Genomic DNA, 72,089 nt, shown 5'->3' on the forward strand with positions numbered 1-72,089 from the left:
CACAAAAGTCCCCTTCACCTGGTCGAATCGGTGCGAGGCCGCGTTTAGGGAATTGAAACCCCGGTTTCCGACTGCACCAGTTCTGGTGCAGCCCGATCCAAACCGCCAGTTCATTGTTAAAGTGGATGCCTCAGACTCAGGGATAGGAGCCGTGCTGTCCCAGAGTAGGGAGTCCGACAAGGTTCTCCACCCATGTTGCCTACTTTTCCCGTAGGTTAACCCCAGCTGAACGGAACTACGACATTGGCAATCGGGAACTCCTGGCAGTGAAAGAGGCCCTCGAGGAGTGGAGACACTGCTGGAGGGAGCTGTGGTCCCATCATCATTCTCACTGACCATCGGAACCTGGAATACATCCAGACTGCCAAGCGTCTGAACCCCAGGCAAGCCCATTGGTCACTGTTTTTCGGTAGGTTCAACTTCAAAATCACCTACCGCCCCGGGACGAAGAACCAAAGGTCTGAGCACTGTCCGGGTGCATGAAGAGGAAGTTGAACCAAAACTGTCGGATCCACAGATACATTCGCTGGATTCCACTGTCGTCGCACCTCACGTGGGATGTCGGGAAGTGGTCAGGGATGGCCCTGACCGACATCTGATCCCGGCGGGTGGACCACCAAATCGGCTGTACGTCCACCACCAGACGCTCGGACTGCAGTTTTGGACTTCTGTCACGGTTCAAAGCTCTCCTGTCATCCAGGGTGCGCAGAACCATGGCAGTGGTCCGGCAGCAGTTTGGTGGGCTGACCCGGGATACGTCCGGGCTGTACAACCGGTGCCAGGGGCAAGGCTACCCAAAACCCGAGCAAGGACTCCTCCAGCACTTCCTGTGCCTCATTGCCCATGGTCCCACATCGTCCTGGACTTCGTCACGGGCCTCCTGCGTCCCAGGGAATGACCACACATGACGATAGTGGACCGGTTTTCCAAGGCGGCCCACTTCGTGGCTCCCAAAGCTCCGACGGCCAGGAGACCACAGACCTCTGGTCCACCACGTCGTGCGTCTGCTTGGTATCCCAATGGACATCATTTCAGATCGTGGTCCCCAGTTCTCCTCGCAAGTCTGGAGGAGTTTCTGTAGAGAACTGGGGGCCACCATGAGCTGTCGTCCAGGTTACCACCCCCCGACCAACGGCCAAGCAGAGCGGGCAAATCAAGAACTGGAACAGGCACTGAGGTGCGTTAACCTCCGCGCACCCGACGGCCTGGAGTCAACATCTGGCCTGGATCGAGTACGCTACAATAGCCAGATCTCGTCAGCGACGGCCTCTCCACCTTCGAAGTCGTTTGGGGTACCAGCCCCCATTGTTCCCAGCCATAGAGGGACTGAGGTCGAGGTCCCCTCGGTCCAGGCCCATCTGAGGAGATTGCCGTCGGGGTGTTGGAAGACAGCCCGCTCTGCTTTTCTTCAAGGCCCAGACGCGGGCGAAGAGCCATGCAGATCGCCGATGAGCTCCAGCCCCAGATTACAATTTGTTCATGTAAATGGGGAATCTTCTTCACAGACTAAGTAATTATGGAGTTCTACAAGGTTCTGTGCTAGGACCAATTTTATTCACTTTATACATGCTTCCCTTAGGCAGTATTATTAGACGGTTATTGCTTAAATTTTCATTGTTACGGCAGATGATACTCAGCTTTTTCTATCCATGAAGCCAGAGGACACACACAATTAGCTAAACTGCAGGATTGTCTTACAGACATAAAGACATGGATGACCTCTAATTTCCTGCTTTTAAACTCAGATAAAACTGAAGTTATTGTACTTGGCCCCCCACAAATCTTAGAAACATGGTGTCTAACCAGATCCTTACTCTGGATGGCATTACCCTGACCTCTAGTAATACTGTGAGAAATCTTGGAGTCATTTTTGCTCAGGATATGTCATTCAATGCGCATATTAACAAATATGTAGGACTGCTTTTTGCATTTACGCAATATGTCTAAAATTAGAAGGTCTTGTCTCAGAGTGATGCTGAAAAACTAATTTCATGCATTTATTTCTCTAGGCTGGACTATTGTAATTCATTATTATCAGGTTGTCCTAAAAGTTCCCTAAAAAGCCTTCAGTTAATTCAAAATGCTGCAGCTAGAGTACTGACGGGGACTAGAAGGAGAGAGCATATCTCACCCATATTGGCCTCTCTTCATTGGCTTCCTGATTAATTCTAGAATAGAATTTAAAATTCTTCTTCTTACTTATAAGGTTTTGAATAATCAGGTCCCATCTTATCCTAGGGACCTCATAGTACCATATCACCCCAATAGAGCGCTTCGCTCTCAGACTGCAGGCTACTTGTAGTTTCCTAGGGTTGTAAGAGTAGAATGGGAGGCAGAGCCTTTAGCTTTCAGGCTCCTCTCCTGTGGAACCAGCTCCCAATTCAGATCAGGGAGACAGACACCCCTCTCTACTTTTAAGATTAGGCTTAAAACTTTCCTTTTTGCTAAAGCTTATAGTTAGGGCTGGATCAGGTGACCCTGAACCATCCCTTAGTTATGCTGCTATAGACGTAGACTGCTGGGGGGTTCCCATGATGCACTGTTTCTTTCTCTTTTTGCTCTGTATGCACCACTCTGCATTTAATCATTAGTGATTGATCTCTGCTCCCCTCCACAGCATGTCTTTTCTTGGTTCTCTCCCTCAGCCCCAACCAGTCCCAGCAGAAGACTGCCCCTCCCTGAGCCTGGTTCTGCTGGAGGTTTCTTCCTGTTAAAAGGGAGTTTTTCCTTCCCACTGTAGCCAAGTGCTTGCTCACAGGGGGTCGTTTTGACCGTTGGGGTTTTTACGTAATTATTGTATGGCTTTTGCCTTACAATATAAAGCGCCTTGGGGCAAGTGTTGGTTGTGATTTGGCGCTATATAAATAAAATTGATTGATTGATTGATTGATTTATTAAAGGGTAACCATCAGGCTGTCACGGTAAATTAGCTGATAGATGATTATTATGTCTCCAGCTGCGTATAATAAACTCAAGTCTGCTCAAAGCCACTTTTTTAAGGCAACAAGTTTGCATATTTTTTTGTAAAGGTCAACTATTATATTTTACACATTTTGGGATTCAAACATCAAATCCTTATCTCAACACTTCACGGTAACGTTCACATGCCAGCAGCTTGGATGTTAAGTCCTAAATCTAAACATTTTCTTTGCTCACTTGTATCGCTGCAAGTTCCTGCTTTACCACCTCATTCTGACCAAGAAACATCTGAAGTGGGTCAAAAAATAACTGAAACTGTTCTTGAAAGCAGCTTTCTCCTGGTTAGTTTTTAATACACCCTGAAGACATCAAGATTCTCTGATCAGATTTCTTGGGAGACTTTCCAAAAGGGAGACATCTATTGTTTTAATATGAAAATCAGCCGTCAGCATTTTATGTCAAGTGTTCCCTGAAAATCACAGATAACTGAATGACGGAGAACTGAAGCAACAACTTTGAAGTTTCAAATAAAACAGGGTTCATCAGCATTTTCTGGTTTATCAGAATCTGAATCAGAACAGCTTTTAATGGCCAAGTATCCACAGAATACATGGAATTTGACTTTGGTTTGAGCCGCACTCTCTCTGTACACTGTAAATGCATCCAAACATACAAACGAATTAAGTTAACCAGACTCAGTTTTCAAGCTGTAGCTTCAAGAAAATTAAGTTGACCTGAATATGATGAATGAACAAAACTATTTTGAGAATTAAGCCGTCACTTGCTGGATGCTCACAGTAAATACATTACTGTAATTTAATTTTTTCAGTACAGCAAAATAAACAAGTTACTGTAATCTAGATTTTAAGTGTATTTGAGTACTGCACACTCGCAATAATTAAGGTAATCAATCTGCTTCAAGACAACATAAATTACTTTGTAAGGCAGCAAGTTTGCATTTTTTGATTATTTTCATTTTTAGTAAAGTCAACTTATTATTTTTTACAGTGTAAGGCATGTAGAAATACCCTAAACAGCGAATAATCCGCAGTAAACGTGTTTTTAAAAACCGCTTGTAATTATGAACAAACTAGTTTAGCTAACAACTGCTACAGAAAGGTGACATTTATTAAAATGAATCTGAAATACACGAGTTGACCAACATCAGGAGGGTAAGAGTTCTAATGTTAAAACTCACTGTTGTTACTCTGCTGTTTAATGATTTGTAAAAAGCTGCACCAGGCTCTTGAAAGTTGCACATTTCCGACCAATTCTGTCAAAAACATTAACAGCCTGTGAGCCGACACACTGCTGTCAGTGTGACAAGAGGAAAGTGTGTCATGTAGAATCTGTGCATTTGTTCAGAGCGTATAATTATAAATCTCATGTCCTTTTAACGTGGATAAAGATTTAAATGCGGTTGTTTTGCAGAAGTTCCACTGAAAACACACAGAAGCTGTAATTTTTACAATTCACACGCCGTATCTTTGATAGAAACAGTCGGTGGTCATTTATTGAGAAATCTAACTGGCGGAGGGTTTTACGCTTTAAACGCTTATTTGGTTGTGAAAAGCTCCACAAAAACTTATACTTTTCGAGCTGATGCTGACTGTTTGCATAAATTTTTGGCTGAGTGGGGAAACGTCTGACATTATATAGCCAATATGTTTTTTTTCTTACTTTACGGACCTTTAAAAACTTTAGTCATATTACTAAATCATTGTTTTTCTCTCCGGCTCCCCGTGTCGTCTAATAACCCTCTGGGCTTCATTTGTCTTCTTCTTCTCGTTAAACCAGAATAAACTTTTTATGCATCACAATTATTCTCTCTCAAAAACATTCATTAATATCAGTCCAAAATATCCTCGAACCTCCGGGCATCTTGCAGGAGCGACGGTCACGTCTCGCCACAAACTGAAAGAAAAGATGCGACTTATTAAATATTTAGCCTACACTTTAAAAAAAAAAACGTCATGATGTGATTTTTTCTTCTTACCGTGTAACACGAGTCCGTCCCCGCGGCGCCCTGTTGACGGTTCGACAGACCTCCGGCGGTTAGAACACACCAGCTCCGCGTTATTACCTGTATTTTTAATATAAATGAGATTTCAGAGGGTTTACTATCTCTGCTGCTGTGTCTGGGGGAAAAAACGTGATTAAACAGCGTTAAATAAACTCCTAACAGAATATCCACAAACTGTAACACAGACCATACTTATTAATGAAATATTTACACTTTAAAAAGTTATGAGCTGATTTTCTTACGTCATAAAGGAGAGTCTGTCCCTGGCCTGTCGTGTCTCTAAATGATCCTCTGGGGTTAATTTGTCAGGCCGAATTCTTCTGCTCCATCAGAATAAACTTTTCTCACCGTGTGGCTCTATATCTAACAAAAAAACATCATTTAAAAAATGTTTACCGCCGAGGATCTTTTTTTTTTTAAAAAAACAGAAGCATTTCTATCAAAAGATTACTTAATTCACTTGCCGTGAAAGACTTTCGCACTCTGAAGAAAAAGAAAACTTCATCCCGAGAGAATGAACGTCTGCTCCGGTCAGCGGCTGGAATGAAGGAAAAACACTGCAGCAGGAGGCGATACAGAAAATGCTTCTGTTTTGTTTGTTTTTTTAAAAGATCCTCGGCGGTAAACATTTTTAAATGATGTTTTTTTGTTAGATATAGAGCCACACGGTGAGAAAAGTTTATTCTGATGGAGCAGAAGAATTCGGCCTGACAAATTAACCCCAGAGGATCATTTAGAGACACGACAGGCCAGGGACAGACTCTCCTTTATGACGTAAGAAAATCAGCTCATAACTTTTTAAAGTGTAAATATTTCATTAATAAGTATGGTCTGTGTTACAGTTTGTGGATATTCTGTTAGGAGTTTATTTAACGCTGTTTAATCACGTTTTTTCCCCCAGACACAGCAGCAGAGATAGTAAACCCTCTGAAATCTCATTTATATTAAAAATACAGGTTAATAACGCGGAGCTGGTGTGTTCTAACCGACGGAGGTCTGTCGAACCGTCAACAGGGCGCCGCGGGGACGGACTCGTGTTACACGGTAAGAAGAAAAAATCACATCATGACGTTTTTTTTTTAAAGTGTAGGCTAAATATTTAATAAGTCGCATCTTTTCTTTCAGTTTGTGGCGAGACGTGACCGTCGCTCCTGCAAGATGCCCGGAGGTTCGAGGATATTTTGGACTGATATTAATGAATGTTTTTGAGAGAGAATAATTGTGATGCATAAAAAGTTTATTCTGGTTTAACGAGAAGAAGAAGACAAATGAAGCCCAGAGGGTTATTAGACGACACGGGGAGCCGGAGAGAAAAACAATGATTTAGTAATATGACTAAAGTTTTTAAAGGTCCGTAAAGTAAGAAAAAAAACATATTGGCTATATAATGTCAGACGTTTCCCCACTCAGCCAAAAATTTATGCAAACAGTCAGCATCAGCTCGAAAAGTATAAGTTTTTGTGGAGCTTTTCACAACCAAATAAGCGTTTAAAGCGTAAAACCCTCCGCCAGTTAGATTTCTCAATAAATGACCACCGACTGTTTCTATCAAAGATACGGCGTGTGAATTGTAAAAATTACAGCTTCTGTGTGTTTTCAGTGGAACTTCTGCAAAACAACCGCATTTAAATCTTTATCCACGTTAAAACGACTTGAGATTTATAATTATACGCTCTGAACAAATGCACAGATTCTACATGACACACTTTCCTCTTGTCACACTGACAGCAGTGTGTCGGCTCACAGGCTGTTAATGTTTTTGACAGAATTGGTCGGAAATGTGCAACTTTTAAGAGCCTGGTGCAGCTTTTTACAAATCATTAAACAGCAGAGTAACAACAGTGAGTTTTAACATTAGAACTCTTACCCTCCTGATGTTGGTCAACTCGTGTATTTCAGATTCATTTTAATAAATGTTCACCTTTCTGTAGCAGTTGTTAGCTAAACTAGTTTGTTCATAATTACAAGCGGTTTTTAAAAACACGTTTACTGCGGATTATTCACTGTTTAGGGTATTTCTACATGCCTTACACTGTAAAAAATAATAAGTTGACTTTACTAAAAATGCAAACTTGCTCCCTTACAAAGTAATTTATGTTGTCTTGAAGCAGATTTGATTACCTTAATTATTGCGAGTGTGCAGTACTCAAATACACTTAAAATCTAGATTACAGTAACTTGTTTATTTTGCTGTACTGAAAAAATTAAATCTAGATTACAGTAACTTGTTTATTTTGCTGTACTAAAAAAATTAAATCTAGATTACAGAAACTTGTTTATTTTGCTGTACTGAAAAAATTAAATCTAGATTACAGTAACTTGTTTATTTTGCTGTACTAAAAAATTAAATCTAGATTACAGAAACTTGTTTATTTTGCTGTACTAAAAAATTAAATCTAGATTACAGTAACTTGTTTATTTTGCTGTACTAAAAAATTAAATCTAGATTACAGAAACTTGTTTATTTTGCTGTACTGAAAAATTAAATCTAGATTACAGTAACTTGTTTATTTTGCTGTACTGAAAAAATTAAATCTAGATTACAGAAACTTGTTTATTTTGCTGTACTGAAAAAATTAAATCTAGATTACAGTAACTTGTTTATTTTGCTGTACTGAAAAAATTAAATTACAGTAATGTATTTACTGTGAGCATCCAGCAAGTGACGGCTTAATTCTCAAAATAGTTTTGTTCATTCATCATATTCAGGTCAACTTAATTTTCTTGAAGCTACAGCTTGAAAACTGAGTCTGGTTAACTTAATTCGTTTGTATGTTTGGATGCATTTACAGTGTACAGAGAGAGTGCGGCTCAAACCAAAGTCAAATTCCATGTATTCTGTGGATACTTGGCCATTAAAAGCTGTTCTGATTCAGATTCTGATAAACCAGAAAATGCTGATGAACCCTGTTTGATTTGAAACTTCAAAGTTGTTGCTTCAGTTCTCCGTCATTCAGTTATCTGTGATTTTCAGGGAACACTTGACATAAAATGCTGACGGCTGATTTTCATATTAAAACAATAGATGTCTCCCTTTTGGAAAGTCTCCCAAGAAATCTGATCAGAGAATCTTGATGTCTTCAGGGTGTATTAAAACTAACCAGGAGAAAGCTGCTTTCAAGAACAGTTTCAGTTATTTTTTGACCCACTTCAGATGTTTCTTGGTCAGAATGAGGTGGTAAAGCAGGAACTTGCAGTGATACAAGTGAGCAAAGAAAATGTTTAGATTTAGGACTTAACATCCAAGCTGCTGGCATGTGAACGTTACCGTGAAGTGTTGAGATAAGGATTTGATGTTTGAATCCCAAAATGTGTAAAATATAATAAGTTGACTTTACAAAAAAATATGCGAACTTGTTGCCTTAAAAAAGTGGCTTTGAGCAGACTTGAGTTTATTATACGCAGCTGGAGACATAATAATCATCTATCAGCTAATTTACTGCGACAGCCTGATGGTTACCCTTTAATAAACATGAACATATACTTTTTTCTTCATGTAAGTGGACCAAATTTGTTTAATAAACATGAACAATTGCTTTTTTCTCTGTGTGTGACTTTAATGAATGTAATAAAGCACATATTCTAAACCTTATACAGTCTGTGTTCTTTCCTATAATATTGTTGAAAAGGGTAAATTGTTTTTCAAACGAGGTTTTTGTGAAAAACACTTACTGGCACCTTCACTCTTCACCGGTCGTAGTGGAAATGAGCGGTGACTCCTTCCCACGGACGTGACTGAGAAGAAACTTTGTTTTTTTTCCGGCTTCATCACCTCGGGCGGCATATCTTAAAAGAAACTGCATCTGGCGTAACTGAGAAGGGACTTTGTTTTTCCGTCTTCAAACAAGCCCAGTGAACGACCCCGTCATCAGGAAATCGGAGGTAATAAAACATTCAAGCTTCAACCAAAGATTCAAGCTTCTCTACTATGTTATAAAAGACCATCCGGCGTGACACCCCCGCTCCGCAGGTCACACACACACACACACACACACACACACACACACACACACACACACACACACACACACACACACACACACACACACACACACACACACACACACACACACACACTTAGCGTCTGCAACAGGTTTTACAGCCGCGGGGTCATGTTTCCGTGAGGAGCTCTATGCCTGGGTATTTGACCGTCTTGCTGCAAAGACTTACAGCCGAGAGACGGTTATTTTTAACCCCTCTTTAATTTAAGAATTAAAAAACAGAAAAGGAGACGCATTAATTTAAGAATTAAAAAATATTAAAGGCATATTAAAATATTCGTGTTTAATCACTAAATTGAAGAAAACCTCCCATAATTATGCAAAAGATACGGTATTTTTTATTCCTTCTTTAATTGAGGCATTAAAAACCATAAAAGGATGCGCTTTAATTTAAGAATTAAAAATATTAAAGGGGTATTAAATAATAGACACTGATTTATGTTTAATTATTTCAGAATTAGTTAATTCTTTAATACATTAAAAAGATCTAGGTATTTTTTAATCGTTCTTTAATTCATGAAATAAAATGACATTAAAATATTAGACCCGGGTGGGAGGTAGGGCTTGGGGTGGGGCTAGGGGAGGAGCCAGGGGCGGGCTTTGAGGCGGGACTAGGGGATGGGTTAGGGGCAGGACATAGTGACATAATTGATTCTGATTGGCTGACAGGGTCATTAATCACTTTTTGACATAAGGTGTCTCAGCTTTCTCTCTCAGGGCTTTATGGTGCCCTGACACTTGCACAACATTGACCCACACACTTGCATGCACTTCGTCGTGACAATCCCAGCTGCTGTGTTCCCAGATGGACACCTTGCTTTGTTCCACTGGATGCTGCGTATATAAAATAATTATTTTGTAGTGGATTAATCATTTCCTCTTCATGTTTGGCTTTTGAAAACACATCTAATCACTTCCAGAATCACAGAGGACTGTTTAAGCTGCAGCTTTTCTTTTCTCCTCTTTCCCTCGTGCGCTTCAATGAGGTGGAGAATGCATTGGAACCATCTTAAAGGTAATTATTTGTAATGTTAATGCTTGGTAAAACAGTTGCATGTTCATTCATTCTGATGAGTATCTGTAAAAGTATATTTATAATAGATTCAACATCTCACTGTAATCAATCAGATGAGCTGTGCTGTGGTGCGGCGCGCTGATGCAATCATTTGCACTTGCAGGCAGTGTTTTTTAATTGTTTGTGTAATGTTCACTTGAAGTTCACGTAACTAATGGCTGATGGAGATTCCGAACATTTCAAAATTTTCTTTGCAGTTGCACGAGGCTGCACACAATTTACAATGGTTGACAACAGTTTGCGATGACTTTACTCTCCTGCACGGCAGAGTGCGTGCAAGTGCGCGGATCAAAGTCGTGCAAGTGTCAGGGCACCTTGGTAACTGGTGGGGCTGAACTGTATAAATGTCTGTAACACATGTGAATAAAAAGCATATGATGGTGATACTGAACAATGAACATGTAGACTTAAGGAGTGAAATAAACAGCATGCACTTGCACTGCCAAAACATCTACATTCTAGATCTACTTTGTGAAGAACAGTGTTAGCTGGCAGTGACCACATTAGTAACTTCTGTGCTTCTCTGTTGGTTTATTAAACCCTCCAAACTGTGACTATCCAGGGTTGGGACCAGGAAGCAGAGTTGTAGTCTTAAACACCTCTCTGCAGCTTCTCTCCCCCTGCCATCCCCTCATTACCCCATCCTCATAGAGACGGTGCCTGCTCCCAGACCACCAACAACCAGTAAAAATCTATTTAAGCATAAAAATTCAAAAAGAAAAAATAATATAGCACCTTCAACTGCACCACAGACTAAAACAGTTAAATGTGGTCTATTAAACATTAGGTCTCTCTCTTCTAAGTCCCTGTTAGTAAATGATATAATAATTGATCAACATATTGATTTATTCTGCCTAACAGAAACCTGGTTACAGCAGGATGAATATGTTAGTTTAAATGAGTCAACACCCCCGAGTCACACTAACTGCCAGAACGCTCGTAGCACGGGCCGAGGCGGAGGATTAGCAGAAATCTTCCATTCTAGCTTATTAATTAATCAAAAACCCAGACAGAGCTTTAATTCATTTGAAAGCTTGACTCTTAGTCTTGTCCATCCAAATTGGAAGTCCCAAAAACCAGTTTTATTTGTTGTTATCTATCGTCCACCTGGTCGTTACTGTGAGTTTCTCTGTGAATTTTCTGACCTTTTGTCTGACTTAGTGCTTAGCTCACATAAGATAATTCTAGTGGGTGATTTTAACATCCACATAGATGCTGACAATGACAGTCTCAACACTGCATTTAATCTATTATTAGTAAATTATTATATTATATATAAGTATATTATGTAAATGAGTCCACCCACCACTTTAACCATACTTTAGATCTTGTTCTGACTTATGGTATGGAAATTGAAGACTTAACAGTATTCCCTGAAAACCCCCTTCTGTCTGATCATTTCTTAATAACATTTACTTTAATGGACTACCCAGCAGTGGGGAATAAGTTTCATTACAGTAGAAGTCTTTCAGAAAGCGCTGTAACTAGGTTTAAGGATATGATTCCTTCATGTTCTCCAATGCCATATACCAACACAGTGCAAAGTAGCTACCTAAACTCTGTGAGTGAGATAGATTATCTCGTCAATAGTTTTACATCCTCATTGAGCACAACTTTGGATGCTGTAGCTCCTCTGAAAAAGAGAGCCTTAAATCAGAAGTGCCTGACTCCGTGGTATAACTCACAAACTCGCAGCTTAAAGCAGATAACCCATAAGTTGGAGAGGAAATGGCGTCTCACTAATTTAGAAGATCTTCACATAGCCTGGAAAAAGTCTTGCTCTATAAAAAAAGCCCTCCGTAAAGCTAGGACATCTTACTACTCATCACTAATTGAAGACAGGCTTTTAAGGTGGCAGTAATTAAACCGTTACTTAAAAAGCCATCACTTGACCCAGCTATCTTAGCTAATTATAGGCCAATCTCCAACCTTCCTTTTCTCTCAAAAATTCTTGAAAGGGTAGTTGTAAAACAGCTAACTGATCATCTGCAGAGGAATGGTCTATTTGAAGAGTTTCAGTCAGGTTTTAGAATTCATCATAGTACAGAAACAGCATTAGTGAAGGTTACAAATGATCGTCTTATGGCCTCAGACAGTGGACTCATCTCTGTGCTTGTCCTGTTAGACCTCAGTGCAGCTTTTGATACTGTTGACCATAAAATTTTATTACAGAGATTAGAGCATGCCATAGGTATTAAAGGCACTGCGCTGCGGTGGTTTGAATCATATTTAGCTAGGACCAATTTTTTCACTTTATACATGCTTCCCTTAGGCAGTATTATTAGAAAGCATTGCTTACATTTTCATTGTTATGCAGATGATACCCAGCTTTATCTATCCATGAAGCCAGAGGACACACACCAATTAGCTAAACTGCAGGATTGTCTTACAGACATAAAGACATGGATGACCTCTAATTTCCTGCTTTTAAATTCAGATAAAACTGAAGTTATTGTACTTGGCCCCAGAAATCTTAGAAACATGGTGTCTAACCAGATCCTTACTCTGGATGGCATTACCCTGACCTCCAGTAATACTGTGAGAAATCTTGGAGTCATTTTTGATCAGGATATGTCATTCAAAGCACATATTAAACAAATATGTAGGACTGCTTTTTTTGCATTTGCGCAATATCTCTAAAATTAGAAAGATCTTGTCTCACAGTGATGCTGAAAAACTAATTCATGCATTTATTTCCTCTAGGCTGGACTACTGTAATTCATTATTATCAGGTTGTCCTGAAAGTTCCCTGAAAAGCAGGGGGGGGGGGGACCTTCAAAATCGCTTCCACTAAAACTTTACAGCTTTATCTTTCCAACATAATCATACCTGTACAGTGCAACCACTTCACTTTTACTACATAAATTAACTGCAACTGATCAAAATGGGTTTTTTTTTTCTCCTCCTCCCAAAATAAGCCACCCTGCGCTGATGTACAGCAGCCCAGCACTGTATGGCTGCAGACTCCAGCAGTCAGCTGGAGAGATGTTTGTCATTAATGGATGAAAGGAAATGCTTTTGACAAACTGCATTTTATTTCTATTTATGCCCAGAGATCAAGGATCCAGTGAACAATTTTGTTCAAAATGTTGCCATAGAAAACTGTTTTGTGTTCACCCAAATATAGTATGTATCTATACACCCCATAGAATTTTTATCTAAATGGTGTGAATTGTTCATTTGTTGATCTACTTTATCCACCACAGAACTCTGGTCAGAGTAGACATGGACACAGAACAGTTCAGAGACTATGCAGATTTGTTACCCAACATATCCACTTAACATACAGGGATCAGTATTTAGAACTAAGCACCAAGAAGATGATCAAACTTGCTTGGAGGAAGTAAAAGTCGTAACAAGGTTTCCGTAGGTGAACCTGCAGAAGTATAATTTGGATTCATGGTTTCTGCAAGACAGTGACTGTCATTCCAAATCCTAAACAGTGCTTATTAATGCTGTAATACAGAAAAGCCAATAACTGCAGTGCCATGTCAGTATAATACACAACAGTAACTGGTTGAACTTGACATAATGTTACAGTTTCGGCTTCCTTTATGATCAGCAGCCATCAGCTCTGGGACAAAGGCAGCAGTACTTCATCCTCCTGACGTTCCCAGGAGGAAGACTGGTCCATCAGTCACTGGACCTGAGAAGATAAATCTCAATCATCATCAGTCCAAACTCTTTCTAACCACCATCACCCTGTCAGGCTGATCTCAGTCCCATATCCGCAAACATCATCCAACAGTCCTTGCAATACTCCAGTACTCATCACTGACCAGCGCTCAAACTTTAAAAGTAGAGTTCACTCTTTTACACACCTGAAAACCCCAAGACCAGGTCTGATGTGTTCCCAGAAACAGGATGGAAGAGTAGCAGGCTCATTTCTAATGGGAGATAAATTCATGAGTTAGAATCCCAACATGTTGATCTACAGGTGCTGTTGGACAGCTGAGTGGCTGTTTATGGCACAAAGGTCCACAATAGTCAAAGACTGCCCCATGTTCTCGCATGCACTTGGAAAACCTGACGCCATGAACAAGCCCAGGTTCTTCGGATAGCATGCTGCAATCAGAATAAGATGGGTCTCAAGTCAGCTGTGTTTAGTAAACCAACCTTAACGAGTCCTCATCTTGTGAAGCATCATTGATGTGCTGGAGGGTCACCTACAGAAGGCAGATGTTCAAGTCAAGTGTTCACATTCTGAAACTTCTGTGAGGTTTTGCGTTTGTGTGTGGCTCAGTAATGTGAAGAGTCTCGATCAGGAATGAACTCAGTGAGGGCAAGTGTGTCATCACAGCCAGGACTATGGTGCAGGATACAGCCCAGGAACTCACCCAATCACCTGCTCACTTCCAGAGTTTGTCCTTCCATCATCCAGGAGGCGTCCAATACCTGCAGACACCAGCGTTAGTGGACGCAGTCACTAGCTGTAACATTTAGTTAACATGTCCTTCCTCTAAATGTTGCTGAAGCAGTCACTTTTCAAACTCAACAGCGACCGTCAGTGGAAGAGTTTCTCTCGGCATCCTTTTGACCGCCCACTGCGACAGCACCACAAGAACGGCTTCGATAGGTGCCATGTCACAACTGAAGAACTGCTACGTACCTTTGCTGTGTACAAACAGCCATGTTGGAGACACGCCAAGCTGAGGTGTGACCCTGAAGAGAAAACCAAGTTTGTGCCTGAGTTAGAAGAATGCGATGTAGTGCAGAGTCACGTGGAAGAAGAAAACTGATGCAGTCACAGCACTGGGACAGACCGTTAGTCATCATACTCCAAACAGGACAGGAGATCCAGCTACTTCTCTGATCCGGGGGGATTTTTGGACCAATGCATCATTGCGAAAGCTCAATCTCATCTTATATTTATGCATCCTCACTACTGGGGATGGGTATTGATAAGATTATCGATATTGACGCCATTATCGATTCTGCTTATCAATACCTCTTATGAATTTTGTACTAAAAGTAGACTTTACAGGTTTTCTATGTATTTCATTGAGTCTTAAATAAATATGAAATTGGTCACTGTATCCTTGATCTCTGGACAAAAAAAAAAACGTGTTGGGGTTAGGGTTAGTGTTTCGGGGACTATCGTTCTAACTTGACTCGGCACAGAGCCGCGCAGCGTTTGGAGCTGTGTGAACAGAACGGAGGACGATTCTCATTTCTTTCTCCCAACAAGACAGGAGTCCCAGTTAATGACTTTAATCCGCACAAAAGTGACTCAATTTCACATATTCAGGGATGAAAGTGGTGAAAAAAAACAAACAAACCCAAAATTACCCCCCCAACACCACCTGCAGGATGCAGCAGTTTTCTAGCTTTGCAGATAGTTCTGGAGGAAATCACTGAAGAAATTAAATTGAGAATATGGTTTGACTGAAACAAATAGTCATTAAACTTAAATAAGACAGGGATGAAGTGGAGGCGTAAGAGTCACTAGGTGTTCACAGGAAACACTTATTTCTATATGTATTTATTTATGTATGTTCATTGTTTGTTGGTTTTATTCAGGTTCTTTGTCTCTAAAACTGTATATAATAATTATTAGATCATTCATATATAAACAAAAATTTAATTACAATTTGTAATACATTTAACTTATGACAGCGCTTGACAGCTGCAACTGCTTAACTAACTTTAACATTGAAAATGTTAAAGTAAGCCCTCCGTAAAGCTAGGACATCTTACTACTCATCACTAATTGAAGAAAATAAGAACCCCAGGTTTCTTTTCAGCACTGTAGCCAGGCCGACAAAGAGTCAGCTCTATTGAGCCGAGTATTCCTTTAACGTTAACTAGTAATGACTTCATGACTCTTTGCTAATAAAATTTTAACTATTAGAGAAAAAATTACTCATAACCATCCTAAAGACATCGTTCTCTCTGGCTGCTTTCAGTGATGCCGGTATTTGGTTAGACTCTCTCCAATTGTTCTGAGTTTTCATTAGTTACTTCCTCCCAACCATCAACATGTCTATTAGACCCCATTCCTACCAGGCTGCTCAAGGAAGCCCTACCATTAATTAATGCTTCGATCTTAAATATGATCAATCTGTCTATTAGTTGGCTATGTACCACAGGCTTTTAAGGTGGCAGTAATTAAACCATTACTTAAAAAGCCATCACTTGACCCAGCTATCTTAGCTAATTATAGGCCAATCTCCAACCTTCCTTTTCTCTCAAAAATTCTTCAAAGGCTACTTGTAAAACAGCTAACTGATCTGCAGAGGAATGGTCTATTTGAAGAGTTTCAGTCAGGGTTTAGAATTCATAGTACAGAAACAGCATTAGTGAAGGTTACAAATGATCTTATGGCCTCAGACAGGGGACTCATCTGTGCTTGTTCTGTTAGACCTCAGTGCAGCTTTTGATACTGTTGACCATAAAATATTACAGAGATTATAGCATGCCATAGGCATTAAAGGCACTGCGCTGGTTTGAATCATATCTAATAGATTACAATTTGTTCATGTAAATGGGGAATCTTCACAGACTAAGATTAATTATGGAGTTCCACAAGGTTCTGTGCTAGGACCAATTTTATTCACTTTATACATGCTTCCCTTAGGCAGTATTAGACAGCATTGCTTAAATTTTCATTGTTACGCAGATGACACCCAGCTTTATCTATCCATGAAGCCAGAGGACACACCAATTAGCTAAACTGCAGGATTGTCTTACAGACATAAAGACATGGATGACCTCTAATTTCCTGCTTTTAAACTCAGATAAAACTGAAGTTATTGTACTTGGCCCCACAAATCTTAAAAACATGGTGTCTAACCAGATCCTTACTCTGGATGGCATTACCCTGACCTCTAGTAATACTGTGAGAAATCTTGGAGTCATTTTTGATCAGGATGTGTCATTCAAAGCACATATTAAACATATGTAGGACTGCTTTTTTGCATTTACGCAATATCTCTATAATTAGAGAGGTCTTGTCTCAGTGATGCTGAAAAACTAATTCATGCATTTATTTCCTCTAGCCTGGACCATTGTAATTCATTATTATCAGGTTGTACTAAAAGTTCCCTGAAACGCCTTCAGTTAATTCAAAATGCTGCAGCTAGAGTACTAACGGGGACTAGAAGGAGAGAGCATATCTCACCCATATTGGCCTCTCTTCATTGGCTTCCTGTTAATTCTAGAATAGAATTTAAAATTCTTCTAAGGTTTTGAATAATCAGGTCCCATCTTATCTTAGGGACCTCATAGTACCATATCACCCCAATAGAGCGCTTCGCTCTCAGACTGCAGGCTTACTTGTAGGGGTTTGTAAGAGTAGAATGGGAGGCAGAGCCTTCAGCTTTCAGGCTCCTCTCCTGTGGAACCAGCTCCCAATTCAGATCAGGGAGACAGACACCCTCTCTACTTTTAAGATTAGGCTTAACACTTTCCTTTTTGCTAAAGCTTATAGTTAGGGCTGGATCAGGTGACCCTGAACCATCCCTTAGTTATGCTGCTATAGACTTAGACTGCTGGGGGGTTCCCATGATGCACTGAGTGTTTCTTTCTCTTTTTGCTCTGTATGCACCACTCTGCATTTCATCATTAGTGATTGATCTCTGCTCTCCTCCACAGCATGTCTTTTTCCTGGTTCTCTCCCTCAGCCCCAACCAGTCCCAGCAGAAGACTGCCCCTCCCTGAGCCTGGTTCTGCTGGAGGTTTCTTCCAGTTAAAAGGGAGTTTTTCCTTCCCACTGTCGCCAAGTGCTTGCTCACAGGGGGTCGTTTTGACAGTTGGGGTTTTTCTGTAATTATTGTATGGCTTTGCCTTGCAATATGAAGCGCCTTGGGGCAACTGTTGTGATTTGGTGCTATATAAATGAAATTGATTTGAAAATACCACAGACATGCTAACGCTTTAGCATCAGTCCCATTTTTAAGTTATAAAATACATCAACTGTTTCAGAAGACCATAACAGGTCGGTTTAACATCAAAAGGTAAATACTCATAACCATAAGCTCTTTAAGGTTTTAGCAGGGGAAAATTAAGATAAGCAAAAGAAAAAATGAATCAATGATCGAAGCACTGCTTCGATCTGTGAATCACTGCTTCAGGAAATCATTTTTCTGACAAACACCCCCAAAAACAATGGCACTCTGAAGGACCGATAAGGGAATTGTTAAGTAAAAACCTTATTGATGTCGATAGAGCGAACCATTTCTTAATGATGCCTGAAAGGAACCGGTTCGATACCCATCCCTAGTCAAATATTACTGAAAGAAAATTGTCCAAATCAAACTGCTGCAGTAGACATTTTAAGTATCTTGATGGGCATTGAGTTTGAGCCAAAAATCCAGGATGCTCAAGTTTTCATTTGGGAGAGTGGTCAGAAAATGTGGACTTAAAAAAACAAAAAACAAAAAGTCATTTGTTTCAGCCACTTTCAGCATTTATGTCACCAAGTGATTTATTTGGTCGAAGACAAATACCAGTGACCTCACACATTTAACTTTTAACAATATTATCATGATTAACAGTAGTACTTTCAAGGAAGCAGGGAAGGGGTGGGATTAACATTTGTGTGATAAAAAGTTTGTACAAGTAGTACATAAAAGCACACACCAAAACTTAAAATTCATTATAATAATTAAAACTGTAGTAATACTAATTGCACAATTAGTATATATCATCCAAGTAAAAATAGTTAATTTAAATTTTTTTTTTTTTAAGTTTAGACTTTTTCCCACTCCTTTTGAATGATTGTTGAATAACTGAACTCATCCCCCCCCCCCCCCCCCCCCAAAAAAAAACATGCTAATTGGCTCATTCAACCTTCATTATTCAGCGGGACCAGGACTTTAAACTCGTCTGTATGCTAACAACGTTAGCATTTTGCAACGGGGAGGTTCACCCGTTTGCTCCACTTAATGTAGGATTACTGGAAGCAATGCGACGCTCATAACTTGTAATGTCAAGAAAGTAAACCGTTAGGACACAACTGCACAGTCCCCAAAAACACGATTTAATAAGCTAGTCGCTTTTGAGAAAAAGTTGCCAAGACGGTTTGGAAAGTCACTAGCTTTAGCAAGAAAGTCACTAAGTTGGCAACACTGAATGTAAACGTGCAATGTGAACTCACCCGTGAACAGCCCTGTACCAAAACGGTTCAATACATGTACCGTTACACCCTTAATGTAGACATTACTCACCCACCCCCGCCCCACACGTTTTATAAACTTAATATTTACCAATTTTGAGAATAAGCAATGAAGCTTAAGGACACTTTTTTGCTACTAGTCATTTCACAAGTTAGATGAAAAGCATGAAAGTGTAAATTAGAAAGAAAAAAAACTGAGTTAATTGTAGGGCTGGCGACTGAACTTCGGTTCTTCTGTGGCACTGACCAAAATGCTTTGGTAGTACCGAGTATCAAAACATGCTTGGTCTTTCAGTGCCAAGTTTCAGTACCCAGAGGTTAATTATGTGCAGGAAGAGCGGTCCGCAGCCGTCGTCCTCTCAGCATTCAAGTTTACCTGTGGACGTTACAGAGCACAAGCAGCCCGATTCAAAATCTCCACCACTGGACTCTGCTTCAACTGCAACTTAATGCATGCAGTTTTGAAGCAATGAAGCACTTTTCTGACTTGCTTTGGTTCTTTGCTTCAACTGCAACTTACAGAAGCAGAAAATCTGTTTAACCCCTCAGAGCCATTATGTCAACCGTGAGTCACTTTTGTGCAGGATTCCTGTCTTATTGCAAGAAAGAAATGTTCTATTCAAACAGCTCCAAACGCTATGCAGGTCTCTGCCGAGCAAGTCACGTATAGAAAGATAGAGTCCAGTTGGAATTATTAACTTCAAATCAAAGAAGTGAAAGAATTAGTCAAGTAACTTGAATAATTTGATTACAAAAGAATGTTAGAAGTAAACTGTGCCTCAAAGCTTCATTTAACGTAGTACATATGCCAGGCCTGTGTGTGGTGCTGTAGTGTCCCCAGAAAAAAAAAAAAAAAAAGACTAGCGCATGCACTAATCCATTTAACACAAATGCTACTGCTTTCCAACGCAACAGTAAATTAAAGCCTTTTAGGAGAAAGATGGTCCTTGCTAAGCAAATCAGTGTGTGCGCCTGTTTAAAAAGTTTCGTCCGCTGGCTGCTCTCCGCGGGGAGTGACTATTAGTGCGGTGGCCGTCTGCCGTCTCTGCTGGTGTGAGGGGCTCAGCAGTCCCCTCACACCGGGCGAGCCACAGCGCCATCCTCAGACACACTGACAGAAGTCCACTCCTCCTCCTGTGTTTTGTTCAGACTTGCACTAAGTGTTTCCCTTTAATTTTCATTTTTTGGAAAACACACTTAAAATAATAAAAAGAAACACTGACCATGAGGTTTGCATGGTCAGCCTCTAGTTGAAATGCATCTGTTGAATTGGAGACAAACGGGATAAAAAAAAGGGACTAGGGCTGCAGCTACCAATTATTTTGTAAGAGTATTCTATCGATTAATCGGATAAAAGTATTTGCATTTTTAAAAATCAAAAGTCCAGGACTCTCCCTAAGCAATGGCACAATGTCCCTGTGCCAAACTCTTGACACTTTGCTGAAATGGTGATGGGATGTGTCTTTCTGTACTGTTTCCCCAACTTGTAAAATGTAACCATTTTGAGTTTTTTTTTTTTTTTTTCAGGTTGGTGGACTGGATCCCTACGTGATTTTTTTTTATTTTTATTCCCGTTTCTCTGTGATTCAGCAGATGTATTTCAGCAGGAGGTTGAACATGCAGCCTTATAGTTAGTTTTTTTTTTTTAAGTTACCGTGTTTGTGTTGGGTTGCCCAGAAAAGGCGAAACACTTAGCGTGAGTCTGAACAGCAGCAGACTTCGTCTGTGGGAACCCGGAAGTCGGGTCAATAGTCACCACGTGGAGCAGACCGTGTGTTTTTAATAACAGACAAACACACTGCTTCACTTTAAATGCACAGTAAGTCTGTTTCAGATGATCAGTGTGGAGCCTCTTTCTCTTAAAAGGCTTTATTTTACTCTGTCGCATTGGAAAGCGGTAGCTTTAAAGGCTAAATTATTAGCTGTTACACGGTCTGAGCGCATGCTCTAGTCTTCTGTTCTGGGGACATTACAGCGCCACACAGGCCTGGCATATGTACTACAACGTTTAAAGAAGCTTTGAGGCACAGAATTTGCCTCCATGTTTTGTAATCGAATTATTTGAGTTATTCGAGGAATCGTTTCAGCCCTAGAAGGGACCTAGTCCACCAACCTTAAACATGGTTAGATTTTTAAAGTTTGGGGAAAAACAAAGCCACATCGTCATTTCAGCAAAACGTCATGATTTTGGCTGAGCTCCTGATGTCGGGAAAGATCCAAAACTTGTAAAGATGTCAAAAATAATTTACCCATGAAAACAAAGGGATACACTAAATTTGACAATTTGCGTGATGGTGCAGCAACATTGTGCCATTACTTAGGAAGAACCCTGGACTGTTGATGTTAAATGCAAGTGTACCTTTTAATCCAGTTACTCCATTATTCAGAATAATGGATAGAATACTCTATTACTAAAATAATCGACAGCTGCAGCTCAGCTCAGAATCTATGGAGAGACATTCATGACAATGTCTTAAAGGAAATGCTTTGGACAAAAACTAGAGTGTTTTCAAGTGTTCTTTTGCACTGGAAATTTGCTTATTGTTCCTGTAAGAAAACCGCTTTAAGTGGAAAATTACCAAAGCTGAAAAATAAAACTCAAGATTTGTACTATGTAATTTAATTTTCTTTGTTAAAATTGACCTTATAAAGTTTGTATCAAAAAAAGTATCATTAAGGAACCAGTATCAAAGGGAAGGTATCGACAATTTGATACCCTAGTTAATTGGCTATTTTGATAAGATTAGTAGATTTATTTTTAGTGTTAAAATTCTTAAATTACAGCGTCTTAAACATTAATCTATCTTTGGCTCTTAAAAAAAACAAAACACCGCTCAATATTTTCACTATTTTATGGTCCCAACAACTACTCTAGGAACTAATTGACCGATTATAAATATTAACTGTCAAGTTGCTGCCTTTAGAGTAAAATAAAAAGGTACACCACGTGGATACATACACTCAGCTATTAAAGTTAGGACAGGATTATATCCCATCAAATGACGGCCGAAAGACGGTTACAACTCACTTTAAAAACGACATTTATGAACTCAAGAACAGCCATCGAGACCCATGTGGGGAAATAAAACACCACGAGTTAGCTTCGACTAGCTTAGCCACTACCATGGCCCACACACAACGACAAAGCTAACGCTAAAAAACCCGGCTAAAACAGTTCAACTATCAGAGACCCGAACGCCTTCACTCTCATTTCACTTACTCTAAGTGTCAAAAAAGTTAAAGCGCATATGAGAGAATTATGCCATACCAAAACTCCACACCAGAAGAACATCATCCAACGAAGTCGAAAAAGGAAAAGAAAGAAAGAAGTCACTCAGCCGGTTATATAGCTCCCAGCAGCAGCCCGCTGATTGGTCAAGTGTGGCCTGTTGTATGATGGGAAATGTATTTCTCTGTTGGAAGCCGCACGTACTCCGTCATTCCACATACAGTATATACAGCGAAATGTGTTCACTGCATTTAACCATCCTAATTACAGTTAGACACAATCCAACCACAAAGAGCAGTGATCAGCCACAGTCCGGCACACGGGGACCAACTCCAGATGTAGAGACGCTGCCTTGGTCAGGGGCAGAAAAAGGAGCAGACCCTAAATAAGCACGTTTCTGACTGTGGGAGGAAACCACACACACACACACACACACACACACACACACACACACACACACACACACACACACACACACACACACACACACACACACACACACACACACACACACACACACACACACACCGGGAGAACATGCAAACTACACACAGAAAGTCCGGGACGCGGTACACACACACACACACACACACACACACCATAGTTATATGAAATAATTTGTGGTCACTGGTGTCCTTTATTGGTGGAAATTAGTGATGGAGAAACCGAAGCGTTTTGAACCACTGAATCAATATGAAACAATGGTTCAGTGTTTCGAAGCTTTTGATACAATTAGATATAACGACATCTGCTGGCCAATCTTTAACATAATAAAGATAGGCTGTTGTGTATGTTTAATAATAAACGTTCTGTGTGGTTCTTGAAAATTTTTGATGGTATTTTTGTTTAAAAACATTAATAATCCAAGGGATTAATAAAGTTCTAAATAAGGTTCTATGATAGAATCTAATCTGATGTGATTGTGCCATCATAAAATAGTGTATGTAATGGAGATATAAATTTTGAAATGCTTGTGCAACTAGGGACTTTTATGACCATTTTACATATTTGAATTTACATATAAATAAACTGGCAGATTTTATGATGTAAGTCAACAATGAGCTTCCCTTCTTTGACAGACCAGCAGCTGCCACTGATTCCACTGGTGTCGTCTGCCCATTCGTCTGATGACATCAGTGTTCTAGAGGGGCGGCTGCCCTACTAACTCCACTGTGGAATCCTGTCAGCCACCCTCCTGATGACTCCTGCCAACCAGTTTGAGGTTTTAAATATGGGTATCGTGCTTCATGTCAGTTTAACAGTATTGTTAGTGTTATTGATTTAATGTGTTTTTGTAGTACAATTGATTTAATCACTTTAGTTAAGTGTTATGTTGCTGTTACCATGAGTAATTTAGTGTCATGTTGGTGTCATGAGTGAAATGTGTGGTGCTTTTAATGTCTTCTGTCACCGTCTCTGACAAATTAAAAGCACATGCTTACAGCAGCTTGCAGAAAGACATAAAGCTGTGCGTGTGAACATGCGTGCAGTTTTAACCATGCACAAACTGAGAAGAGATGGCATTTGCTGTTTGATATCTATTCTATAATAGCCAAGTGACCTGCATGCCATGCGTGTGAATGGCTTCAATCTCAGCGAAACCAGGGAGAGCTGACATTTGCTGTTTGGCATGCATATGTATTTTGGGTCAAGGATGAACGCTGCGAAAATAGAAAGTTGATAGGACAAATATTTTTTAGGTTGGAGAATAATTTTGGGATTACTGGCAATGTCCTTGCATGGTTGACATCATACCTAATCAGTCATTCTCACTGTGTTTTGTACAACAACCCTACCTCTAGCCTTGGTGACATGAGATATGGGGTTCCACAGGGGTCCGTTTTAGGCCCCCTGCTTTTCTTCCTTCATATAGCACCTGTGAAATATAGCAAAGATTCGTCCCATCCTGTCTATGGATGATGCTGAGATCCTGATTCATGCGTTTGTTTTTTCTAGATTGGACTAGAAAGCAGGCACCGTAGAGACGGTGCCTGCTTCCAGACTACCAATAACCAGCAAAAATCTATTTAAGCATAAAAATTCAAAAAGAAAAAATAATATAGCACCTTCAACTGCACCACAGACTAAAACAGTTAAAAGTGGTCTATTAAACATTAGGTCTCTCTCTTCTAAGTCCCTGTTAGTAAATGATATAATAATCGATCAACATATTGATTTATTCTGCCTTACAGAAACCTGGTTACAGCAGCATGAATATGTTAGTTTAAATGAGTCAACACCCCCGAGTCACACTAACTGCCAGAACGCTCGTAGCATGGGCCGAGGTGGAGGATTAGCAGCAATCTTCCATTCCAGCTTATTAATTAATCAAAAACCCAGACAGAGCTTTAATTTATTTGAAATCTTGACTCTTAGTCTTGTCCATCCAAATTGGAAGTCCCAAAATCCAGTTTTATTTGTTGTTATCTATCGTCCTCCTGGTCGTTACTGTGAGTTTCTCTGTGAATTTTCAGAACTTTTGTCTGACTTAGTGCTTAGCTCAGATAAGATAATTATAGTGGGCGATTTTAACATCCACACAGATGCTGAGAATGACAGCATCAAAACTGCATTTAATCTATTATTAGACTCAATTGGCTTTGCTCAAAAAGTAAATGAGTCCACCCACCACTTTAATCATATCTTAGATCTTGTTCTGACTTATGGTATGGAAATTGAAGACTTAACAGTATTCCCTGAAAACTCCCTTCTGTCTGATCATTTCTTAATAACATTTACATTTACTCTGATGGACTACTCAGCAGTGGGGAATAAGTTTCATTACACTAGAAGTCTTTCAGAAAGCGCTGTAACTAGGTTTAAGGATATGATTCCTTCTTTATGTTCTCTAATGCCATATACCAACACAGTGCAGAGTAGCTACCTAAACTCTGTAAGTGAGATAGAGTATCTCGTCAATAGTTTTACATCCTCATTGAAGACAACTTTGGATGCTGTAGCTCCTCTGAAAAAGAGAGCTTTAAATCAGAAGTGCCTGACTCCGTGGTATAACTCACAAACTCGCAGCTTAAAGCAGATAACCCGTAAGTTGGAGAGGAAATGGCGTCTCACTAATTTAGAAGATCGTCACTTAGCCTGGAAAAAGAGTCTGTTGCTGTATAAAAAAGCCCTCCGTAAAGCTAGGACATCTTACTACTCATCACTAATTGAAGAAAATAAGAACAACCCCAGGTTTCTTTTCAGCACTGTAGCCAGGCTGACAAAGAGTCAGAGCTCTATTGAGCCGAGTATTCCTTTAACTTTAACTAGTAATGACTTCATGACTTTCTTTGCTAATAAAATTTTAACTATTAGAGAAAAAATTACTCATAACCATCCCAAAGACGTATCGTTATCTTTGGCTGCTTTCAGTGATGCCGGTATTTGGTTACACTCTTTCTCTCCGATTGTTCTGTCTGAGTTATTTTCATTAGTTACTTCATCCAAACCATCAACATGTCTATTAGACCCCATTCCTACCAGGCTGCTCAAGAAAGCCCTACCATTATTTAATGCTTCGATCTTAAATATGATCAATCTATCTTTATTAGTTGGCTATGTACCACAGGTTTTTAAGGTGGCAGTAATTAAACCATTACTTAAAAAGCCATCACTTGACCCAGCTATCTTAGCTAATTATAGGCCAATCTCCAACCTTCCTTTTCTCTCAAAAATTCTTGAAAGGGTAGTTGTAAAACAGCTAACTGATCATCTGCAGAGGAATGGTCTATTTGAAGAGTTTCAGTCAGGTTTTAGAATTCATCATAGTACAGAAACAGCATTAGTGAAGGTTACAAATGATCTTCTTATGGCCTCAGACAGTGGACTCATCTCTGTGCTTGTTCTGTTAGACCTCAGTGCTGCTTTTGATACTGTTGACCATAAAATTTTATTACAGAGATTAGAGCATGCCATAGGTATTAAAGGCACTGCGCTGCGGTGGTTTGAATCATATTTATCTAATAGATTACAATTTGTTCATGTAAATGGGGAATCTTCTTCACAGACTAAGGTTAATTATGGAGTTCCACAAGGTTCTGTGCTAGGACCAATTTTATTCACTTTATACATGCTTCCCTTAGGCAGTATTATTAGACGGCATTGCTTAAATTTTCATTGTTACGCAGATGATACCCAGCTTTATCTATCCATGAAGCCAGAGGACACACACCAATTAGCTAAACTGCAGGATTGTCTTACAGACATAAGGACATGGATGACCTCTAATTTCCTGCTTTTAAACGCAGATAAAACTGAAGTTATTGTACTTGGCCCCACAAATCTTAGAAACATGGTGTCTAACCAGATCCTTACTCTGGATGGCATTACCCTGACCTCTAGTAATACTGTGAGAAATCTTGGAGTCATTTTTGATCAGGATATGTCATTCAAAGCGCATATTAAACAAATATGTAGGACTGCTTTTTTGCATTTACGCAATATCTCTAAAATTAGAAAGGTCTTGTCTCAGAGTGATGCTGAAAAACTAATTTATGCATTTATTTCCTCTTATTTCCACCCTCTCTACTTTTAAGATTAGGCTTAAAACTTTCCTTTTTGCTAAAGCTTATAGTTAGGGCTGGATCAGGTGACCCTGAACCATCCCTTAGTTATGCTGCTATAGACTTAGACTGCTGGGGGGTTCCCATGATGCACTGAGTGTTTCTTTCTCTTTTTGCTCTGTATGCACCACTCTGCATTTAATCATTAGTGATTGATCTCTGCTCCCCTCCACAGCATGTCTTTTTCCTGGTTCTCTCCCTCAGCTCCAACCAGTCCCAGCAGAAGACTGCCCCTCCCTGAGCCTGGTTCTGCTGGAGGTTTCTTCCTGTTAAAAGGGAGTTTTTCCTTCCCACTGTCGCCAAGTGCTTGCTTACAGGGGGTCGTTTTGACCGTTGGGGTTTTTACGTAATTATTGTATGGCCTTGCCTTACAATATAAAGCGCCTTGGGGCAACTGTTTGTTGTGATTTGGCGCTATATAAATAAAATTGATTGATTGATTGATTGACTACTGCAATGTTCTATTTTCTGGTTTACTGCAATCCAGCATTAGGGGTCTCCAATTGATTCAAAATGCTGCTGCCATACTCTTGACAGGAAGCAGAAAGATCATCCATATTACACCCATTTTGGCGTCTCTTCACTGGATTCCTGTCTCTGTGAGATCAGATTTTAACCCTCTGGAGTCCAGGGAATAATTGGCCATTTTTGACTACTTTTGGTTTTACCTTTATAATTTATTTACCTTTAAAAAGTGTTTACCTGCCCTTGTTTGGAGTCATTTTTTTCAGCACAACCTCACCTGTGTGACTTTACAGTTTTTCATTCATTCTTACGCAATACGCAATATCTCTAAAATCAGAAAGGTCTTGTCTCAGAGTGATGCTGAAAAACTAATTCATGCATTTATTTCCTCTAGGCTGGACTATTGTAATTCATTATTATCAGGTTGTCCTAAAAGTTCCCTAAAAAGCCTTCAGTTAATTCAAAATGCTGCAGCTAGAGTACTGACGGGGACTAGAAGGAGAGAGCATATCTCACCCATATTGGCCTCTCTTCATTGGCTTCCTGTTAATTCTAGAATAGAATTTAAAATTCTTCTTCTTACTTATAAGGTTTTGAATAATCAGGTCCCATCTTATCTTAGGGACCTCATAGTACCATATCACCCCAATAGAGCGCTTCGCTCTCAGACTGCAGGCTTACTTGTAGTTCCTAGGGTTTGTAAGAGTAGAATGGGAGGCAGAGCCTTCAGCTTTCAGGCTCCTCTCCTGTGGAACCAGCTCCCAATTCAGATCAGGGAGACAGACACCCTCTCTACTTTTAAGATTAGGCTTAAAACTTTCCTTTTTGCTAAAGCTTATAGTTAGGGCTGGATCAGGTGACCCTGAACCATCCCTTAGTTATGCTGCTATAGACGTAGACTGCTGGGGGGTTCCCATGATGCACTGAGTGTTTCTTTCTCTTTTTGCTCTGTATGCACCACTCTGCATTTAATCATTAGTGATCGATCTCTGCTCCCCTCCACAGCATGTCTTTTTCCTGGTTCTCTCCCTCAGCCCCAACCAGTCCCAGCAGAAGACTGCCCCTCCCTGAGCCTGGTTCTGCTGGAGGTTTCTTCCTGTTAAAAGGGAGTTTTTCCTTCCCACTGTAGCCAAGTGCTTGCTCACAGGGGGTCGTTTTGACCGTTGGGGTTTTACATAATTATTGTATGGCCTTGTCTTACAATATAAAGCGCCTTGGGGCAACTGTTTGTTGTGATTTGGCGCTATATAAAAAAATTGATTGATTGATTGATTGATTCTGACCTACTGTGTTAACACAGTGAATCTAAAATCACACAAAAACATAAAATCCGAGTAGAAATTTTTTTTTTTACTGTGAAAACCACAAACTTGTTTAACGAACCATTTTCATAACATAAAATGTAAATATAAATTGTGAAATTCATATGTACAAATCTAGCAAAAAAGTTAAATACAACTATCTACATAAATGTAAGAAATGCTTCAGGCGGTCTTTTTTTTTTTTTGTACAATTGTTTAGATAACAGTCAGATTTCACAATAAGATTTAGAATTTCAAAAACATATGTACAAATATAGTGCAGGAAATGCTAATGCTAAACTATTTAGAAAACAATCAGATGTCAAAATAAGATTTAGAATGTAAATATAAATGGTAAATTTCAAAAACATATGTATAAAGTAGTGCAGGGCATGCTAAACTATTTGTGCCACTCAAAAAAAAAAAAAAAAACAATTCCTGTGTGGCGCATCTCAGGGTTGCTGCGAGACTTTCACCCACTTGCCTCAGTTTGGATAACGGACTTCTTCAAATTTAGTGCACATAAACAATGTCAAATGTGTATGTGCTGTCTTTAATTCAGATGTGTGCCATTATTACTGTAAACAAGTAATAATTGTGGACTAATTGCAGTCTGAGGTAACTGGAGTGTAAACATAATTTCTCCACTGTGAGATCAATCAATCAATCAATTTTTTAATATAGCGCCAAATCACAACAAACAGTTGCCCCAAGGCGCTTTATATTGTAAGGCAAGGCCATACAATAATGATGTAAAACCCCAACGGTCAAAACGACCCCCTGTGAGCAAGCACTTGGCTACAGTGGGAAGGAAAAACTCCCTTTTAACAGGAAGAAACCTCCAGCAGAACCAGGCTCAGGGAGGGGCAGTCTTCTGCTGGGACTGGTTGGGGCTGAGGGAGAGAACCAAGAAAAAGACATGCTGTGGAGGGGAGCAGAGATCAATCACTAATGATTAAATGCAGAGTGGTGCATACAGAGCAAAAAGAGAAAGAAACAGTGCATCATGGGAACCCCCCAGCAGTCTACGTCTATAGCAGCATAACTAAGGGATGGTTCAGGGTCACCTGATCCAGCCCTAACTATAAGCTTTAGCAAAAAGGAAAGTTTTAAGCCTAATCTTAAAAGTAGAGAGGTTGTCTGTCTCCCTGATCTGAATTGGGAGCTGGTTCCACAGGAGAGGAGCCTGAAAGCTGAAGGCTCTGCCTCCCATTCTACTCTTACAAACCCTAGGAACTACAAGTAAGCCTGCAGTCTGAGAGCGAAGCGCTCTATTGGGGTGATATGGTACTACGAGGTCCCTAAGATAAGATGGGACCTGATTATTCAAAACCTTATAAGTAAGAAGAAGAATTTTAAATTCTATTCTAGAATTAACAGGAAGCCAATGAAGAGAGGCCAATATGGGTGAGATATGCTCTCTCCTTCTAGTCCCCGTTAGTACTCTAGCTGCAGCATTTTGAATTAACTGAAGGCTTTTTAGGGAACTTTTAGGACAACCTGATAATAATGAATTACAATAGTCCAGCCTAGAGGAAATAAATGCATGAATTAGTTTTTCAGCATCACTCTGAGACAAGACCTTTCTAATTTTAGAGATATTGCGTAAATGCAAAAAAGCAGTCCTACATATTTGTTTAATATGCGCTTTGAATGACATATCCTGATCAAAAATGACTCCAAGATTTCTCACAGTATTACTAGAGGTCAGGGTAATGCCATCCAGAGTAAGGATCTGGTTAGACACCATGTTTCTAAGATTTGTGGGGCCAAGTACAATAACTTGTACTTTAGATAAACAGGGTTTATCTACCTCTGTTCCTCTTGTCTGTCTCTCCTGTCACTTGGTGGTGGGCGTTTCCCTTTCTCTGGCCACACCCTCATTCTGCTGTGTTCCACGCACACCTGCTCCCAATCTGCACCTCATCACCTGGGTGTATTTAAACTCCTTATTTTGCTTTAGTGACCTAGTGCAATGCCAAGATGCTTTCATGTCTTCCATGAGCTCCCAGATGGAACAACTCCTGTCAAAATTCGACTCTCAGGCCAGCCAGGACCCAGTTAAAGGTAACACGAGTCTATCTCTGTGGGATCTGCCGGCCACCATTCCAGCTCCCGCACTTGAGGTCGCCATCTGCACTCAGCTTTCCCACCCAGAACGACTCTCCGGAGAGACTGGCGATGTTTTACCTTTTATTACACAGTGTGAGCGGCACTTTGAACTCATGTCATCTTATGTTTCCGTCTGAAAAGGCGATGACAGCATACATGATATCTCACCTGTCTAGCCAGGCTGCCACGTAGACTACCGCTGAATGGAGCCGTCGGTCGCCATCTTGCTCCTCCCTCCAGACGTTCACCTCCACACTCCAGCAGGTTTTCCAACACACATCCCGGGACGCGAGGTGGCGCACTCCCTACTGAGGCTGAAGCATGGCACGGCTGTCTTTGAAGGAATGATGCCGCAGAGACAGCGATGTAGGAAGCATCTTATTGTGGACAGTCCGGACATGTGGTTTCTGGTTGTCCAGTCAGGGGTGCCTCCGGTAATTCTCAGCCATCTGTGTGGGTGAGTCAAAATTCAATTTCTTCCTTGGCCTCTCAGAATTCTATTTCTGCTAAATTAGAATGTGATCTGTCGTCTGTTTCGGTGTCCACTTTTGTGGATTCTGGGTCTGACGCCAATTGAATATCTTCTCTCGCCAGGTCTCTGCACCTTAAATTCTTCCGCCTCTCGCGACCTCTGGTGTTGAAGGCTGTGGATGGCCATATGTGTCAATTTACTCACCACACTCAGTCAGTCCGCTTAACTGTCAATGAGAACTATGAAGAGTCAATCAGCTTCTTTGTCTTAGACAAGATGACGTTATTCTGGGGCATCCCTGGCTGCAATAACACAGTCCCGTTTTCGACTGGGCCAACGGGCGATAATTGCATGGGGGCCTTCTTGCTCTAAGAAGTGTCTGATAAAGCTCCGTGCACCTCTGTCTAATGTTACTCCTGATCTGGTGGGGGTACCTTCCTGTTATTATGATTTAGCACCGGTGTTCAGCAAAGCTAAGGCTAAATCGCTGCCTCCTCATCGCGTTTATGACTGCACAGTTGATTTGTTGCCAGTGGCGAGTCCGCTGTGGGGAAAGCTGTTTTCTGTCGTGTCCTGAATGCATCACCATGCAACAATATATCCAAGAGTTGCTCGACGTGGGTTTGATTTGTCCCTCGTCATCGCCGGCAGCGGTGAGTTTCTTCTTTGTAGAAAAGAAAGAAGTCATTTTGGCCATGTATTGATTACCGAGGATTAAATGAAATCACTGAAGAATCGCTATCCTCTGCCGTTGATCTCTACAGCTTTTGAGTTATTAGAAGGTGCCAAGATTTTTACTAAATTAGACCTACACAATGCTTACCACTTTGTTAGAATAAAACAAGGAGATGAGTGGAAAACGCCGTTTAACACCCACCAGTCATTATGAATATTTGGTGATGCCTTTTGGGCTCACCAACTCACTGGCTGTCTTCCAAAATCTGGTTAATGATGTTTTATGTGACTTTCTTAATAAGTTTGTTTATTTAGATGACATTCTGATCTTCTCTCCTGATCTCAAAACCCACACCAAGCATGTGCATACAGTCCTGCAAACCCTGTTGCACAACGATTTGTATGTTAAGGCAGAAAAGTGTGAATTCCACAGGCCAACCATATCTTTTCTGGGGTTTGTCATCTTGGAAGGGAGGATTCAGATGGACCCAGGTAAAGTGGCGGCAGTGCGCGAATGGGCAGTTCCGAGCAACTGTAAGGAGGTTCACAGGTTTCTGGGGTTTGCAAACTTTTACTGCAAGTTCCTCCGAAATTTCAGAATGGTCACTGCTCTGCTGCATAACGTGACCTCATTCCTACAGGCATTCAAGTGGACACCGGAACAATGCTTTATGGCAGCCCCTGTCCTTTCTGACCCCGCTCGGCAGTTTGTGGTTGAGGTCGATGCTTCCTACGTCGGTGTGGGGGCAATCCTGTCTCAAATGAATCCCTGCGACAAAAGGCTATATCCCCTGTGCTTTTCTGTCCCACAAGTTGTCTCCCGCAGAGCGCAATTACTGCATCAGCGACCGTGAGCTCCTAGCCGTCAAAGTGGCCTTGGAGGAGTGGTGTCACTGGCTGGAGGGGGCACAAATCAATCAATCAATTTTATTTATATAGCGCCAAATCACAACAGTTGCCCCAAGGCGCTTTATATTGTAAGGCAAGGCCATACAATAATTATGTAAAAACCCCAACGGTCAAAACGACCCCCTGTGAGCAAGCACTTGGCAACAGTGGGAAGGGAAAAACTCCCTTTTAACAGGAAGAAACCTCCAGCAGAACCAGGCTCAGGGAGGGGCAGTCTTCTGCTGGGACTGGTTGGGGCTGAGGGAGAGAACCAAGAAAAAGACATGCTGTGGAAGAGAGCAGAGATCAATCACTAATGATTAAATGCAGAGTGGTGGATACAGAGCAACACCTACTTGGTTTACCCTCGTAGGTGTGAGGGTAAATATACCCTCACACCTACTGTAGGTGTGAGGGTAAATATACTCATATGCCACAAACAAAACTACATATGACTTCAGGGTCATAACACCAACTAAATGCTTTAACGCTCGTCAGGCCCAGTGGGCTATATTTTTCAGTTGTTTTGACCTTGTCATCTCCTATCGACCTGGCACTAAGAACGGTAAGCCTGATGTGTTGTCAAGACAATACGATGGTCCTGATGCCCTATCCAATCCTAGCAACATTCTTCCACCCTCTCGTTTTATCTCTGGCATAACCTGAGGAATAGAATCCCGGGTAAAGGCTACTATAGAGTATGTATGCATACCTGCTGAATTTCCCCTGGCAAGATGGTCATTCCAGCTTCGCTCAGGGGGGAGGGGGGACACAGCAGCCATTTTGCTTGCCATCCCGGAATTAAAAAAAAAACTATGCATGTGTTACAACAATGTTTTGGTGGCCACATATGGTTGCAGATGTTACCGTGTGTGTGTGTGTGTGTGTGTGTGTGAATGCCTGTCAGGTTTGTTTTGGTTGATTTTGTTTGGTTGCTTCTCTTGCTGGGGTTTTCCTGCTTGGCTTTATCTGCCCCTGTCTCTTGCTGGTGGGTGTTTCCCTTTCTCTGGCCACACCCTCTCGTGCATTCCATGCACACCTGCTGCCAATCTGCACCTCATCACCTGGGTGTATTTAAACTCATTTTGCCCTGCTCCCTTGCCAGATTGATGTGCCTTGTGCCTTCTCTCAAGCTCTGTTTTTGTGTATTCCTGACGTGCTTGCCTCATGTTTTATGACCACCTGCCTGTATTATCGACCATGCCTAAGCCTGATGTTCCATGTACTTCTGCTCTTGTTGGACAGCCTTTTTGTGTACCGGACCCATTTACTGCTTCAGTAAACTGCTTTTACTCACAGAGCTCTGTCAAGTCCTGCATTTGTGTCCAGCCATTTTGTGGAACCATACCTGTTATTTTGTTGTCCACCTGAAGGCACCATTGGCACCTCAATCTGCCTTTCTTGGCTTTCTGGCAAGTATCTGTGCCTGTCACAACTGGCACATGAACGTGGTTCTGGCTTCTGTTCTGTGGGACACCTATTTTGTCTGTGCCACACAGTTGGCACATCAGCTCCACCATAAAGTCCTTGTGTGTCATGGGCTGCACTTGCTTGACACTGCTGATCTCACGATGCAACATGGATGCATTTGTGGTTGCAATGTCAAGGAAGTGCAACAACACTGTACTGTACCAGCGTGCAGTTTTTCAAAAGGTGGAGTAGTACTGGATGAGCTGGTCAGATAGGTCAACGCCACCACTGGGGTAGGACAGTCACACCCAAAAATGCATGATGGATGGTGGAGCACACAGACACCTCCCATGTGTCCATCCTCTTGACAAACACTAGAGGCCCCTCTCTTATCCATCTTACAGATCCTCATTCAGATTTTTTTTTTTTTTTTTCTGAGAGCATTTGCCCTCCCGCTGGGGCATCCTCGTCTGTTCTCCCTGTATGTGGTACATGCCTCAAACATCATGTTAGCAAGGTCCATGAACAGTTTGGGACTCATGTAAAAATTGTCCATGTAAATGTGGTACCCAGTACCAAGCGAGGATGGCTGGATCAGTTTCATGTTGTTGCCTTCATCGCCACCATCCTTTCATCCCCTGCCAGCTCCCTCCTCAGGTGGTAATAAGCCTGGTAGACACTGAAGATGTCATAAAGAGGCCTGACTCAAAACAGTTTGTCATGACCTGTGGTTCCCTTTTCTTTTTTTTTTTCTATCATTTTCTACATCCTCATCTGGATCACTTTAGGTGGATGTTCCAGAATATCGATCTAAATCTGTCTCTGGACATTACTTTCACCGGAAAGCGCACAGACAAAATATTATTTTGTTTCTAGTAGTCCTGGAGACTTGGCAATGACACCAACCACATGTATATTTTGACTGATTGAAATGTTTATTTCGAATATCAAGGCACAAAATAAATAGCAATATGAATATAAAGAAAACCATAATCAATGGATATTCGAAAAGGAGTGAGAAGTAAAACTTACTCTCCCACCCCTTGTCCTTAAGTAAATAACATTAACTTATATACATGAGATATGCATTAATACATATAATCAAATACATTCATCCATCAGCACATGTATAGTCCCACATATTAATCCACACGTACCATATAAACATAATACAAAGAAACACCACAAAAGACTAGCAAGGCTTGCCAAAGCAAAGAAAGAAAAGGAGTAGAAATAACCAAAAAACAATTTGAAATTGGGCTACTGCTGGGCGAAGACGATGAAGAGGAACGTTTCCACAAAGAGCGGGACAAGAAAACTAGAAGGGTGGAAATGAGAGTGGGGACTTTGAATGTTGGTAGTATGACTGGTAAAGGGAGAGAGCTGGCTGATATGATGGAGAGGAGAAAGGTAGACATATTGTGTGTGCAAGAGACCAAGTGGAAGGGAAGTAAGAGCAGGAGCATCGGCGGTGGGTACAAGTTGTTGTACCATGGTGAGGACAGGAAGAGAAATGGTGTTGGGGTCATTTTAAAGGCAGAGTATGTTAAAAGTGTGTCGGATAAATGAGTGTCTGACAGGGTGATGAGTGTGAGGTTGGAAATTGAGGGGTGATGATGAATATCATCAGTGTATATGCCCCACAGGTACATTGTGAGATGGAGAAACAAGATTTCTGGAGTGTTAGATGAGGTGGTGGAGAGTGAACCCAAGCATGAAAGAGTGGTAATCAATCAACAACTTTATTAATCCCACAAGGGGCAATTTCATTTGAGCAGTCCGTTTAATAAAAAATAAAAAATACAATAACAATAAAACTAAAAAAATAAAAATAAAACAGACTTAAGAAGTTAAAATGAATAGCAAGAATAAATAAATAAAAACATGGCAGACCTACGGAGCATTTAAAAGTCAAATCACCGAAGGTATAGACGACTTTAAAAACCGGTTGGTTCTACACACCGGGGACGCATAACAGCGTCCTAAAGGAAGCAGGGAAAACTCTCCTAAAAGAACTTGACCTAACATGGACAAGATGATTTCAGCCTTCTGGAGGATCTGTTGATAGCAAAAAGAGTGTAAGTCTCTTTGTTTCACTCCGATAATCTTTGAACAAATTTTAACAATGTTGTTCAGGCTGTTTCTGTCTTTCACTGAGAGGCTGTGAAACCAGCAGATAAAGGAAAAACACAAGACTCAATAAAAGACTGATTAAAAACGACAAAGGATTGCAGTCTGACAGAGTTCAGTTTACGGAGAAGATAAATTCTCTGCTGTCCTCGCTTCACAATGGCGTCTGTGTTCACATCAAACTTCAGCTTGTCATCAAAAATAGTCCCCAAATACTTATGGGTGATTCTTAGACTACAGGCACTTATGTCCTTTGATCATGTTGTATGAAAAACAGAAAAAAGGGGAAATTTCACACTTTTATAGTTATCTTTACAATGAAAGTGTTTTAAGAAATTTGTTCTAGTAGTCTATGATGACTTTTTCACCTTTTTTCAGCATCATTATATGCAAATATTGCCGTTTTGTGCTTGTCCCACACCCAGACTTTTGATCTTCAATGATAAAAATGAATGGTAAAACGTTTTTTCTAATGTTTTAAGATATCTGAATAAAATATCAGTAAAATAAAAACATAATTGGGGTATTCAATGTCATACAACTGTTGTGATTTTTTTTTTTTTAAACAAAATGTAGTTGTCCCACACTATTGCCGTAATTTCCACCACAACACTGTAATGTCCCTAAACAGTTTGTATGAAAGATTGTTTGGGTAGTTTCTATGGAGATAAAACAGTGACATCAGAGCACATGTATATAGCGCCAAATCACAAACAGTTGCCCCAAGGCACTTTATATTGTAAGGCAATGGTGTGGTGGAAATTACATTTACAAGGTCAATAGTCTCCGTAGTTAAAGAATCACCCTTATATGATGTGACAAGTTCCACTTTTTCATTGTGTATGATCCTCTCCTTGGCCACATCCCTGCTACGTCTGAAGTAAATGATCATTTCTTTAGTTTTGGACACATTTAAAGCCAAAAAGTTGTGATCACACCAACAAATAAAACAGCTCGGTCTGATTCTGAACCATGAAGAGACAACAGTACAGTATCATCAGAAAATTTAACCAAATAGCTGTTGTCTTGAGAACTCCTACAGCTGTCTGTATACATAATAAAAAGGAGGGGCGAAAGAACGCACTCTTGTGGTGAGCCTGTGGACAACACAACAGAGTCCGAGAAGCAGCCATTTACAAAGACCCTCTGCTCACGGTCAGATAAAAAATTAAAAATCCATAAAACAAGCTGGTGAGGCAGGTGGAAGTCATCACTCAGCCTTTGTACTAAAAGATACGGCTACATCGTATTGAATGCTGACGAGAAGTCTGCACACAAGAGTCTGGCATGTGCCTGTGGCTTCTCCAGATGTTTATACAGGGAGTTGAGAATAAAAAGCTTTGCATCCTCCACCCACCTCCCTCTCTGGTAAGCAAACTGAAGTGTCCATGGCTCCATCCACTGTTTCCAGAATAAGATTCTTCACAATTCTCTCAAAAATTTCATTATTAATGACGTTAAAGCGACAGGCCTAAAATCACTAAGTTGCTTCGGTTTGGTCGTCTTTGGGACTGGGATCACTGTAGATGATTTCCAGCTAACCGGAATTTGGTAAGAATTGAGACATTTGAAAAATATGCTGGAGTACACCACTAAGCTGGTCCGCACAATGTCGTAGTGTGCGCCCACAGATCCTGATAGGAGCGGATATCAATGGGCATGTTGGTGAAGGGAACAGAGGTGATGAGGAAGTAATGGGTAGATATGGTATCAAGGATAGGAATGGGGAAAGACAGATAGTCGTTGATTTTGCAAAAAGGAAGGAAATGGCTGTGGTGAACACCTACTTTAAGAAATGGGAGGAGCACAGGGTAACATAAGAGTGGAAGAAGGTGCACACAGGTGGACTACATTCTTTATAGGAGATGCAAACTAAAAGAAATCAGACTGTAAGGTGGTAGCAGGAGAGAGTGTCGTTAGATAGCATAGGATGGTTAAGAGGTGAAGAAGAGTGAGAGCTCAACAAAGGATCAGATGGTGGAAGCTGAAGGAGGAAGACTGTGTGAAATTTAGCGAGCAGGTGAGAGAAGCACTGGTTGGAAGGGAAGCAATCCTGAACAACTGGAAAAGTACAGCAGATGTGGTGAGGGAGACAGCTGGGACAGTACTGGGTGGGACATCTGGACAGTCGAAGGAAGACAGACTTGGTGGTGGAATGAAGAGGTCCAGGAAAGCATAAGGAGAGAGGTTGGCAAAAAAGTTTTGGGATACAATAGTCGGTGAGATGAAGAAAGTAGACAGGAATACAAGGAGATGCGGCGTAAAGCGAGAAGAGAAGTAGCAAAAGCGAAGGAAAAGGCATATTGCGAGCTGTACTAGAAGTTGAATAGTAAGGAAGGAGAAAAGGACTTGTACCGATTGGCCAGACAAAGGGACAGAGCTGGAAAGGATGTGCAGCAGGTTAGAGTGGTAAAAGATGCACATGGTAATATGCTGACAAGTGAGGAGTGTGTGCTGAGAAGGTGGAGGGAATATTTTGAAGAGTTGATGAATAAAGAAAATGAGCGAGAGAAAAGGCTGGTTGATGTGATGAGTAAATCAGGAAGTACAAGAGATTAGTAAGAAAGAAGTGAGGGCTGCTATAGAGGATGAAGAGTGGAAAGGCAGTTGGTCCAGATGACATTCCAGTGGAGGCATGGAAATGTCTCGGAGAGATGGCAGTAGAGTTTCTAACCAGATTATTTAATAAAATCAGATAAAACTGAAGTTATTGTACTTGGCCCCACAAATCTTAGAAACATGGTGTCTAACCAGATCCTTACTCTGGATGGCATTACCCTGACCTCTAGTAATACTGTGAGAAATCTTGGAGTCATTGTTGATCAGGATATGTCATTCAATGCGCATATTAAATATGTAGGACTGCTTTTTTGCATTTGCGCAATATCTCTAAAATTAGAAAGGTCTTGTCTCAGTGATGCTGAAAAACTAATTCATGCATTTATTTCCTCTAGGCTGGACTATTGTAATTCATTATCAGGTTGCCCTAAAAGTTCCCTGGAAAGCCTTCAGTTAATTCAAAATGCTGCAGCTAGAGTACTGACAGGGACTAGGAGAGAGCATATCTCACCCATATTGGCCTCTCTTCATTGGCTTCCTGTTAATTCTAGAATAGAATTTAAAATTCTTCTTCTTACTTATAAGGTTTTGAATAATCAGGTCCCATCTTATCTTAGGGACCTCCATAGTACCATATCACCCCAATAGAGCGCTTCGCTCTCAGACTGCAGGCTTACTTGTAGTTCCTAGGGTTTGTAAGAGTAGAATGGGAGGCAGAGCCTTCAGCTTTCAGGCTCCTCTCCTGTGGAACCAGCTCCCAATTCGGATCAGGGAGACAGACACCCTCTCTACTTTTAAGATTAGGGTTAAAACTTTCCTTTTTGCTAAAGCTTATAGTTAGGGCTGGATCAGGTGACCCTGAACCATCCCTTAGTTATGCTGCTATAGACTTAGACTGCTGGGGGGTTCCCATGATGCACTGAGTGTTTCTTTCTCTTTTTGCTCTGTATGCACCACTCTACATTTAATCATTAGTGATTGATCTCTGCTCCCCTCCGCAGCATGTCTTTTTCCTGGTTCTCTCCCTCAGCCCCAACCAGTCCCAGCAGAAGACTGCCCCTCCCTGAGCCTGGTTCTGCTGGAGGTTTCTTCCTGTTAAAAGGGAGTTTTCCTTCCCACTGTTGCCAAGTGCTTGCTCACAGGGGGTCGTTTTGACCGTTGGGGTTTTTCCGTAATTATTGTATGGCTTTGCCTTACAAAATAAAGCGCCTTGGGGCAACTGTTTGTTGTGATTTGGCGCTATATAAATAAAACTGATTTGATAAAATCTTGGAAAGGGAGAGGATGCCTGAGGAGTGGAAACGAAGTGTGCTGGTTCCTGTTTTCAAGAACAAGGGTGATGTGCAGAGCTGCAGTAACTACAGAGGCATAAAGTTGATCAGCCACAGCATGAAGTTAGGGGAAAGAGTAGTAGAAGCTAGGCTTACAAAACAAGTGAAGATCTGTGAGCAGCAATATGGTTTCATGCCAAGAGCACTACAGATGCAATGTTTGCTCTGAGAATACTGTTGAAGTATGTTTCGTTTCTTCCATATAAATCAACCGTTTCTGCAGCACAGCTTTACCTTGAACCAATCGAAGCAGTGATTTGCAGTGCTTCGATCTGGTGATTTGTTGATTCAGTGTTTTATTTCGCTTAATCTTAATTTTCCCCACTAAAACCCCAAAGAGCATATGTCTGTGAGTACCATTTACCTTTTTATGTTAATCTGACCTGTTATGGTCTTCTGAAACAGTTGATTATTTTATAACTTAAAAACGGGACCGATGCTAACGTGTTAGCATGTCTATGGCGTTTTCAATGTTAAAGTTAGCATTAAGCTGTTGCAGCTGTCAGCACATTTGTTTTCTGTATAATAATTCATGGCTCAGGGTTTGTAAGAAAAATAATAAAAAAAAAATAAAATGCAGTAAACTGCACATTTGTCTTTTTTCATGAAAATATCTTATTAAATATAACATATTACACTTTACTCAGGCCTTTAAAATACTTTTGTGGACTCTTGCTGTAATATGGTGTCGGTGGTCAAGAGTTGCTGTAGGCATCTAAACCTGATGGAAATCTCTCTCTGGTGTGTCGGTGATGTATGTATGTGCAAAATAAAACTAAACACTACTCCAGGTATGTTTTGGACGAGAATATATCATAACTTTATTATAAGCTCGAACGTTGATGTTGTGTGATAAAGGCCTTTTAATAATAACTCAAAGAAATAATGGCAAAACTCACATCTAAGTTAAAAAAAAAAACTATTAATCGAAAAAATAATCGACCGATGAACTGATTAGTAAAATTGTTAGTTGCAGCCCTAGTGTTGAGTGTTATGTGGGCCGCCGAAGAGGAGGTATTGCTGGCCCAACACCAGATGGCGCCCTGCCATGCTGGCACCTTTGGGCCTCTGGAGGGCACACTGGCCTTTTCTGTCACACCTGGAGGCTATCATCACCAGATCCATAAAAGCCTGGGAGAGACACCATAACTCTGCCGAGTTATCAGCTTACCGGACAGGTAAACCTACTCAGCCGTTCTGTGCCGTACGCACATTCATTGTTACTGAAGTCTTTGCAGTTGTGACTTATACTTGCAGCTTGTATCTGAGTTTGTGGGAAGTTTGGAGGAGTTGGCGTCTCCACTTCTCACTTCTGACTTACTGAGTATAACCATTGACACTGCACGTTCTCCAGTTTTCCTCTGTACTCTGGGAGTATCTTGATTTATTCCTTCAGGAGGTTTTCTGTGAGTTGCTGACTGTTTGCTGGGTGTACCCACACCCACATTTAACCTTTTTCTGTTACTGCCAGCAGTACCGGTCCGACAGCCTCATGCAGTGGCCACCAGGTGAACCAGGACTTGGTGTTGTATGGCTGGGGGTGCCTGGCTGCCTTTGTTTCTGTCTTCTGTTCTGTCTTTTGTTTTTCCTTCCAGGTGGCACGCATTTAGGACTGTGTGGCTGAGTTATCAGGACCTCACCCTGATCACCTGAGGCTGATCATGTGCAGCTCGTCAGGACTCACAGCTGTGGTGCATCTACACGGATTGGAGGATGGTGGCATTTAAGTCTGGAGTACACAGTGTGCATTTGCCAGAGACTCGACCTTGTGACCAGACGGGTGAGATCGTCGTCTTGAGAGCCATCTCATCATTATGGATGCAGAGAACGTCCAGGTTTGATGCCATGGTCTGTGAAAGAGGAGGGGGTGAGGTCTCACGCTCGTCAGCACACTTCCTGAGGTACATCAGGTTTTGTGACTAACATTTGTACAGTCAGTAAATGTGGTGTCCCTCACACCTTATTATATTGAGCTGTTATGTTAGTCATTTAATCAGCTTCCACTGCAGTGAGTAATGTGAACGGGGTGTTCCATGCCTGCAGGGTGGGAAGCTGATTAGTGATTAAGCCAGGAAGTGTTTGCTGTTTGTGTACACCTTTGAGCGGTCTCTCTGTGTGTGGAGTGTGGACTCACATGATGATTTCTTCTTTCACAGACTCGGTTTGTCGCGGCCACCTGGGGGGTGTCGGCGGGGTCCTTGGGTCCGAACTGTTTCTGGCTCCGGACCGTTTGTGCAGCTGGAAGCGCACCGTATATCCACCTCGCCAGTCCGCGCACTCATTTGTTATACTTTTGCACTGCACTGTTATGTCATTAAATTTTGTTATCCTTTGTACCGTGCTCTGCTTATTTCATACTGGGTCCTTCAAACGCTGGTCGGTTCTCCGTCCTGCGTCCGACACATAACACTTGGTGGTTCTGGGGTGCTGCAGACCTCCGCTGGTGGTGGAACCTCGTGTCACTTTGTGTTTGATTGGACTTAGCATAATTTGCTTCTGTGTTGCACCTTGCATAATAAATTATTTATTGGATATTCTATTGACCGTTCATTTTACGACCCCCTAACGTGGGTCCGCTCATTCACTTTCCTAACAGGATAACTTGGCCACGTCATGGACTCCGAGGAGCGTTTACCACCTAGTGACCAATCAGTGGAAGTGCGCAGGATCCACCCTTGTGCTTACTTCTCCCGCAGGTTGACCCCGCTGAACGGAACTATGACGTTGGCAATCGGGAACTCCTGACAGTGAACGAGGCCCTTGAGGAGTGGAGACATTTGTTAGAGGGAGCTGTGGTCCCGTTCGTGGTTCTCACTGACCACCGGAATCTGGAGTACATACAGACCGCCAAGCGGTTGAACCCCAGACAGGCTCGGTGGTCACTGTTTTTTGGCCGCTTCAAATTTACCATCACCTATCGCCCCGGGACTAAGAACATCCAGTCTGACGCCTTGTCCCGGGTGCATGAAGAGGAGTCAAGCAACAGGCTGTCGGACCCACTGGACACTATCCTACTGGAGTCCACTATTGTTGGGGCCCTCACGTGGGACATGAAGGGGGTAGTCAGGGCTCTGACCCAACAACCGGACCCAGGAGGAGGACCCACCAACAGACGCTTGGACTGCTGTGTTGGACTTCTGTTACGGTTCCAAGCTCTCCTGTCATCCAGGGGTGCGAAGGACCGTGGCAGTGGTCCGGCAGCGGTTCTGGTGGCTGTCAGTGGAAGCGGACACTCGGGAATACATCCGGGCCTGTACCACCTGCGCCAGGGGCAAGGCTGCACATCAGGTGAAGGGGCTTCTCCAGCCTTTGCCCGTACCTCGTCGCCCCTGTTCCCACATAGGCCTGGATTTCGATAAGATAATTATAGTGGGCGATTTTAACATCCACACAGATGCTGAGAATGACAGCCTCAACACTGCATTTAATCTATTATTAGACTCTATTGGCTTTGCTCAAAAAGTAAATGAGTCCACCCACCACTTTAATCATATCTTAGATCTTGTTCTGACTTATGGTATGGAAATAGAAGACTTAACAGTATTCCCTGAAAACTCCCTTCTGTCTGATCATTTTTTAATAACATTTACATTTACTCTGATGGACTACCCAGCAGTAGGGAATAAGTTTCATTACACTAGAAGTCTTTCAGAAAGCACTGTAACTAGGTTTAAGGATATGATTCCTTCTTTATGTTCTCTAATGCCATATACCAACACAGTGCAGAGTAGCTACCTAAACTCTGTAAGTGAGATAGAGTATCTCGTCAATAGTTTTACATCCTCATTGAAGACAACTTTGGATGCTGTAGCTCCTCTGAAAAAGAGAGCTTTAAATCAGAAGTGTCTGACTCCATGGTATAACTCTCAAACTCGTAGCTTAAAGCAGATAACCCGTAAGTTGGAGAGGAAATGGCGTCTCACTAATTTAGAAGATCTTCACTTAGCCTGGAAAAAGAGTCTGTTGCTCTATAAAAAAGCCCTCCGTAAAGCTAGGACATCTTTCTACTCATCACTAATTGAAGAAAATAAGAACAACCCCAGGTTTCTTTTCAGCACTGTAGCCAGGCTGACAAAGAGTCAGAGCTCTATTGAGCTGAGTATTCCATTATCTTTAACTAGTAATGAGTTCATGACTTTCTTTGCTAACAAAATTTTAACTATTAGAGAAAAAATTACTCATAACCATCCCAAAGACGTATCGTTATCTTTGGCTGCTTTCAGTGATGCCGGTATTTGGTTAGACTCTTTCTCTCCGATTGTTCTGTCTGAGTTATTTTCATTAGTTACTTCATCCAAACCATCAACATGTTTATTAGACCCCATTCCTACCAGGCTGCTCAAGGAAGCCCTACCATTATTTAATGCTTCGATCTTAAATATGATCAATCTATCTTTGTTAGTTGGCTATGTACCACAGGCTTTTAAGGTGGCAGTAATTAAACCATTACTTAAAAAGCCATCAACTTGACCCAGCTATCTTAGCTAATTATAGGCCAATCTCCAACCTTCCTTTTCTCTCAAAAATTCTTGAAAGGGTAGTTGTAAAACAGCTAACTGATCATCTGCAGAGGAATGGTCTATTTGAAGAGTTTCAGTCAGGTTTTAGAATTCATCATAGTACAGAAACAGCATTAGTGAAGGTTACAAATGATCTTCTTATGGCCTCGGACAGTGGACTCATCTCTGTGCTTGTTCTGTTAGACCTCAGTGCTGCTTTTGATACTGTTGACCATAAAATTTTATTACAGAGATTAGAGCATGCCATAGGTATTAAAGGCACTGCGCTGCGGTGGTTTGAATCATATTTGTCTAATAGATTACAATTTGTTCATGTAAATGGGGAATCTTCTTCACAGACTAAAGTTAATTATGGAGTTCCACAAGGTTCTGTGCTAGGACCAATTTTATTCACTTTATATATGCTTCCCTTAGGCAGTATTATTAGACGGTATTGCTTAAATTTTCATTGTTACGCAGATGATACCCAGCTTTATCTATCCATGAAGCCAGAGGACACACACCAATTAGCTAAACTGCAGGATTGTCTTACAGACATAAAGACATGGATGACCTCTAATTTCCTGCTTTTAAACTCAGATAAAACTGAAGTTATTGTTCTTGGCCCCACAAATCTTAGAAACATGGTGTCTAACCAGATCCTTACTCTGGATGGCATTACCCTGACCTCTAGTAATACTGTGAGAAATCTTGGAGTCATTTTTGATCAGGATATGTCATTCAAAGCGCATATTAAACAAATATGTAGGACTGCTTTTTTGCATTTACGCAATATCTCTAAAATCAGAAAGGTCTTGTCTCAGAGTGATGCTGAAAAACTAATTCATGCATTTATTTCCTCTAGGCTGGACTATTGTAATTCATTATTATCAGGTTGTCCTAAAAGTTCCCTAAAAAGCCTTCAGTTAATTCAAAATGCTGCAGCTAGAGTGCTGACGGGGACTAGAAGGAGAGAGCATATCTCACCCATATTGGCCTCTCTTCATTGGCTTCCTGTTAATTCTAGAATAGAATTTAAAATTCTTCTTCTTACTTATAAGGTTTTGAATAATCAGGTCCCATCTTATCTTAGGGACCTCGTAGTACCATATCACCCCAATAGAGCGCTTCGCTCTCAGACTGCAGGCTTACTTGTAGTTCCTAGGGTTTGTAAGAGTAGAATGGGAGGCAGAGCCTTCAGCTTTCAGGCTCCTCTCCTGTGGAACCAGCTCCCAATTCAGATCAGGGAGACAGACACCCTCTCTACTTTTAAGATTAGGCTTAAAACTTTCCTTTTTGCTAAAGCTTATAGTTAGGGCTGGATCAGGTGACCCTGAACCATCCCTTAGTTATGCTGCTATAGACGTAGACTGCTGGGGGGTTCCCATGATGCACTGTTTCTTTCTCTTTTTGCTCTGTATGCACCACTCTGCATTTAATCATTAGTGATCGATCTCTGCTCCCCTCCACAGCATGTCTTTTTCCTGGTTCTCTCCCTCAGCCCCAACCAGTCCCAGCAGAAGACTGCCCCTCCCTGAGCCTGGTTCTGCTGGAGGTTTCTTCCTGTTAAAAGGGAGTTTTTCCTTCCCACTGTAGCCAAGTGCTTGCTCACAGGGGGTCGTTTTGACCGTTGGGGTTTTACATAATTATTGTATGGCCTTGCCTTACAATATAAAGCGCCTTGGGGCAACTGTTTGTTGTGATTTGGCGCTATATAAAAAAAAAATTTGATTGAATTGATTGAATTGATTTCGTCACCGGCCTCCCTGCGTCCCAGGGGAAGACTGTCGTGTTGACAATAGTGGACCGGGTTTCTAAGGCGGCCCACTTCATGGCCCTCCCGACAGCCCAGGAGACTGCAGACCTCCTGGTCTACCACGTCGTGCGTCTGCATGGTATCCCCACGGACATCGTCTCTGATTGTGGGCCTCAGTTCTCCTCGCAGATCTGGAAGAGCTTTTGCAGGGAGCTGGGGGCCACAGTGAGCCTGTCGTCTGGGTACCACCCTCAAACTAATGGTCAAGCGGAGCGGGCAAACCAGGATCTGGAACAAGCCCTCCGATGTGTCCCATCTGCGCACCCGACGGCTTGGAGTCACCACCTGGCCTGGATAGAGTACGCACATAATAGCCAAGTTTCATCCGCAACCGGCCTCTCCCCGTTTGAAGTCTGCCTGGGGTATCAACCCCCGTTATTTCCAGCAGTTGAGGTGCCCTCAGTCCAGGCACACCTCAGGAGATGCCGTTGGGTGTGGAAGAAAGCCCGCTCTGCTCTCCTGCAAGCCCGGACACGGGCTAAGGACCATGCGGATCGCCGACGAGCCCCGGCCCCTGCTTACCAGCCAGGGCAGGAGGTTTGGCTAGCAATCAATTTTATTTATATAGCGCCAGATCACATTGCATAACAATGAAAAATTAAGCAATGGCATCTAATAATACTGCCTAAGGGAAGCATGTATAAAGTGAATAAAATTGGTCCTAGCACAGAACCTTGTGGAACTCCATAATTAACCTTAATCTGTGAAGAAGATTCCCCATTTACATGAACAAATTGTAATCTATTAGATAAATATGATTCAAACCACCGCAGTGCCTTTAATACCTATGTGTCAGGAAAGATGACTTTAAGCTTGCTTTCAACTTGTTTTCATCTTGGAATATAATATGTGCCATGGAATTAATATACATGCTGTTGGATTAAACTGCACAGTTTTCGGTACCTTCCAGAAGTAAGTGAGGTCATGCCGGACTTTTCCATTGCAAAGGGGGAGGCCCACGGAATGAACGCGGTGGTGAAGACAAGTATGATCAAATGAAGTAGTAATGTATTAAAATTAAGAGTTGATTAGAAGATGTATTTTACGAATAAGTGAAATGAATGATTGATTATATGAGTTCTTTTTCATGAAGAGTGCAGAGTCAAAGAAAAAGAGGGAGTGAAGAAGATGTCGCAAGTGGGGCAAGAAAAACTGATGTGAAACAATTGACCAAATGATTAAGATGTTGGTAAAATATGAAATGAATAATAAGGAATGAGAATGTTTGTATATGATCATATGAATTGTTTTTATGTGACAGAGTTGTAATGAAATGATTGATGTGATTTTGAAGGAATTCTCAGAAAAGCTGAAGTGTTAACAGAAAAGAGGAACTTGAGAAATAAGTTACTGGTAGGGGCTGCGGAGATTTCCAGTAAAGTAGGAGAAGGGAGGAGGTTATGAGTCAACAATGTCCCCATGGTAACCAAGATCATCTGAGGACGATTGGAGTCAGGAACATATATAACCTGTTGAAACACCAGAAAACGGGGTTATTCTTCCAGGGAGAGGTGCTGTTGCCACTACTCCCCTGCTACGAAGAGATCACAAGACTTGACCATCTTGTGAGCATCAATTGGAATCATGGAGTGAGAGGATTGGAGCCATAAAAGATCATTTGAGAGAGATTTCAACTCCCACTCAGGCCGTCCAGTCACGGAGTAGCAGAACGATGGAGGATAACCACTGGCCTTAAGTCTGAGTGGGGAATGTTCAACAATTTCTCTATCAAGGAACATCACAGCATACCAGAATGGATTAGATCAACTTTTGGTTGATTGAAGACGGAATAAATTCTTATGTGGATTAACTTCCTGAAGGATTACAATATCACACAAGAATCGTGGTCAGCTAACGACTAATAGCTGATGAAGAGGAAATCAAGTTCATCGAGCTGGGGACTGGGATCCAGTCCCAGTCGAAGTAAGATCAGTCAATTATTGAATTAAAAGCAAAAATCTCTGCCAATCATTATTCTAATTATATTTGAATTACTATTGTGACATTATCACCATATAATCTGTTGATTATGTTATCGGCACTTGCAAAACCTGCAATAAAATTCCAAGCATGCAGTTAAAGTGTTAAGGCTCGGACATTGGATTATTGATGCTTCTTAAGGTGTAAAAGTTAAGTTTATTAGGTGTACAACATCAAAAGGCTCTAAAAGGTTAGTCTGGTTTTTTAATGAAAATAACACATCCTGGGGACTTGCTGTACGAGTCACTAAATTCAAAATCTAGCAACATTCCAAGAGCCCTGATCCATAAGAGGAGAGCTGCCATTAACGGGCGTGGCCGGTTCGTATCCTGGTTCCTGAGAAGGCTATTCGACCGGGGTGCGAGATCAGCTTCAGCGGGGTGGACGTCCGGATGGAGGCAGTGAGCAGCTAGACGAATCTCCTCGCCACCAGCTTGAACAGCCTTTGTGCAGCCCTGTCGGGTAATACCCGTGGAGACACGAAGGTCGGACCCCAGAGACGGAGAGCTGGTTTTACACAAACACACTCATCGGACGGTGAGCGTGTGCCGTGTATCTAAAAGCGGGATCTGACACGTGGCGCCCGAACAGGGACCTGACAAAGTGTAGTCGGTCCGAGGAAGAATCCTGGCCAAAGGAGAGTCTTTGCCATTGGGCAGGTGGAAAGCCTCTGAGTAGACCACCGAAAAGGAGACAGTGTTGTGGAGAGTGTCGGCTGATGGCCTGTATAGGTCCAGTAACGGCTTGAAACATATCTGTCCTCCAGAGGTGTAAAAATTTGGAGGCGACCACCAGAAGGACGAAGTAAAGACAACAGGAGTAAGTATCCCAGGGAGCTGGGATCAAGGATGAGAAGCAGAGGTGTTACTGCTGGATCATCTGGACTGGGACGAGAAGCAGACGGGGATAGCCTGCTGGATCGTCACGAAATGACGAGGAAGGGAAGCAGGCGCGGGAGCCTGCTGGATCGGATCGTCAAGAAAGCAGGTATGAGAGTATACCGTGCAAAATGGTGATCTACAAGAGAGAATAGGATCATCAACCCGGGAGGTTCCTGAGGGGAGAAGCGGGAAAAGGAGCAGCTGATTTGGAATTAACCTCTGGAATTAGCGCTGAATAGCCAAGTAGTCTGTCACTCATCCCTGACTCAAGGCGCCAAGAGAGGCCTTGAGAGGCAGACGACAAGGACCATAGCTGAAGTCAAGGAGACAGTGGTGGAATCGACAATCTCAGCAACCGAGAGAATAAAGAGAGGACAATCATTACGAAACACTTTAGTATTAAGAATAAGCAGTGAAAATATGGCTGAAGGAGAGCCAGGACCCGTAGCAAACCCTGAATCTGAACATGAAGGGAAAAAAGAAGTGGATTTTCGGCCACACAGAGTGGTATTGTATGGACGAGGATATGATACTTGGGCAGAAACAGTTCAAAAATATGTCATAGATCAAAGTGTGGAAACTGATGAAGAATGTTTCAAAGAAGATATGGCAGGAACTATACACACATTAGGGATATATTATCCAGGTAAGCATAAGGAGGGGCAGATCCTGGCCATTTTGAAGAGCCCACCAGTCTCAAAGGACAAGATGGGGACCAGAGAGTGGCTTGTATGGTGGTGTAAACTTCTCGGAGAAGAGTGGAAAAGAGGACAAATCACCACCTTAATAAGCCCCGAGAAAAGTTATGACTCCGTAGTTAAAATGACTGCTGGGTTGTTGGAAGTAGAGACGGTCTTGGTTGATGTTAAAGCAAAATCAGCGTCCGTATATGCTGAGTTTAACTCCATGGCAGAACGGCTAAAAGGGTTAGGAAGAATGCTTAAGGAACAATATCCTATAATGGAAGATATGAGTGGAAGTCAGATCCTTGATAATGAAGACGAAGGCAAGATAGACTCCCAGGTCGAATCCGAACAAAGTGATGAGGAACACAACCCAGAGGTAGGTGGAGATGAATCGATATCCCCGGGAGGTCCTAATCCTGGGGGAAATGGTCAAGAATATAAAAGCCCGGACCAGCTCCACACAAGCTTTGACCCAGAGTGGCCAAAATTGCCCCTAGGAAGTGTGAGAGGAACAACCTCAACAGTTAGAAAACAGAACGCCTGGTTGAGCAGGATAAAAGACGAAGAAGCCTTCAGGGAGTATCTGGACAGATATTCCATCAATCGCCAGAATGTGGGCCCAGAAGCTTGGGACCGCTTAAAGCTGAAGAATGTGTTGCCGGACCGAGTTACCATATTAAAGAAGAAGGGCGTTCGCAGGAGATCTTTAGAAAATCTAAGGCAAAAATCCACTATGTATACACTGAATCTGACTACATGGAGGAATTGGACCCTATGCCCAAAGGAACCAAAAAAAATGGTGACCCAAGACGGAAGACAGGCATATCATTATTTTGGCAGTCCTTGGGATATAGATGGAGATAGTCTCATTGTCTTCACAAATCCCAGACTGAAAATTGCCAACCGAAAATTCTGAGCAAAGCTCAAGGAGCGGGCAGGCAGAGAATACCAAGAAGAGCTTAAGAACATAAAGGGGAGAGATCTGAATGGAAGATCGATGGTGATAACAAGCGCACCGCGAATGGCTTATCATGCACTCATACATGTGCCCTTTGAAAGCTACCCAGGGAGAGAAAACTCGATCAAATACATGGAGGAAATGCTGAAAACTCTGGGAACAGCTATTGATTTGGCCAAAGAACGCCAGTATCGGCGGGTGGTGATATGTGTGGACGGATTACAATCTGGACGCATGACATGGGAAGAGGCAGAAAAGGTTGCCATGGCAGCCGGGAACCTACACATACGTACCCCAGGAGCTTGGGGATCAATGAGAGAAATTGTGGTGGTCACTAGCAATGAGCAGTAGCAAGATCGAGTGAGAAGGGCACTTGAAGCGGTGAACCTAGGACCAAGTAGAGCAGGTCCAAGGAAGGGTGCAGTTGGAGCTAGTGGAGTGGCAACTAGTCCCCCGCTAGTGATGCAGTCCATCCCCACGGCGACAAGTGAGAAAAGATTAGTTCATGCTGTGGGAGTGCAGCAATTAAGGATTAAAACCCCGCGACCAACATTAAAACGAGTTGCAAGTGGGCTCCAGACTATCATACACCCCACAAGCTCCCAATCTCGGATGAGAGAGCCTTTCCAGGCTCCTCCACCGGATAATGGAGAAGAGGATCCTATATTCATTCTTCTACCTGTCGGAAATGCCAAAGCATCCGGGTCACCCCAAAAGTCGGAACAAAACAGGGAGCTTCAACCACGAGACCCACGTCGTTCCCATGAATCTGATATGGATGACGACCAGGAAAGAGAGTCTGAAGAGGAGATCAATCCACAAGACTCAGAAGAGGAAGGGGAAAGAGGTAGGGGAAAGAGAAGTCTCACACCCAGAACTACGAACTGGACGCTACAGAGGACGAAAGAAAGAAGTTGGGGTGTATAATGTGCGTGTAGCATCAGAGAGAATTGCAAGAGATATCAATCAATCAATCAATCAATCAATTTTATTTATATAGCGCCAAATCACAACAAACAGTTGCCCCAAGGCGCTTTATATTGTAAGGCAAGGCCATACAATAATTACGTAAAAACCCCAACGGTCAAAACGACCCCCTGTGAGCAAGCACTTGGCGACAGTGGGAAGGAAAAACTCCCTTTTAACAGGAAGAAACCTCCAGCAGAACCATGCTCAGGGAGGGGCAGTCTTCTGCTGGGACTGGTTGGGGCTGAGGGAGAGAACCAGGAAAAAGACATGCTGTGGAGGGGAGCAGAGATCGATCACTAATGATTAAATGCAGAGTGGTGCATACAGAGCAAAAAGAGAAAGAAACAGTGCATCATGGGAACCCCCCAGCAGTCTACGTCTATAGCAGCATAACTAAGGGATGGTTCAGGGTTACCTGATCCAGCCCTAACTATAAGCTTTAGCAAAAAGGAAAGTTTTAAGCCTAATCTTAAAAGTAGAGAGGGTGTCTGTCTCCCTGATCTGAATTGGGAGCTGGTTCCAGAGGAGAGGAGCCTGAAAGCTGAAGGCTCTGCCTCCCATTCTACTCTTACAAACCCTAGGAACTACAAGTAAGCCTGCAGTCTGAGAGCGAAGCGCTCTATTGGGGTGATATGGTACTATGAGGTCTCTAAGATAAGATGGGACCTGATTATTCAACACCTTTATAAGTAAGAAGAAGAATTTTAAATTCTATTCTAGAATTAACAGGAAGCCAATGAAGAGAGACCAATATGGGTGAGATATGCTCTCTCCTTCTAGTCGCCGTTAGTACTCTAGCTGCAGCATTTTGAATTAACTGAAGGCTTTTCAGGGAACTTTTAGGACAACCTGATAATAATGAATTACAATAGTCCAGCCTAGAGGAAATAAATGCATTAATTAGTTTTTCAGCATCACTCTGAGACAAGACCTTTCTAATTTTAGAGATATTGCGTAAATGCAAAAAAGCAGTCCTACATATTTGTTTAATATGCGCTTTGAATGACATATCCTGATCAAAAATGACTCCAAGATTTCTCACATTATTACTAGAGGTCAGGGTAATGCCATCCAGAGTAAGGATCTGGTTAGACACCATATTTCTAAGATTTGTGGGGCCAAGTACAATAACTTCAGTTTTATCTGAGTTTAAAAGCAGGAAATTAGAGGTCATCCATCTCTTTATGTCTGTAAGACAATCCTGCAGTTTAGCTAATTGGTGTGTGTCCTCTGCTTCATGGATAGATAAAGCTGGGTATCATCTGCATAAGAATGAAAATTTAAGCAATGCCGTCTAATAATACTGCCTAACGGAAGCATGTATAAAGTGAATAAAATTGGTCCTAGCACAGAACCTTGTGGAACGCCATAATTAACCTTAGTCTGTGAAAAAGATTCCCCATTTACATGAACAAATTTAATCTATTAGATAAATATGATTCAAACCATCGCAACGCAGTGCCTTTAATACCTATGGCATGCTCTAATCTCTGTAATAAAATTTTATGGTCAACAGTATCAAAAGCAGCACTGAGGTCTAACAGAACAAGCACAGAGATGAGTCCACTGAGGCCATAAGATCATTTGTAACCTTCACTAATGCTGTTTCTGTGCTATGATGAATTCTAAAACCTGACTGAAACTCTTCAAATAGACCATTCCTCTGCAGATGATCAGTTAGCTGTTTTACAACTACCCTTTCAAGAATTTTTGAGAGAAAAGGAAGGTTGGAGATTGGCCTATAATTAGCTAAGATAGCTGGGTCAAGTGATGGCTTTTAAAGTAATGGTTTAATTACTGCCACCTTAAAAGCCTGTGGTACATAGCCAACTAATAAAGATAGATTGATCATATTTAAGATCAAAGCATTAAATAATGGTAGGGCTTCCTTGAGCAGCCTGGTAGGAATGGGGTCTAATAGACATGTTGATGGTTTGGATGAAGTAACTAATGAAAATAACTCAGACAGAACAATCTGAGAGAAAGAGTCTAACCAAATACCAGCATCACTGAAAGCAGCCAAAGATAACGATACGTCTTTGGGATGGTTATAAGTAATTTTTTCTCTAATAGTTAAAATTTTATTAGCAAAGAAAGTCATGAAGTCATTACTAGTTAAAGTTAATGGAATACTCAGCTCAATAGAGCTCTGACTCTTTGTCAGCCTGGCTACAGTGCTGAAAAGAAACCTGGGGTTGTTCTTATTTTCTTCAATTAGTGATGAGTAGTAAGATGTCCTAGCTTTACGGAGGGCTTTTTTATAGAGCAACAGACTCTTTTTCCAGGCTAAGTGAAGATCTTCTAAATTAGTGAGATGCCATTTCCTCTCCAACTTATGGGTTATCTGCTTTAAGCTGTGAGTTTGTGAGTTATACCACGGAGTCAGGCATTTATGATTTAAAGCTCTCTTTTTCAGAGGAGCTACAGCATCCAAAGTTGTCTTCAATGAGGATGTAAAACTATTGACGAGATACTCTATCTCACTTACAGAGTTTAGGTAGCTACTCTGCACTGTGTTGGTATATGGCATTAGAGAACATAAAGAAGGAATCATATCCTTAAACCTAGTTACAGTGCTTTCTGAAAGACTTCTAGTGTAATGAAACTTATTCCCCACTGCTGGGTAGTCCATCAGAGTAAATGTAAATGTTATTAAGAAATGATCAGACAGAAGGGAGTTTTCAGGGAATACTGTTAAGTCTTCAATTTCCATACCATAAGTCAGAACAAGATCTAAGATATGATTAAAGTGGTGGGTGGACTCATTTACATTTTGAGCAAAGCCAATTGAGTCTAATAATAGATTAAATGCAGTGTTGAGGCTGTCATTCTCAGCATCTGTGTGGATGTTAAAATCACCCACTATAATTATCTTATCTGAGCTAAGCACTAAGTCAGACAAAAGGTCTGAAAATTCACAGAGAAACTCACAGTAACGACCAGGTGGACGATAGATAAGAACAAAACTGTTTTTTGGGACATCCAATTTGGATGGACAAGACTAAGAGTCAAGCTTTCAAATGAATTAAAGCTCTGTCTGGGTTTTTGATTAATTAATAAGCTGGAATGGAAGATTGCTGCTAATCCTCCGCCTCGGCCCGTGCTACGAGCGTTCTGACAGTTAGTGTGACTCGGGGGTGTTGACTCATTTAAACTAACATATTCATCCTGCTGTAACCAGGTTTCTGTAAGGCAGAATAAATCAATATGTTGATCAATTATTATATCATTTACTAACAGGGACTTAGAAGAGAGAGACCTAATGTTTAATAGACCACATTTAACTGTTTTAGTCTGTGGTGCAGTTGAAGGTGCTATATTATTTTTTCTTTTTGAATTTTTATGCTTAAATAGATTTTTGCTGGTTATTGGTGGTCTGGGAGCAGGCACCGTCTCTACGGGGATGGGGTAATGAGGGGATGGCAGGGGGAGAGAAGCTGCAGAGAGGTGTGTAAGACTACAACTCTGCTTCCTGGTCCCAACCCTGGATAGTCACGGTTTGGACGATTTAAGAAAATTGGCCAGATTTCTAGAAATGAGAGCTGCTCCATCCAAAGTGGGATGGATGCCGTCTCTCCTAACAAGACCAGGTTTTCCCCAGAAGCTTTGCCAATTATCTATGAAGCCCACCTCATTTTTTTCATTATCAGAGTCAACCCAGTGGAGACCCGAGATAAGCGACAAACCTATGCTCCAGAAGTTGAACAAACTGGGTATGACATCCCAGAAGAGTGGATTGAGCGACAAGATGAAAAGAAAACTCTCGAGGTAACAGCAACTGTTGGAGAGTGGGCTAATATGCTAATGTGGCCCTTCTATCCTACACTGACTGCCTGTAAAGAGTTAACAAATAACTTCAGAGTCGCCTATTTAGGCGTTGCCCATGATGTGATGTTGAGAGAACTAAAAACAGCAGCTTTACGCTGGTCACGGCAAGTGTTGAGAGAAATTAATGAAGAAAATCTGGATGATGAAGGAGAAACAATTCCACCATCGTCAGGATTACAAACGAGCCTCCCAAATCAGGACTTTCCTGCTGGATCTAGAGAGCAAAGTCTGCCAGCAATTCAAGCTGAAATTCAAGCAGACGGCAGGGAATTCCGGGAATTCAAGAAATTAAAGATGCTGGTGAGAGAGAAAGAACCAAATGAGGACCTAAAAGACTACTTGAAAGAAGTGTGGCCCCTTATTGACAGAGCTTCTAACAGCGAAGAGGGTAAATCTATGTGGCTAGCCCAAGTTACCAGTCAACCCATCAGTCGGGGTGAACCAGCACGAAACCATTATGCCAGGTTAGTGTTGGAAGATCCCAATGATGAAGATTCCCATATTGCTCGAGCTAAAGCTGGACTAGACAAAGGTCAAACATTAGTTCAAGTGTGGCATGGGCTAAAACAGATGATTTTGCCACAATGCTATGTTAGGGCACTGAGAGAGGTCACTAAGGGAAGAAGAGGGGAGATAACCTTTGTGAAAATGCCCATAGACAGCACTACAGTCCCACAAATGGACGCGGTGGTGAAGAGCTGGGATCTGGAGCAGCAGTTCTATGAAGAAGAGAAAGAAGGAGAGCACACCGAGATCAGGACAAAAACTGGTGGGAGTGGAAAAAAGAAATTCAGTGCCTAAACCACCACCTCCTCAGCCACATCAAACACCACAGAGGAATAATCAAAGGCCTCCACCTGGACAATGGAGCTCTCGGCCGAGAGGTCCACCACCTCCACCACCACAATCGCGACCTACACCTGCACCTCGTAGTGGTGGCTATCTCGCTAAAGAGGAGTACGACAAATTAACTCCACAACAAAGGAAAGCCTCGACGAACAATAGCCAATAGAGCGAGTTTGATAAATCCCCAAGGAGCACTGAAAACGCTCCAAATTAAGAGATACAAATCATGCATTGATCTGGCAAATGGATTCTTTTCCCTGCGATTAGCAAAACAGTCACAAGGGAAAACAGCATTCACACATAAAGGGAAAAGTTGTGTGGCAACGACTCCCGCAGGGATACAGAAATTCACCAAATGTGTTCCAAGCAGCAGCAATGGAAATATTAAAAGATCTGGGAGTAACAGTCTACATCGATGATGTGTTTAGCCCCTGTATGCTCGTCTCAAGAAGAAACCTAATGGACAAGAGCAAAAGCAATGGATTTGGACAGCTACAGATCAGGATTGCTTGGAAAAGCTAAAGAAAGCCATTCAAGACGCAGTTAGGCTGGAGCCGCGTAGTCTGACTACTCGTCTGCTAGCCGAAATAAGCTGTGAAGAAGAGGATTCGGTGGTAAAAGTGAGCAATGAAGGAGGGGGTATGGTAACTTTGTGGAGCTATACTCTGTCTTCGATTGAGAGAAAATATCCACCGGAAGAAAAAGAACTGGCAGTCCTGGCTAGATACTGGAGTGCGTTAAAAGAACTTGCACAAGGTCAGGGAATAAAAGTTATCACTCAAAGCCAAGTCCACCGGTTCCTAAGAAAAGGAACTATTGAGAGTACTAAAGCCACAAATGCCAGACGGGGAAGGTGGGAGGACATCCTGCCAGACCCTGAGCTGGAAATTGGGCCAAAACAGTCGGCGACAAAGAAGTTGCCGAAGGAGAGGCAACTCCCTATGGAGCCATATGACTAGACTATGTACACCGATGGGTCGAAGAAGGGTACAGACAATATAGCTTATTGGGGCTATATTCTGAAGTATCAAGATAAAGAGAAATATCGTCAAAAAGGTCAAACGCCAGGGAGTGCCCAAGCCGGAGAAGTTACAGCAATACTGGAAGGACTCTTGGAGTTAAACAAGAGGAGAGTAAAGAGGGCTAAAGTGGTTACAGACAGTCATTACTGCACACAAGCCCTGAAAGAGGACTTATCCATTTGGGAAGAAAATGGATTCGAGGGAGCTAAGGGGAAGCCTGTAGCTCATATGGATTTGTGGAGGAAAATAGCCGAGTTGAGGCTAACAATGGACTTAGATGTGGTACATCAGAAGGCCCATGTAAAAGAAGGAGCACATTGGAGCGGGAACGAAGAAGTGAACCGCTATGTGCAGCTGAGAAAAGTCGTCGTTGTCGGGATCGAGAAGTGGGAACAGACACCCAAGGGAAGGGTAGTTCCAAAAGAGTCTGTGAAAGAGGTGGTGCTGGCCGTACATGAAGCGCTTGGCCATGCAGGCACCATTCCCACACGGAAGGAGCTGGAGAAGCTGCAACTTTGGATTCCGAGAAACCAAGTCTGCTGAGTCCTCAAAGACTGTGACGTATGTGGTCGATACAATGCAGGACGACGAGGACAAAGGGTGGATGGTTTCACCATAAAGAGTACTGTTCCATGGGGATCAGTATGCATGGATGTTGCCGGGCCCATGGGGGTGACCGGTAAGAAAGGAGAAAAGTATCTGTTGGTGCTTGTGGACTCTATGTCGGGCTATGTGACTGTTAAGCCTGTGAGAAAAGCCAACGGCAGCAGTGTAATCAGCATGTTGGATCAAGTGTGCTCAAATCTGGGGATACCTAGGGAGCTGAGAACAGACAATGGGAGACATTTCCGTAATGCTCAGGTCGACCAGTGGTGCCAGGAAAATGGAGTAATGAGAATTTACTCGCCCCCATACACCCCTCAAGCAAATGGAGTCGTGGAAAGGGCTATTGGACTGGTGAAAAACTGGATTGGGAAGAATGCTAACACGAGGGAATGGAGTACTAAGGCCCTGGAAATTGGACAGGCCCTGAATGACCACCATCGTGCCGACAGGCCTACCCCTTCACAAGAACTGAACCAACGCCCATTTTCGACACCGGAAGTGGGGCGGAGTCAGACTAAAAGGGACAGAGAACCAGAACCAAAGATCCCATTTAAAGTTGGACAGAAGGTGTGGGTGAGAGCTTGAGATCACCTAACCAACACTGCTGTTAAACCTAAGTATGAGACCACAGATACAGTAGTGAAGATACTGGACAGCAACACAGTAGAATTGAAGAAGAAGGGAATCCAAGGAGTAGAGCAGCTGAAGCCAACTCCTAACTAGACGAAACCAGGAGCTAAACATGGCCAAAAACACCCAAGATCTTCCACCCTTTGTCAGAGTGGCCACTGTCAATGGGGTGGTTGCCTTAAGAAGAACAAAAAATGACCTCTGGGCAGGCAGAGCCCTGAGAAAACTATATCATGCAAAGAAAGGATTTTTATTTTGTGAAAAGGAGATATTACAGTGGAAAAAAGTTGAGAATCACTGTGTGATTTGCCGCGAAGAAGTACCGCTGACGGTCCAATGGTCGGGACCTGGGGTTAGAAAACCCCCAATTCCAAGTGGGGCAAAACATGAGTTCAAGCAAATACTTCACAAGCCGGTGAAGGTTTTGGATGCACTTGTATGTGGGTTATGCCGACTAGCCCAGTTGCCAAGAATGGTCTTTTACACCCAGTGGGAGATACATGGAGACAATGTGGATATGCAGGTGTGCTCATGCCATTGGAATGGACATGCAATCGAGTATTGCCTGGTGTGTAAAGCAAAAGCTCATATGGGAAGACTTCTGCATGTGGCAAGAGCAGAAGGATGGCAAGTGAGAAGGTTTTTGGACCCCCTGAGGACCTTTCACACAGATGAAGCCTGTTGGGCTAATCCTGCAGCAACAGTTGCACTTGATCAAGCTGAAGGGAATCAAGGCAGCGGTGACGTGAGTCCAATGGCACCAAGTGTCTATTTGATGTTAGAAACAACTAGAGCAGGAGGAAGTGAGCAAGCTGCAGGAGGTGGTGAGCGAAAGCCGTCTTTGTTGCATAAAGCTATACATCAAAGTTGGTCCCATGGTCCAGAGTATGGGCAAACTTATGACCCTCCAATAGACACAGTGCAAATTCCACTGGTGTTCAGAGTGTATAGAGATCCGGAGCGACCCGGATATACAGACATGATGGGAGGATTGACCGATGATCAACAGCAAAAAGCCCAAGAAGAAGGATGGATCGGCCCTTGGGAACTGACAATTTGGGCCAAATTGATAGAAGAAGTTCTAAAAAACCCAGAAATTCCACTGGAAGATGCAGAAGAGGTGCCACAAGAAAAAGGGGGCAGAGAAACCCTCATGCATTATTTTACCACTGGACTAGATGCCTGGGGAAATAAAGCAGCAAAACCAAAGAAGAAGTCAGCCGAGTACCATGTGACACCCGAAGAATGAGTGAGAAAGAGGAGGATACAATCTTTGGGGGGAGTGGCTAGCAGAGCCGACACTCCTAGTAAGCCGGACCAAACACTTAAGGTGCGGCTCACAGTGCTGATGGTATTGGTCCTCTATGTGGGGGTTTACTCTGTCGGGGCACATGTTGACCTCCTGGAGGAACAGCAGCAGTCGTTACACCAACCGACTCAAGGTGAGGAAAAATCAGGAAAGCCTCAGAGTCGCTGGATATTTCCCTCCATTTTCCGCGGGATAAGGAAGAAGTAAAAAGAGCGGCTGTTTGAAAAATGTCGCAAGGACCAGATGTAAATAGAGTACCCATTATTAATAATCGAGGAAGATTTGGACCCTATATACAATGTGGCATTGGTGCTGAGAAACTATACTTAAATTGGCCAGAAAAAGATTTTGATGAAGATTGGGAACTAGCATCTAACGGATATTATGTCTCAAATTATGAATATAAAAGAGATGCCGACTTAACAGAGACAACAGGACAAAAATTACTTGCTGAACGAGTGCTTAGCGAGGAAAGTCTGCAGCATTGGTACATATTAGGACGCCGAAGAATACCCCAATCGGTTCCAAGATGTCCAAACACCTACCCCTGGATATTAAATGTGGTTTACCTACAACTCAAGGACCTGAGATTCACATTGAGATGGGGGATTAATTACGTTGAGCCACTCCAAGGAGTCTATGTTGAAATATACCTTAACCAGTGCTTGATCTGGACGACAAGCCCCAACATGCGACGTCAAATGTACAGACGACTGCAAGACCCAAGATATCACGTTTTAGATAACCAGACATTAAATCTGAGAGTAATCGATCAACCTCGGGCCTGTGTGAGCTGCCTACCCCCAACCATACCAACAATTTTTGTAAATCAAGACTTCTTCTACCTGTACAAAAAAGGAGTCTGGAACTGTTGTCAAGCAAGGAAGATTCAGCTTCAAATTGAGCCTAAGGATCAAGAAGAGAAGCCTATAGTTCCCCTTTATCTAGCCTTATCACAGACCAGGTATTCTGGAGAACTGTTTTGGCAGCATTGGCAAGATCTATGGAACTATGTACCCCCACATCAGGTACAGAGGATCCCTGAAGGACCCCTCCCTAAACCTGACAGGATAATTGTTACAATGTGGAAGTGGGCGTGGAAAGGAATGGATTCAGAACTTAAGCACCCATCTCCCATCTACACTCATCTCTTTAAGAGACGACTATTCCCTATGGTGGCATAGAAATGCCACTGCTGCAACGACCCCAAAAGCTGGAGTCGCTGCCACCAGTACCAAGTGAATTCTACTACGAAAATGTTGGAAGAAAGCAGCAGCAACAAAGCCAGCTGCAAAAGAAAAAGTGCCTCCAATGTTGGACTTGGATGGCTAGAATTACAGCATTGTTAGTCGGCGTTGCTGTACTTCTAGCTATCCTGTACTACTATGGTAGTACGCCCTGGACCTTAACCCATATCAGGGTCCAGTACGCAACAACTAAAACTTTCCAACAGACATGTTGGGGAGTTGAATCAAGAAACATCTACATGATATGGGACCAGAATTCTACAGAGAAATGGGCAAAGATGAAGAACCTAACCCAGCAGATGCTAAAGCATAAGTGGCTGCAATACTTGAACGACAGTGGGGAATTTCCAACCGTCACCACCAATTACAATCTAACCACCGGAGCAGACATCCTTCAAAACCTACAAGTGAGGGATCAAGAGGTCATCGTGGTAACCATCTTACGTTTAAAACAAAGAGAGCGAAGAGAAGTAGGCTGCACTTGGATAAGACCTGAACCTGGCGAGCCAGCCTGATATTGCTCATGGGGATGCAGAGTACTACTAGGTTATCGAGCAGGATATTGGGAAAAAGAAGCTGTTTTTCCAGCATTACCAAGACATGATGTTTGCAGAATGATAATGCCTACCTGGAAACATTGGGGTAATTATAACCTCACCTGTGACAACAACAGTCCCTCTGTTGAACAACGCTACCGGCATGGGAGCAGGGATACTATATTCCAAACTAACCGCCATCCCATCAGCAGCATCGGTGGGATCCACAAAGATATCACCAACACAGGGAAAAACCAAACCACTCCCTACATCGCCAACACAAGATATCCAGCAAGTATTAGAACCAAAAGTTAAAAGTATTGGTAACGCGGCTACAAAAAGATGGAAGAAGATTCATGATTATTGTGGAAAAGAAAAAGTGGCAAAATTAGATAGATGTTATTGGAATCGACCTATTGGATGTAAATCTCAAAATTACATGGTGCTTGCACCAGTCATCGATTTGATAAATAGGATTACTTGGAAACAGAAACAGGAGGCAAAACATGATGAATGGCTTAACAACACCTTTCCGTGGGTCTGGAGTGTTCCACTGATACATTTTGAGGGGAATTTTCCAAAGGGATACACGTGGACTGGGCATAGTTTGCGGGGTCCACATATAGCAAACTTCTATGTGCAAAAACTACCAAAGCCTGATGAGCTAAGGTCAGTACCTCAGGAAGATTTTAGCAAAATTGATCAATGCGTGGCGAATAGAATTTATGAAAGCTTACATGAGACAGAATACCATAATAATTTGGCTGAAGGTTCTGGTAAATCCCCCCGATGTCCCATAGACCAAATTAAGACAGGGAATTGGCTAAGATGGGTATATAACTGTACACAGTTGTTACAGATTCCAACCATTAAGGGGACCCTTCAAGCATGGCAGGAAGAAGCTAGACATAGTAAGGACGTCACCTGGTGGGGAATGGAGAAATATGAAGTTTAAGATTGGGTATTCCCCTGTTTGGATCAAAGTAATAATTATTGGGTTAAATATCAATACATCGCCACGGTCTACTCCAGAGACAGAGCTACTTGGTCCAATATACTCTGGAGACCAAACCCTTATGTTACGCCACGACCCTGGAAAATGATTTGTAACAGATTTACTACCACATGCACGATAAGCTTTGCCCGCCAAAATTGTAGGAATGTTCCCGGCTGGGAAGAATATTGTGACGCTACTATGACGGCGAGTATGACACTTACGGCCATCAAACAGTTTGGGAGAAGAACGGAGCTGGCGCATGGATAAGAGCTTTTCCACCCAACGTTGGATGTGCCAAGGCTGTCCTGGGACATGGAATGTCGAAAAGGAAGCAGGTCCTAGGCCACATAGTGCCATTTGTTTGTGATGCTTTGATAATGCTTGAGGAAGGATACGCCTTCAAGAAAAGTCTATGCGAAGGACGAGAAATTGTCGGTTACGAATGATTGGGACCCAATCGGATTTACAATAATGGTACATGTGAATCGCCTGCAGAACATTGGTTGAGCTGTGGGAAAGGAAGAGGTCGGCATGAATGTTCTTGGTGGGAAAGAATGCAAATAATAGCTGGAGGAATCATCACCACTTTCGCTGCAGAGACCGGAGAAGTCATTAAAGAAGGTCTCGAAGTGGTGACTGGTTGGATTGGACATTTGTTTGGATATCTTTGGCCCTATCTGTTAATCATAATAGGACTTATTATTGCTGCAGTGATTGGATATGTTTTGTTAAAAGGAAGTTTCGCAGCCGCCCTGCGCTTGTGTAGGAGGAGCACACAACGCAGTGATATGGAGCCCCTCCTCCATTAGGGGAGGAGCGATGAAGCCTACAAAGCCCGATGCCGAAACACGCCCTGTTCATTCTGACTTGGGGGAGTGAAGGAAGAAGAAGCATCTAAAAACAGCGTACAAACTTAAGGAGATAAGTAAAATGAATAAGAGAGCACAATGTCCAACAATACTGGTGGCGTAAATGACACCATCTTCAAAGTGAGTAGAGTGGAGTTTATTGCACTACTGTTAGTATGGCTGCTATACTGCTGTGTCGGCTGTTGGGACTTACGACAACCACTGCGAATAGTAACGTTACTACATGGATGTGTCAGATTGGCGATCATCAATCTGTACTACGGTCAGAGTGACCTAGGGTTGTCTCTATTCGTCACTCATGTCCTCGGTCCCTTTACTCTCCAGTTTGACTGTTGGGGAATATGGCAGTACTCATCAATTACAGTTTGGATGGTGATAGATATGACAGCATTCTTTTACGCTCCGGCAGTGATAGCTGACATTGTGTGCGAAGCTGTGATGGCCTTGACCCTGTTGGCGTACATAGCTACGTTAACTGGAGCCGTACAACGCAAGAAACCCTGGTTCTACAAACTTGGATTTATCATAATTTGGGGCTTAGGATGGGGAATATTATCAGCTTTATACTGGCTGTCCATGGTTAGTCAGTTACTCCTGCTGTTATGGTTTACGACCTATGATGCTTGCTTCCCGCGTACGGCTCCTTCAGCTACAGCGGGAATGACAACGTCACCACAGTCCCACTCTCCTACGGTGATCATGAGGCGTCTCTGGCGTACATCTGAATAATCCTGACGAACACTTTTGCTTGCTTGCAATATAATAGTTAAAAGACTAATGTTTCCTCTTACACTATAGGGGGATATAAGATGTATTCATTGTCAAGCCACCCTGGAACAAGCGCTCTACTTCTGGGAGATAACACCGACTCTGTGGTGCCCGACGTGTTATGCCAACAACTTCCCTGTTCAAGTGGCACGGGGAATAGTGGGACAGAAGGATACTTCTTTTCTGCCCCAGGTACCATCGGAAGCATACTTAAAAATTGAGGTCGAGGCAGACGTGATTTGGCATTCTCTTTTGGTTGATCAAATACGAGCTGACACTATAGTGTCTCCAGAGGGATATATGTATTGCCCCATGTTTACCAAAATGTGAATGTATCCTACGGGAATAAGATTCTCCACAGCTCATCTTGCCGATGGCCGGATCGTGGCCATTGGTCCTTCATTACCACCAGTTCCACGTTCACCTCCACAGCGCACTGTGGAGGTTGGGGTGCAAACCGAGGAAATGAACTGGTGTTTGGAGGCCCTCACGCAGGTGTTCCTGGATGAACACCTTCAACAGCCCAAGCCTGAGGATATTCTCGCTGAGGCTTCACCTTGAACGAAGGATACATCACCACGGCCATCTACACCAGTTACATCGTGTTATACACCCGTCACCCCCACTTCACCATGCGCACCATCGTTCCCTGACGGATTATCATCTCAGGAATATGAGGCAAATCCGCATCCGTTGGGATTACCATCACAATCACCACTACTGGAAGAGCAGCCTTCTGATGGCGACGGCAATCTACAGGTGGGTGGAGAGGAGTACATGGTGCTGGATGAGTGTCGTTCAACTCCAGCTCCTCCTGTTCTGTCTCCAATGGTGGATGAAAAGGAAGTGCTCACTGTTGTGTGGGCCGCTGAAGAGGAGGTACTGCTGGCCCACCACCACCAGATGGCGCCCTGCTTGGAGTGCGGGCTTCAAGCACGAGAGGGTGCTGGAGCCGCTGGGAGTGACAGCTGTCGCTCTTCATCAGCACCAGCTGTCACTCATTCAACCCATCACCATCACCATAATGCCGGACTGCAACTCCACCTCCTCGCCGAGAAATCATCTACCATACAGGTAATTTCTCTGCTGAATCTAACTCGAACATTAGTCTGATCTCTTTTGCAGCCGTTTTCCTGGGACGGATTCCTTGTCTGCTGTGTTGGCGTTTGGTGTGGACTGCGACGGCTTCGCCTCCCACCCCACCCAGATAAGTGGTTGTCTCAGGAGCTGTCCGAGTGTGTTATCGGAGGTGGAAGTTCTCCCTCCTAACTGAACGCAGACTGTGGGATTACTGAGTGTGCATACTCACACTCATCAAAACTGTTTCTATTCTCTGCCAGCAGTACCGGGTCTGACTGCTGAAGACAGTGGCCACCTGGGGCGCAGGGCTTGGCGGCTCCGGTGTTCTTCAGATCCGTTGGTTCTGGAAGCTGTGTGGGTTCCGGCTCTTCTATCACCAGACGTCTTCTATCTTCGAGCCTGCCACACGCCACCTTGTGTATGATTGACATTTCGCACTACTGTTATTGTCTGTACTTCGTTGTGCACTTCACAACATTAAATTGTTACTTTTGGCTTATCCATTGTCCGTTCATTAACGCTCCCTGTTGTGGGTCCGTGTCACGACACCTTCCCAACAGCTCACCCTTCATCCTGTCGACGATGACGAGGATGTTTTTATGGAGGTATAGAGAGATCGGCGGAGCTTCAAGTCATGGAGGGGGTGTCAGGAAAGATGACTTTAAGCTTGCTTTCAGCTTGTTTTCATCTTGGAATATAATACGTGCCATGGAATTAATATACATGCTGTTGGATTAAACTGCACAGTTTTCGGTACCTTCCAGAAGTAAGTGAGGTCATGCCGGACTTTTCCATTGCAAATGGGGAGGCCCACGGAATGAACTCGGTGGTGAAGATGAGGGAATATATCTAAAAATGATTCTAACATGACAAGTATGATCAAATGAAGTAGTAATGTGTTAAAATTAAGAGTTGATTAGAAGATGTATTTTACGAATAAGTGAAATGAATGATTATATGAGTTGTTTTTCATAAAGAGTGCAGAGTCAGAGAAAAAGAGGGAGTGAAGATGATGTCGCAAGTGGGGCAAGAAAAACTGATGTGAAACAACTGACCAAATGATTAAGATGTTGGTAAAATATGAAATGAATAATAAGGAATGAGAATGTTTGTATATGATCATATGAATTGTTTTTATGTGAAAGAGAGTTGTAATGAAATGATTGAATATGATTGATGGTAACGATGGTAACCAAGATCCTCTGAGGACGACTGGAGTCAGGAACATATATAACCTGTTGAAACACCAGAAAACAGGGTTATTCTTCCAGGGAGAGGTGCTGTTGCCACTACTCCCCTGCTACGAGGAGATCACAAGACTTGACCATCTTGTGAGCATCAATTGGAATCGTGGAGTGAGAGGATTGGAGCCATAAAAGATCATTTGAGAGAGATTTCAACTCCCACTCAGGCCGTCCAGTCACGGAGTAGCAGAACGATGGAGGATAACCACTGGCCTTAAGTCTGAGTGGGGAATGTTCAACGATTTCTCTATAAAGAAACATCACAGCATACCAGAATGGATTAGATCAACTTTTGGTTGATTGAAGACGAAATAAATTCTTATGTGGATTAACTTCCTGAAGGATTACAATATCACACAAGGATTGTGGTAAGCTAACGACTAATAGCTGATGAAGAGGAAATCAAGTTCATTGAGCTGTGGACCTTAACCTCGAAAGCCTTCCTCCCTCACTCCTAGGAAAATTTGTTGAGAAATCAATCCAGTCCCAGTTGAAGTAAGATCAGTCAGAATTATTGAATTAAAAACAAAAATCTCTGCCAATCATTATTCTAATTATATTTGAATTACTATTGTGAAATTATCACCATATAATCTATGTTGATTATGTTATCTGCACTTGCAAAACCTGCAGTAAAATTCCAAGCATGCAGTTAGTGTTAAGTTCGGACATTGGATTATTGATGCTTCTTAAGGTGTAAAGGTTAAGTTTATTAGGTGTACAACATCAAAAGGCTCTAAAAGCTTAGTCTGTTTTTTTTAATGAAAATAATACATCCTGGGGACTCGCTGTACGAGTCACTAAATTTAAAATCTAGCAACATTCCAAGAGCCCTGATCCATAAGAGGAGAGCTGCCGTTAACGGGCGTGGCCGGTTCGTATCCTGGTTCCTGAGAAGGCTATTCGACCGGGGTGCGAGATCAGCTTCAGCGGGGTGGACGTCCGGATGGAGGCAGTGAGCAGCTAGACGAATCTCCTCGCCACCAGCTTGAACAGCCTTTGTGCAGCCCTGTCGGGTAATACCCATGGAGACATGAAGGTCGGACCCCAGAGACGGAGAGCTGGTTTTACACAAACACACTCATTGGACGGTGAGCGTGTGCCGTGTATCTAAAAGCGGGATCTGACACTATGGCATGCTCTAATCTCTGTAATAAAATTTTATGGTCAACAGTATCAAAAGCAGCACTGAGGTCTAACAGAAAAAGCACAGAGATGAGTCCACTGTCTGAGGCCATAAGATGATCATTTGTAACCTTCACTAATGCTGTTTCTGTACTATGATGAATTCTAAAACCTGACTGAAACTCTTCAAATAGACCATTCCTCTGCAGATGATCAGTTAGCTGTTTTACAACTACCCTTTCAAGAATTTTTGAGAGAAAAGGAAGGTTGGAGATTGGCCTATAATTAGCTAAGATAGCTGGGTCAAGTCAATCAATCAATCAATCAATTTTTTTTATATAGCGCCAAATCACAACAAACAGTTGCCCCAAGGCGCTTTATATTGTAAGGCAAGGCCATACAATAATTATGTAAAACCCCAACGGTCAAAACGACCCCCTGTGAGCAAGCACTTGGCTACAGTGGGAAGGAAAAACTCCCTTTTAACAGGAAGAAACCTCCAGCAGAACCAGGCTCAGGGAGGGGCAGTCTTCTGCTGGGACTGGTTGGGGCTGAGGGAGAGAACCAGGAAAAAGACATGCTGTGGAGGGGAGCAGAGATCGATCACTAATGATTAAATGCAGAGTGGTGCATACAGAGCAAAAAGAGAAAGAAACAGTGCATCATGGGAACCCCCCAGCAGTCTACGTCTATAGCAGCATAACTAAGGGATGGTTCAGGGTCACCTGATCCAGCCCTAACTATAAGCTTTAGCAAAAAGGAAAGTTTTAAGCCTAATCTTAAAAGTAGAGAGGGTGTCTGTCTCCCTGATCTGAATTGGGAGCTGGTTCCAGAGGAGAGGAGCCTGAAAGCTGAAGGCTCTGCCTCCCATTCTACTCTTACAAACCCTAGGAACTACAAGTAAGCCTGCAGTCTGAGAGCGAAGCGCTCTATTAGGGTGATATGGTACTACGAGGTCCCTAAGATAAGATGGGACCTGATTATTCAAAACCTTATAAGTAAGAAGAAGAATTTTAAATTCTATTCTAGAATTAACAGGAAGCCAATGAAGAGAGGCCAATATGGGTGAGATATGCTCTCTCCTTCTAGTCCCCGTCAGTACTCTAGCTGCAGCATTTTGAATTAACTGAAGGCTTTTTAGGGAACTTTTAGGACAACCTGATAATAATGAATTACAATAGTCCAGCCTAGAGGAAATAAATGCATGAATTAGTTTTTCAGCATCACTCTGAGACAAGACCTTTCTGATTTTAGAGATATTGCGTAAATGCAAAAAAGCAGTCCTACATATTTGTTTAATATGCGCTTTGAATGACATATCCTGATCAAAAATGACTCCAAGATTTCTCACAGTATTACTAGAGGTCAGGGTAATGCCATCCAGAGTAAGGATCTGGTTAGACACCATGCTTCTAAGATTTGTGGGGCCAAGTACAATAACTTCAGTTTTATCTGAGTTTAAAAGCAGGAAATTAGAGGTCATCCATGTCTTTATGTCTGTAAGACAATCCTGCAGTTTAGCTAATTGGTGTGTGTCCTCTGGCTTCATGGATAGATAAAGCTGGGTATCATCTGCGTAACAATGAAAATTTAAGCGATACAGTCTAATAATACTGCCTAAGGGAAGCATGTATAAAGTGAATAAAATTGGTCCTAGCACAGAACCTTGTGGAACTCCATAATTAAGTTTAGTCTGTGAAGAAGATTCCCCATTTACATGAACAAATTGTAATCTATTAGACAAATATGATTCAAACCACCGCAGCGCAGTGCCTTTAATACCTATGGCATGCTCTAATCTCTGTAATAAAATTTTATAGTCAACAGTATCAAAAGCAGCACTGAGGTCTAACAGAACAAGCACAGAGATGAGTCCACTGTCCGAGGCCATAAGAAGATCATTTGTAACCTTCACTAATGCTGTTTCTGTACTATGATGAATTCTAAAACCTGACTGAAACTCTTCAAATAGACCATTCCTCTGCAGATGATCAGTTAGCTGTTTTACAACTACCCTTTCAAGAATTTTTGAGAGAAAAGGAAGGTTGGAGATTGGCCTATAATTAGCTAAGATAGCTGGGTCAAGTGATGGCTTTTTAAGTAATGGTTTAATTACTGCCACCTTAAAAGCCTGTGGTACATAGCCAACTAACAAAGATAGATTGATCATATTTAAGATCGAAGCATTAAATAATGGTAGGGCTTCCTTGAGCAGCCTGGTAGGAATGGGGTCTAATAAACATGTTGATGGTTTGGATGAAGTAACTAATGAAAATAACTCAGACAGAACAATTGGAGAGAAAGAGTCTAACCAAATACCGGCATCACTGAAAGCTGCAGAGAGGTGTGTAAGACTACAACTCTGCTTCCTGGCCATCAAGTGATGGCTTTTTAAGTAATGGTTTAATTACTGCCACCTTAAAAGCCTGTGGTACATAGCCAACTAATAAAGATAGATTGATCATATTTAAGATCGAAGCATTAAATAATGGTAGGGCTTCCTTGAGCAGCCTGGTAGGAATGGGGTCTAATAGACATGTTGATGGTTTGGATGAAGTAACTAATGAAAATAACTCAGAACAATCAGAGAGAAAGAGTCTAACCAAATACCGGCATCACTGAAAGCAGCCAAAGATAACGATACGTCTTTGGGATGGTGATGAGTAATTTTTTCTCTAATAGTTAAAATTTTATTAGCAAAGAAAGTCATGAAGTCATTACTAGTTAAAGTTAAAGGAATACTCGGCTCAATAGAGCTCTGACTCTTTGTCAGCCTGGCTACAGTGCTGAAAAGAAACCTGGGGTTGTTCTTATTTTCTTCAATTAGTGATGAGTAGTAAGATGTCCTAGCTTTACGGAGGGTTTTTTATAGAGCAACAGACTCTTTTTCCAGGCTAAGTGAAGATCTTCTAAATTAGTGAGACGCCATTTCCTCTCCACCTTACGGGTTATCTGCTTTAAGCTGCGAGTTTGTGAGTTATACCACAGAGTCAGGCACTTCTGATTTAAAGCTCTCTTTTTCTGAGGAGCTACAGCATCCAAAGTTGTCTTCAATAAGGATGTAAAACTATTGACGAGATACTCTATCGCACTTACAGAGTTTAGGTAGCTACTCTGCACTGTGTTGGTATATGGCATTAGAGAACATAAAGAAGGAATCATATCCTTAAACCTAGTTACAGTGCTTTCTGAAAGACTTCTAGTGTAATGAAACTTATTCCCCACTGCTGGGTAGTCCATCAGAGTAAATGTAAATGTTATTAAGAAATGATCAGACAGAAGGGAGTTTTCAGGGAGTACTGTTAAGTCTTCAATTTCCATACCATAAGTCAGAACAAGATCTAAGATATGATTAAAGTGGTGGGTGGACTCATTTACATTTTGAGCAAAGCCAATTGAGTCTAATAATAGATTAAATGCAGTGTTGAGGCTGTCATTCTCAGCATCTGTGTGGATGTTAAAATCGCCCACTATAATTATCTTATCTTATCTTATCTTATTATCCCCACTACCCTGCAGTGGGGAATAAGTCAGACAAAAGGTCTGAAAATTCACAGAAACTCACAGTAATGACCAGGTGGACGATAGATAATAACAAATAAAACTGGTTTTTGGGACTTCCAATTTGGATGGACAAGACTAAGAGTCAAGCTTTCAAATGAATTAAAGCTCTGTCTGGGTTTTTGATTAATTAATAAGCTGGAATGGAAGATTGCTGCTAATCCTCCGCCCCGGCCCGTGCTACGAGCATTCTGACAGTTAGTGTGACTCGGGGGTGTTGACTCATTTAAACTAACATATTCATCCTGCTGTAACCAGGTTTCTGTAAGGCAGAATAAATCAATATGTTGATCAATTATTATATCATTTACCAACAGGGACTTAGAAGAGAGAGATCTAATGTTTAATAGACCACATTTAACTGT

General features: G+C 42.1%; 1 long non-coding RNA gene and 3 other non-coding genes across 4 annotated transcripts; all 4 read right to left on the bottom strand.

The window, feature by feature from the left end:
- Positions 1-12,971: 12,971 nt before the first annotated feature.
- LOC117502344 lies at positions 12,972-22,474 on the bottom strand. Its single transcript, XR_004558274.1, has 6 exons — positions 22,402-22,474; positions 14,628-14,680; positions 14,356-14,413; positions 14,135-14,184; positions 13,840-13,905; positions 12,972-13,664 (listed from the first exon to the last, which is right to left on the bottom strand). It is a non-coding gene; the product is annotated as an uncharacterized LOC117502344 (long non-coding RNA).
- On the bottom strand, positions 13,727-13,801 carry LOC117502527. Its single transcript, XR_004558335.1, has one exon. It is a non-coding gene; the product is annotated as a small nucleolar RNA SNORD99 (small nucleolar RNA).
- LOC117502522 lies at positions 13,957-14,086 on the bottom strand. The gene has a single exon (XR_004558330.1). It is a non-coding gene; the product is annotated as a small nucleolar RNA SNORA44 (small nucleolar RNA).
- LOC117502513 lies at positions 14,465-14,602 on the bottom strand. The gene has a single exon (XR_004558321.1). It is a non-coding gene; the product is annotated as a small nucleolar RNA SNORA16B/SNORA16A family (small nucleolar RNA).
- Positions 22,475-72,089: the final 49,615 nt, after the last annotated feature.

This window comes from Thalassophryne amazonica, chromosome 20, assembly GCF_902500255.1.
Source record: "Thalassophryne amazonica chromosome 20, fThaAma1.1, whole genome shotgun sequence".
NCBI classification, from domain to species: Eukaryota; Metazoa; Chordata; class Actinopteri; order Batrachoidiformes; family Batrachoididae; genus Thalassophryne; species Thalassophryne amazonica.